The 72,089-nt window shown below is 29.0% G+C and overlaps 6 protein-coding genes across 7 annotated transcripts; 2 read left to right on the top strand and 4 right to left on the bottom strand.

Annotated features, from left to right (window-relative positions):
- Positions 1-31,427: 31,427 nt before the first annotated feature.
- On the bottom strand, positions 31,428-39,847 carry LOC136968252 (cuticle protein 16.8-like). The gene is made up of 4 exons (XM_067262243.1): positions 39,784-39,847; positions 38,342-38,524; positions 32,483-32,545; positions 31,428-31,949 (listed from the first exon to the last, which is right to left on the bottom strand). Exons 2-4 carry the CDS (start codon positions 38,351-38,353, stop codon positions 31,428-31,430), a joined length of 597 nt encoding a protein of 198 aa, XP_067118344.1. The 5' UTR covers positions 38,354-38,524; positions 39,784-39,847.
- Positions 39,848-43,402: 3,555 nt separating this feature from the next.
- Positions 43,403-49,104, top strand: LOC136968246 (uncharacterized). The gene is made up of 3 exons (XM_067262231.1): positions 43,403-43,457; positions 48,183-48,298; positions 48,483-49,104. The coding sequence occupies exons 1-3, from the start codon at positions 43,424-43,426 to the stop codon at positions 48,957-48,959; spliced, it is 627 nt and encodes a 208-aa protein (XP_067118332.1). The 5' UTR covers positions 43,403-43,423; the 3' UTR covers positions 48,960-49,104.
- Positions 49,105-50,759: 1,655 nt separating this feature from the next.
- LOC136968819 (uncharacterized) lies at positions 50,760-51,982 on the bottom strand. The gene is made up of 3 exons (XM_067262863.1): positions 51,904-51,982; positions 51,167-51,789; positions 50,760-51,095 (listed from the first exon to the last, which is right to left on the bottom strand). Exons 1-3 carry the CDS (start codon positions 51,980-51,982, stop codon positions 50,760-50,762), a joined length of 1,038 nt encoding a protein of 345 aa, XP_067118964.1.
- A 1,739-nt stretch (positions 51,983-53,721) lies between these two features.
- Positions 53,722-54,474, bottom strand: LOC136968812 (cuticle protein 16.8-like). Its single transcript, XM_067262852.1, has 3 exons — positions 54,454-54,474; positions 54,225-54,341; positions 53,722-54,156 (listed from the first exon to the last, which is right to left on the bottom strand). Exons 1-3 carry the CDS (start codon positions 54,472-54,474, stop codon positions 53,722-53,724), a joined length of 573 nt encoding a protein of 190 aa, XP_067118953.1.
- LOC136968231 (uncharacterized) lies at positions 54,226-65,087 on the bottom strand. Of its 2 annotated transcripts, XM_067262212.1 has the most exons (10): positions 65,010-65,072; positions 64,738-64,922; positions 64,605-64,668; positions 64,362-64,531; positions 64,045-64,291; positions 63,717-63,965; positions 63,521-63,643; positions 63,083-63,186; positions 54,454-54,553; positions 54,226-54,341 (listed from the first exon to the last, which is right to left on the bottom strand). In XM_067262212.1, exons 2-9 carry the CDS (start codon positions 64,744-64,746, stop codon positions 54,500-54,502), a joined length of 1,020 nt encoding a protein of 339 aa, XP_067118313.1. In that variant the 5' UTR covers positions 64,747-64,922; positions 65,010-65,072; the 3' UTR covers positions 54,226-54,341; positions 54,454-54,499. The 2 variants fall into 2 exon arrangements, with proteins under 2 accessions (XP_067118313.1, XP_067118318.1); XM_067262217.1 differs by lacking the exons at positions 54,226-54,341; positions 54,454-54,553 and adding an exon at positions 62,147-62,298 and having other exon boundaries at positions 65,010-65,087.
- On the top strand, positions 58,498-62,229 carry LOC136968352 (blastula protease 10-like; the record flags this gene model as incomplete). Its single annotated transcript, XM_067262361.1, has 9 exons — positions 58,498-58,542; positions 60,164-60,332; positions 60,420-60,546; positions 60,803-60,905; positions 60,979-61,173; positions 61,240-61,372; positions 61,448-61,591; positions 61,669-61,769; positions 62,173-62,229. Coding segments are annotated over exons 1-9 (1,074 nt in total), but the record flags the coding sequence as incomplete, so codon positions are not given.
- Positions 65,088-72,089: the final 7,002 nt, after the last annotated feature.

Genomic DNA, 72,089 nt, shown 5'->3' with positions numbered 1-72,089 from the left:
GAAACAACTTTTTGTTATGATTTTTTAAGATATTTAATAAGGAATCGGCTAAGAAAATTCAAACCTTCAATTAAAATATAGGTGAATTTTTTAAGAATTTTCTATAGGCAATAAAATTGTATAGTCCAGTCAACAATTATATAATGTAGGTTATCTCGTTGGGATAACCTTGTTACAGAATTTATTAAGGAAATAATCACAAATTTTTCTAAGAATTTAAATTTTCAAATTCTCAAAAAATCTGCGTTATTTTTGAATAAAGTATTAATTAAAATAACGTCTAAGCTAATGAAGCTTTCAAATCTACAGAAAAAAAAAATCTGTTTTGTAAATTAATACAGAAGACTCCGTAAAGAAGGGCACTACAGCAGTTACGAAATCATTTTTTATATCTTATTTCGATCAACAAATTCCATAAGAACAGCTATGAATGAACGTGTTGAAAAGAATGTCTCGAATGATATCACGGATTCGAATTTTTCAGAATCGAAATTGCCGTTTCAGAGAAGTTATGATAATATCTTTAATAACTCAAAGCAAGAATATGAAATGCCTTCTACTAGTAATGGATACATTATCACGAATATTCAGGATTTCAGCTACCATCGAGATTCTGAAACGTCTATTGAATCCAAATTAAAAAACGATATTATACGTTCTAATGGAAGATTCGAAGAAGAGAAATTATCCAAAAAGATCGAGAAAAAAGTAAGAAATTCATTATTTTATTGAGATATTTATTCGATAATAATAATATAAATTTATTAAATTTCCGTCTGTCTAACAGATTCCTCCTTTAATGTGGATGTTGATCGTCATTCTTTGTTCACTGATGGCAGTTTTTGAAATTGTGTTATGGAATCAGACAGGTTTCAATATGCTATCAAAAATACTTTTACAATATTTCGCTATAATAACACTTGTAGTTGCATTTGCCGTACTTTTAATTACAAAATCAAAATATACTTTTCGTGAAATTTAATGAAATCATACGTTGACTGCAAGAAGATTTCATCATTGGCGTAATCTTAAACAAAACTAATTCATTATATCTTATACCTTGCATGAATAGTTTGATTAACAGAAATTGGAAGAAGAATTTCAAAAATACGGTTTATTTTCAGTAAAATAAAGAAATTCTTTAAAATAATATGATGGAATATTTGATTAAAAGTATTTGTAAACATATATTTTTACATTAGAAATTTTATTGAATTAATTAAGGTTAATATAATAAGGGAAAAGCATAGAATAAACTTTATTTGGAAATGATTTAAATTAAAAAAATATATATTTTAATAATTAATTTTATTTAAGTCTAGACAAACATCACTGAAAATTTCAAATATAATAAATTGTCCTTGAATTTCATTCTATTTATTTTATTATTTCGTTTGAATTCTATTTAAAAAAAAAATAAATTATAATATTCTTCGAAAAACACTTACAACGCAGTTTCAATTTAATACACACTGTAAAATTTATGAAATCCTCACCTTTAAATATCTTGAATATCATCAATAATGCACGAATATCTTTCAAACAATTGAATGCATGTTTTATATATTAATAAAAGTTTATCGAGTGTCCCTACTGACTTAATAGTTTGCAAGTTATTTTTCATCAACAGTTGCTTCAAAACATCATAAATATTTAACATTAAGTCTATCAACTTGAGAGAGAATCATTTATTATCAAGATGAAAAATCTATACTTACAACAATAATTCTAAGTTAAATAAATTATTTTAAATTCAGCAATGTAAATAAAAAAATGTAAGTAAATATGTCAACAAGAAGATTTTTATTTATATTTAAGAAAAAAAACTTGAATAAATCGATGTTATATATAAAAGAAAAATTGTATCATTAATAAAAAAAATACATTTAATAAATTTTTATTATATAAAACTTTTTTAATTCTCAATATATTTTAAAATAAATTCGTTAATATTTGATAGATACGTGTTTTGTATTTTAAAAATCTTACTAATTACATTCGAAAGTTTTAAATTACTTCTTTTTAAATTAGTTTTAAATTACTAAGTTCTTTTTATCTTTTTATATTAAAAATTTAGAAAATAAATATTTTATCTTTATTTACATATTATTTTTGGAAATTCAATGCTTTTTTACTTTCAATCTTCTCTACTTTCTGAATTTTCCTTGGTGATTTGAATTTAATCTGTTTATAATTAATGGCAAAATTAAAGTTTAATGAAGATACATACACTTAGAATTTCATTATTTTTTTTTTATTTATTTGGAAAAATCTACTTCAAAATAAAAATTAACTAATTAAATAAAGAAAAAATTATTGTTAAAATGATCCAAGTTAAGAAATTATTCGTGTTACAAACTGTGTTATGAAGAAGTTGGAAAAGATTTTTAATTAAAATGAATAATAATTTATTACGCTGAAAAGATTATTTTTTTTATAATGTCTTTTATAATAAAATATTCAGCTTTTTCTTGTTAACTAAATTACAATTTAACTGCTTTATTCTCGAGGCATAAAACTATAAAATATCGTATGTCAACAACTTATGGATATTTAATGGTATGAAAAAATCTATATAAAATACTCTTCAAAACACTCGTGTTATATTATCATCAGGGCGAGAAGAGAATATATAAGAAAGAGGAGAACAAAATACTTATTTATAATATCTTGATCATAACACAGGCTCTTAAACAACATATAATAATGATCTACTTACTGAAATTTGGTGGAGATTTTTTGCTAATTCTGAAAGGTTACTACCTTCATATAACTACTTTTTTTAGATTCGTCTCCATAAAATTAACCGGAGAATATTTTTAATGAGATGTAAAACGAGATATAAAAATCCTATTATGTTGTAGCATATACAAAATAATATATACTAGAAAATAGTATATAAATTAATCACTATCATTTATATTCTAAAAATTAAAGAAAAAAAATAATAGTAAAGCATTAAACTAAATAAACCGTTATTGAAAAATTCTAATAACGAGTTGCGTAACTTTCCGGGCTTTTATGAGATTTTATTTTAAAAAATAACTTTTGTATTATTAATCACAATAAATAACTAAAATTGTGTGTGGCGCCATCTGTTATGTGGGCTTATAAAAACTTTTATATATTTTTAATTATTATATAATAGCAAAAGATTAAATTTTGTGGTTAGAGATGAGTTTTATAGAACACTGTACATGCTAACAACAGGTTAAACCTTCATTAAGTCTGACCCCTCGCGAGATATGACACGTGTCCACCCTCTATCTCTCCATCCCCTTGACCTTTCACAACCGAAATTTAACAGCATCAATGCCCCTTATATACAAGCTACTGTGCCAAATTTCGTTTCGTTATCTTCACCCTGTCCTGAAATATTAAGCGAAATAGATGCCAAAATACATACATATCCACGAAATTTTTTGTTCTTTTTCTGATTCACGGATCTCAAAAACGTGGAAATTTGCAAAAAACTTGGAGGATCAAATTTGATACGATTCCAATACTTTCCATTGTTATGTATACATAACAGCTGGGAAAGTAAAAGCGGCGTGAATCTTACTGAAATTTAATTAAGTAAAAAGTCAGAAAATCGCAAATATTTTAAAGAAAATCAGTAAATTAATTATCTTCATTGAAATATTCAGAATAAATGCAAAAAATATATACATGGAATATTGATTATCTAATACGATTTGTAAATTTCTAAGAATTCAACTGGACTCGAATCTGATGTCCCCCCGGCGCATCCAGCATACTCTTCGTTTCCGGACATTTCTAAAATTAATTAAATTATTCATTAGAATTCCCAATGAGTGATGAAACAATTAGCTGCAATACTAAATTTACTCAATCTTTAACAAACTTATTAACTTAATTTTTGTCTAAATTGTTATTTAAATTAGTAAATTTGTTAAGTGTGATAGCTTATTGTGTCCACGAGTAAATAGAACAAATTTAGAAAATTAAATCCGTTTTATCTAAAACAATATATCAATTTTATGTTTGATGTTCTAGCTTAATTTATTTGCGTATTATATTTAATTTTTACAAATTTTATTTGCATTGCTGTCAATTGTAAATTATTTAAATATATTGTAATAGACTCTTGATAATCCGGCCAGTCCTTGTCAGATAAACAATAGTGCCGGATTACTGAGTGTGCAGGGACCTAAAGTCAGCAATAGTGAATTCAGAAATCTTTAGAGGGAAATGCAAAAATGAAACGATATCCCTTACAAAATTTTCTACTACTATTTTTTTCCGCTCTGTGAGCACTAAGAGGGGCTCTTTTAGAAAGCCCATTATGAATTTGGCCAGACACACAACGAGGGACGGGGGCCCGACACATCCGGATGGACGACCACTACCTAAAAAATTCCTGGGGCTTTTTCGATCCCGGGTTTCCAGAGCGGTAGGCTACCATCTTGACTGCTCGGAAATCTGGCTGTCATTTTTTACTACTTGAGGCTTTATTCGGAAAAGCCTTCAGAAGGAAATGCGTATTCCCTTAAATCCTCTCCTGTCTATCACCCTTCGACACTGATTCTTTTTGACGGGAAGCGGGCAAATAATACGACGTGCTAACATTCAATAGTGTACACAGAAATGAAACCTGAGAAACAGGAAAACAAGATGTGTGACATGACTAACATTTTTATGCAAATGGAAGAACATAGGCGACCACACGGAGGGCGGTGTGCCGGATAATTGAGAGGCCAAATCATTAAGCGCCTGCGGTACTATATTATGTTTATTATATTTGTAGTTTGTACGTATTTCAAATACCCTGTACATTCCTTATCGACTGCATATTCTTCATTTTATTGGATTAGATAACATTTTTTTATTTTTAGTTTCTAAATGAGAGAAAGATTTTTTATTCTTTTAAATGTTTTTTTAACTCATGAAACTGTTTATTATTTACTTATAAAATAAAAATTTAAACAATAATTGTAAATTTACTTATAAATTGGCAAATAACTTACTGTATAAGTAGTAGGCCTACTTATATAAAATTTTGAATTTTGTATTTTATAGAACAATAAAAAATTTTATTTCTTTTTTATGTACCGGTATATAAAATTTTATGTTTATATAAATTTTATATTTATGAAATTCATTTATGACTATAGATGTAAAATCACAGACAATATAAAAATGGCATAAAGTAGACAGAGACAGAGACTTAACAATTTGAAAATAGTGAATAGAACTTTGCTGTTTTGTTTAATTATGTAAGCTTTGTTTAAGAGAAATTGTTGGAAACTTGACATTTAATACCAATGGAAAATTTCAGTAAATATTTATATTGAAGACATTTCTTTATTATTTCGATAAATTTAAAAATAAAACTAAGCATTCGATACGTGTGTTTTTTTAAATTTCATTTTAACATTTATTTATTTTAATTTAGATATACTTATCTAACAACCAACACTTGGGGCATCAGATTACAGTATTGACCTTGAAATTCAACGTTCTGCAATCAAATAGATTGTCTTACAGATGATAATTGTAAATAAAGTTTGCTAAATATATGCATAAATTAATATAGTGTATCTAATTTTCATAAAAAACGAATTATCCTAATGATTATACGAATATTCTGTAATGTCATCTAAAATGTGTTGAAATTCAAAAATTATAAACGATTTGCTTAAATCATGAAAAATATTCAAATTTGACGGCCGAGAGATTAAGGTGGAAGCCTATCTCTCCGGAGGACCACGATCGAACCCGAACGAATTGAAAAACCCAAGAATTTTCGGGCTGATCTATTCGCCCTCACCCACGGCCGCCCATTGTGGGTCTGGGTCCCACAATGGGCGAATCTTTTTTAGCAAGTCCCAGTCCATGATGGACATGCTAAAAAAAAAGTGACCAAAGAACAGAAAGAATTGAAAAATTGGTTAATGTTACCTATAGTTCCAAAATGGCGGTTCGTCTCTGATTCCAGCAGATAGAAGAAAGGAAACAGTGGGGACGCACGTTCTAACCTAACCTAACCTATTCTAATAACTTTTTTGGTAATAATTATGGTAATTTATTAGAATAGGTTAGGTTAGGTTAGAAGGTGCGTCCCCACTGTTCCTTTCTTCTATTTGCTGGAATCAGAGACGAGCCGCCATTTTGGAACCATAGGTAACATTAACCGAAAAATTATATTTAAATTACTCTAATAATAAATTTTGTCGCTTTTAAGATTGTGAAAAATAATAAAAATATCACATTCGTTATCATGTCTTTACAGACCAGCAATTTTAATATATCACAGACTGTACAATATATCAGTTAGTTAACCCTTTAGATGACCCGTTAATGCAAACATTTTAGAAATTTAATATCTTTTTAACATTGTTACATTCTTTCTATTCAAATATTCATTTAAGAAAGTTTTATGTCGATGGCTTAACACATAAATTAAATTAGAAAATGTAACTGAACTCTAATTTAATTATTATGGAGATGGGGTTTAGAAAGTTGGCAAAATTTCAAAATTGAAGTAAAAATGTAAAATCGAACATTTACTTAATTTAACTCTGGAATTTTCTAGGAAATTTATTGGTATTTTCTTCGAATAAAAATTTTTATCTGAAATTGTCAAATGTTAATTTTGTATAAAAAGATATTTGGCGCATTGCCTAGTAAAGTGGCTTTAAATACAGCTGGATAAACAAACTAATGAAATAGCCCGTTTCATTTAAAACGGACTATATCATTGGTTTTGCTTATCTATCCGTATTTAAGCCGCTTTACTCGACAACGTGCCTTAATGTACTGTACTTCTTTGATAGAGATAATTGTATTTAAATTTTATTTAGAATCAAATTTACTTTGTATATATATCTTTAACTGTTTATCTTTATTTTTATTTAACACTTCGAAAATTAATCTGTGTTGAAAAGAAATGTTAACAAAATAGGAACTAATTAAATCTTCAAAATTAATTATTCAAGAAGAAAAAAAAATTAGTGTTTACTGTTTATAAAAAAAAAATGAAATGCTACGAGAGATTCAATACAATTTTCTTTACTTCCTAAAGTAGTTATTTCCCTCGGAATTTGTATCCTACAGGAAATTAACAAAAACATCTAATCATAAAACAAATTGTATATTTTATTTGATAAAAGATTTGTTCGTGTTATTTTATTACGTGTTATTTTTTAAAAAATTCAATTTTCTTATCTTCAAATGTTCTATAAAAGTTGAGAATTGATTAAAAATAGATCTTATCTACCACTAAAACATAATGGAATCATTATTCTACTTGGATATTTTCGCTTATAAAATATTTTTATTGATTAAAAACACTTCATTTCGATCTATTTTCTATTTTCGGAGTTTTTCTTTAAGATTCTCTTGTAATTTTTTAGCTGGCATGACAAGTATCATACATAATATTAATTAATATGTTACTTTAATACAAATTTCTGTCTTTGAAACTGAATGTAATGTGATATAAATTACTTTATTAACTTATAAAATTATTTAATTAATTTATGAAAAAAACAACTTTTGTTTGAGGTTGTTTTGTAATAAATAAAAGCAGAAGAGATCTAAATGCAAGTATTAATAATATTTGTAAGGATGGGGGGGGAATAATCGATCGTTAAACGGTGATTAGTAATATATATATATATATATATATATAATATATAAAGCCTAGAAAATTTAATATTTAATATGGTCTCCCCGGAAGGACCGGCATGCCGGTTCTTCCGGGGAGACCATAAAATCAGATATTTCCATATGGTTAAAACCGGCATGCCTGTTACGTATCCCACTGTAGTTACGTCAGGTAAAACGAACGAGTTTTTCCTTCTAAAACTGTGAAACTGTCAGCATTACATCAAAAACTACGATTATATGTTAAATTTCTTCATTTTTTCTTCCTTCTTACGACATAAAATACTCTTGGAATTCCGAAAGTGCTTTTTGTATGTGCATCTTATTGTTATTTGTTATTCAAAAACGCAAAAATAAACATATTAAATTTAAGAAACTCACTGTATATTATCTAGGCTTACACCGATAACATCGGCTTCGTATGAAATTTGAGAGAAAAATGTTATTTTTAAGATCAAGATAGATGGTCTGTATAGGCATAGCCCACACTAACTACTAATACTACTACTATTGTCAATAAGTCATTAGTTGTTTTATTGTCTCGTAAACTAAAACTTTCTTCCTGATTTAAATCAGTCAAATTACAATGTTATTATTTTATTGTACTCGAAAGAATTTTATCTTTAACGTTTAATTAACAACTAGTTTTGCTAGATCTGATTAATTTTATATTTCAATCGCAGTTTAACCGGCATGTCGGTAATCTCGGGGGTTTCCGGTATGCTAGTCTCATCCGTTTATATGCAGTCTTTCCGCGAAAGTACGGTATAAAATACACGTGTTAATTTTGATGTTTAATAAATTATACTTAACGAATTAATTTTCAAGTTTCACAAAATGTGGTTTATTTAATATGAATATCGAAGCTTTTTTGACTTTCAGTTGTGGAATAACGTCTTTAAAATATCACGTACCAGGTGGCTATAAGTTAATTAAACTTTTCATATTCAAAACATTCCAGCGCGCAATCTAACAATAGGAATGCCATCAAATTTGATAGGTTGTTCAGAGCCCGGAGAAAGGAATTTCATGAAATAATTTTAGTTCCAAATTCCGTCGATATCGAACATTTTTGATCCCTAGGAGCAGAAACTGCATGAAACTATTTTCCCTCTTGCTAGTATCCTAAGACTGTAATGTTATGTTACATTCAACTGTGCCAAAAGCGCGCGCGTATTCTTACAGATAATCATTTTGCACATTTGTATTAAGAGGTTGCGTATAGGAATCTCATCGCCTGCAATTAGAATAATGATCAGCAGATAGATAGATCTTGAAGAGACCTACTTCATCTGAGGTTACAGAAGTTATTATCGACAAATTCCTATATAATATCGCTTGGTTCTAGCAATTCGGGAGATAGAGAAACAGTTGGACATGGCATATTCCACAGTATGAAAGATTTTCTGCAAGGTGATTCAATTTTATTCATCCATGGTCAGCCGCGGACAGCAGCTGCAAGTAGGAAATCCAGATATAAAATTATCATTTGGCCTGACTTTCTGACTATGGAGATATTTTATAAGAAGAAGAAATTTCTGTTTTTACTCTGCATGAGATTCGATAATTCTGGATGAACACTCAGGACTATCGAATTTGGACTTTAGATGTTCTACTACCTGTTTAGCATGTTTCACTGCATTAGCCTGAAGTTAACGTTTGATGTGGTTTTATCACAACCTTCTCAATAGAACCGTTTTTCAGAGAAAATCTTGCCGATATTCTAACTGATTTTCTCTAACCGAAAGCTAGGTATCATAATACGCTGCACAGTTTCATTTTTATGTAATTGCAGGAAAGAACATATCTGAAATGTATAACTTTTGTGAAAGACTGAGAATGCCTCACATTACATCATTAGTGAAGTAGTTTCAGAATTATTTTTTAACGCAGAAATCTTACTTTCTATATTAGATGTCTGTGTTTAAGCCCGTCAATATTATAAATTATTACCCTAAACAATGTTTTAAAAATTTATTTGTATATCTTATATATAAAATTCTCGTGTCACAATGTTAGTTACCTTACTCCTCCGAAACGGCTTTACCGATTTTTACCAAATTTCATATGCATATTCAGTAGGTCTGAGAATCGGCTACTATCTATTTTTCATACCCCTACACCATTTCCCCCTTTCAAAAATATATTTATATATGGATTAAGGCTTTTATGTCCAACAGATGGCGCTAACTTCCGACGACCTAAGTTTGCTTTTCTGTCAGGCATTCTGCTTTTCTGTGAGAATGGACTGAAGCAGATCATTTTCTATCTTCTATCTATATAAATAAAAAATATAACGTTCGTTTGTTCCTACCGATTCCTTTGAAATTTTGACACAACGTTGCATTCGAATACGCACGTGTTTTTATATAATATACATGTCGAAATTCCCCCAGTGGGGGGAGATGGACGGGATTAAGGCTTACCGTGAAGAACTCGGCTTCTATTATACTATTTTACATGCGGTTTTTTGCGTTTTTAATTGCGTTTTAATAGGTTACGTCAACAGAATATACACTAAAAAGGGATTTTTCGATATTCCCCAGCGGGAAAAGCGACGGGATTAAGGCTTACTGTGAAGAACTCGGCTTTTATTATACTATTTTAGATGCGTTTTTGATTGCGTTTTAATAGGGTACGTCAAGAGAATGTACACTAAGAAGGGATTTTTTGAAATTCCCCCCACGGGGGAAGTGTTATACATTTATAATACATACATTTTGAGCCACAGCAACGCGTGGCCGGGCGCGTAGTTATATTTAAAAATTCAGATTACTAAAGCTCATTTAAAAAACGAACGTAGACTATTCAAAAGGTGGTTAATGTGTACTTAGGTAACCAAGATGGCGGACCTTCCGGTAATCTCGATCCAGGTTACTTAGTGTCGTCAAGATGGAGGGAGCTGCGGACTATCGCGTTGTGATATGCAAATTAATAGTAACGACGCATTTCGTGTAGAGTTATCGGCAGGAAGTGGTAACAGGTGTGATAATTGTGTTGATTCGATAGATTTTTGACTTTAGACGTAATTTTTTTTTCCTTTTCGAAGTTTTTCGTTTAATATTAATTGGTTAGTTATGAGTTCTTTCGATATTTCTTCCCAAGAGTTTTGGGCAGCGTGTACCACCCATGATTTCTATCGAGTGCTCGAATCTGAATTTTCCGAATTAGGTATGGACCCCAGAATCGATAAAGGTTTTTAATTTGCGGTGAGTCTAGGATTACAGCATATTGAGGAAGTGTTTGTAAGAATTGTTCGAATTCGTGCCAAATTTTTGTATCGACACGACCGAGATTCGTGTGTGATGAGATGCAAAAATTGTCGAAGAAATAGTTCTGCATTCGAAGGAACCTTTAAAGGTAAATGTGGAAAAATATCGTAAAGTAGAATCTTTTCTTTTATATGGCATTACATTGCATTGGAATGCTCTTCGACCACGTCGGGTATTACTGTAGGCATTTCGAATAAGGCTGCTGTCGACTGGTCCAACCATATACGTTTTATTATGCTAGTTGCTCTGCACAATATGACGTCGTTTAAAATCGGAGGTCCGAAGAAAACCGTCGAAATCGACGAGACTGTCATATGTAAACGAAAATATGAAAAAGGCCGCAAACTAAAAAGTACGAAATGGGTTGTAGGGGGAATATGTCGAGAAGACGAGAGCTGTTTTATCTGTCAAGTAAACGATCGTTCCGAAATCACGCTAAAAAAAAACCCGAGACATCCCTGCAGCCCCAGTTTCTAATATTCAGAAAAAAGTAAAAAAGGTGGTCGAAGAAAAGGTGAAGAAAAGAAAGGAATGCAATATTACTGATGATGATAACGATAAAAGTAGGAACGAAAGAAAGAAGAACAGAAAGACAAGTAGTCAAACGGAGAGGAACAGCAGCATGCACAATGACGTAAGTAATAACATTATATAATTATCGTTTATTTTTATTTATTTTTTAATATTTCGAAATAGTAATTATTTTAACAAAATTCTTAAATTCCAAAATCGGGATTTAGTATTTAATAAATCGCGGAGCAAATCACGTGATCACATGTGCTCCATCTTAAATCGCAGTCAAGATGGCCGCCATCTTGACGTCACTAAGTAACCTGGATCGAGATTACCGGAAGGTCCGCCATCTTGGCTACCTAGGTACACATTAACCAAAAAGGTATTTTACTTATGTTTTTTCGCACCAGAACTAATCAAAAACATACTATTGTTCGGCCTTTCATTTCAGACTACGACCTCAGTAAATAATGTAAATGATAAAACGTGAAAAAGGACAAGTGGAGATACCGATTGGATAGTCTATGTTCATGTTTTTAATAAGCTTTAATGTAATATAAGAAGACTGGATTTCTGGAACGTAGTCTACTGCTGTGCCGTCAATATCTTTTGCATCACTACTAGAATAACGGACTATCATACAAAATGGCATTCCAAACTAGCCCTCCAGCAGTGGGGGCAATGTGTCGTTTAACAGTAAAAAAGGGATTAAAGTGCTTTCCAGTGATCTTCCACGCACTAATAGGACGGCCGTTTATTCTCGAATTTGTCACCAAAGATGATAGGCTGCCAGTCCATAGTAGTCTATGATTCAGTTACTCTGTCACGGCGCCGCTGCAAGCAAAGTCGACGTTGTTGGGATTTCAATATCGTCGGTTTCGATGTTGGAGTGCCAATGGTAGGACACAACATTCGCCATGAGTGCAAATTTTTCCGTTCTAGTTGCTTGCTATGGATATGGGAAGAGAGGGTTTTGTAGCAAGGCGTTCTTCTGCCTGTCTTTGGATGATGGATAAAAACGTGATTGCAGCTGTTTGCCCTTGTTTTGCGATCACAGGATCCTATCTTGATAGCTGTATATGTGTGCCCTAACACCTGCTTAGTCAAGATTTTTTTAACTGTTTCTTCCTCGCGGACAATAAAAGGCTCTTTATTCAGCTCATCGTGGTATCTACTACGCCCACAATGCAGCGACCTGATGGTGAGAGACGATACGCTACATATACTAGACCAGGGGTGGCCAACTTTTGTGTACATAAGATCTACTTTTTATCTTATAAATGTGTCGCGATCGACTTGTTGTCGTAGGCATAGTCTAAGTGGCGAGGGGGGTGTGAAATACATACTATGTTTATACACTGTGCTTCAGTACGAGGTGCACTCCCGCGAGCTATGGGTAGATAAGGAAAATATATGTTTAAAACTATTTTTTATTTTTTAAATCACTTATTAAGTTTTCAAGATATAAGCTCATAAAGAAAATAAATTTCCAGACCCAACTTTTGATATTTGCAGTTACGAGTTCATTCCGTACAGGCGGCACCTAAAAAAATCGATTTTTCCACACTTTTAAGATAGATTTTTATTAACTTAAAATATAATTTAATTTTTTTTATCAATTACAATGTATAAATTGTGGTACTATTTGTTCGTAAACTTGAAAAAATTGAAATAAAACTGCACAGTACGGCTGATAATTTGATTATAAGATTTTACTTCCGCGATTTGTTTTTGGGCGAGGAAAATTTATCATGGAAGAATGATATAAGATTTTTAGACTTATTTTTTGCTAATCTATCAATAGCTCGCGGGAGTGCTCTTTGTACTGAAACACCCTGTATATCTACCTACGTAAAAAACAACGTAATTATTTAACGGGCCAAAAAACTCACGTCCAGGGGAATTAAAACAACACGAGTAATTATAACAATATTTATTAATTCAAATTAGCTACTGATAAAGACAGATTTAGAATTTATTTTATTACGTTACATTAATGGGAGGACTGAGTTTGCACGTCTCTTACCAAGGAAACATAATTAGGTGTATATCCTGACAAAGATAATAATAATGATTCTTCAGTATGGGAATCAGTCAGGACAGAATGTTTAGTCTTCGTTAACTTTAAGTATGAAAATGCCAATTCACACAGGTATGTAGTTCCGAAACAGGAATAAATATATTTGCTACATTTGGTGATACTGGGATATTTTTCTCAATTGACGTATTTCCAAAAATCCAAAAATATAGAGGTCTGTTGCCGAAAACGCTCACTTATCAAGTAAATAGATAGGTAAGAAAAGCCATAATTTAATTTAAAACATAAAGAACAGGTACTTACATTTTAAACAAATGAAAAATTGAAACTCAACGTTGTCACCATGGATAAATAATATTGATTAATAATAATAATATTGTTAATACTAAAGAAAAGAAGCTGCCGCATGACAGTATCAAATATTCAAGCTAAATAGCTGTGTTTTCTACGAGTCCAGTGATAACTGCATGCATATTGTTGCTTTTGCGCGTTACGTTGACGAGTTGCGTTTAGTTACAAGTGTAACACATTAAGTCAAGACATCGCGAGCGATCGACCAAAATTGGCATCGTGATCGACCGGTCGATCGCGATCGACTTGTTGGCCACCCCTGTACTAGACGAACCATCCAAAACTCCCGAAAAATTCCTGAGATTTTGTCGATTTGATAAAATTCATTTCCGGATTCCCTAGAGCGGTAGGCTGGCACTTTAATAGGAACATAAAAAATATCGAACGTATTGTGAATACCGAATTAAAAAAACAAAAAATATATTACATTAAATAAATTTACATTGAGGCGTTTTAATCTTCATTAAAAAATTTTTAAAAAATTGAAATAAAGTATTTTTGTCTTAACAATGTTAAGGAATAGATGAATGAATGTTTTACACAAAGTACCATCTTTCAATGGGTATATACCCAGTCACTAATTTATTTTTTACGAGCAAACTCATCAAGTTGGCCAGCTAGCGGCGTGAGATGACATGAAATTGTAGTTGGAAATATGGAATTTAAGTTGTATCCATATAATTTATTATGGATAATAGGTCTGATAATGTCATTCATTATCCATCTCTCTCGTCTATCTACCGCATTGAGGGTTGGATCCGCAATATAACATTAACATATTGGTGACTTTCGTTGGGAAACTAATCAATCAACCTGACCTACAATGAAATTAGTATTTATGAGATATGGAGAACAATGAATCGATGAAGCTGCTGTTCCCGTTTCCATTTGCATTTGTCTCTCTTTTTATTTTATATTAAGATTACAGTAGCTGCAAAATAATACAGTAAAACCAGAGCGCAATTGACATATGAATTGAAGTCTACTGATAGAAACATGATGTACGCTGCCAACTGAAAAAAATTAAATTAACTATAAAATCATTACAAATGCTCTAAATCTAATTCGTATTGAATTCCTGGGAACGTAGTCTTAATAGTTTTAGATAATATAGAAATTTCGATATTTAATGGCAGTTGGAGGATTACGATGCACATTTACACATCAAACTGTATGCAAATACATAAGAGAATAGCAATCTAATGCGTTACTCGTGGTGTAATTTTAAATGTGCCACATGAGTCTTTTATTGCCCTTAAAACCGAGGTTTCAGCGTTAATCAAAAGTAATTAAACCTAAATTCCTTCAAGACGATAGTAGACTTGGTTTTCCTACGTCAATTCAGTCAAAAATAAATCAACCCAAAACTAGAAAGCAAACAAGTTCTACAATAATGCAACATTTCGGTCTTTAACTCTTATGACGTTGGGTAATTTTATTACTACGGTCGTAGAAACTTCCATAAAAAAGAGACGAGTTTACGATACGATTTGCCTTTAAATTAAGTTTTGGTTAGTCAAAGCCGTGTGACAAGGAATCAACCTTCCTCCATGAGTAACCTGCGCCAAAATTCCATTCAAGTCCTCATGATTTTGTTCATACTACGGACTGAAGCCTCACTCCTCATTTTTCATTTATGATATAGTCAGATCTAAATTTTAACTTAACTAAAATTAAATATGACTATGATTGAAGTCTATTCAATAATCCATAATGTGTTGATGTCGCTTTAATCAATCAGTCAATCGATTCGATTCTTTCTCCCTTTCGGAGTCTTTCATAATAAATAGGCGGGAAGAAAAAATATAACAGAAAACAGTATCATCATCATCACATAACATGATTTATTTGCACCAATATGTATTCAAATAGACAATAAAAAAAACAACACAAATATAAAATTGGATATCCTTACAAATTTTACCATTTATTTGATCGGCCAATTGATTCGTCAACTAGCCATCAACGTTATAAGGCTGCTCACAATTTCGCTTGTTACTAGAGGATCGATCTCGCTGCAGACGATGAAAATAACCCTCTTGTAAAGGGTCTGGTAACAAGAACACTCATCTGTACCATCCGGGATTAATTATAAGGGTCTAGGTCGTCTTCTAATCTGCCCAAAGCAATAAGCGACGCTTTATATCATAGATATAAGTCCATGATATAAAGCGTCATATTATTATTGATTTACTTTAAGAAATTTCTTTGATGATATTTTACATTTAAGATATGAAGTAATCTTAATATCATGGCCAACTAGTGACTGTGTGAATAAAACCACAGTCACTAGTTTTTAAACTCTTTCCGTCCTGTGGGCACCAAGAGGACCTCTATTAGCAAGCCCATTATGGGTTCGGTCAGGCCCACAATGGGGCGGCGGGTAGTGAAGGACGTGACCCGACATATACAGACGGACTACCCCCGAAAAATTCCTGGGGATTTTTCGACCCGTCCGGATCCCACAGAGCGGTGGGCTGCCACCTTCACCGCTCGACCATCCGGCTGTCGAATGCTGGTAGTTAGTGGTGGGTTCACGCGTGTTACTGTACACTGTATTGTAATAAAAACTTTTGAGCTCATTTTCTGTAATAAATTCAGCAATATAAATTCAGCTCAGTAAAAATTTCTGAATAGAGCTGATCTTAACAATTTTCCACGTTGTCAGAGAAAACACCCCACTAAATCAAAATGAATATTTTCAAAAAGTACTATAAAAATATTTTTACATATTATTGAGATATTATTTCTCAAATATAATTAAGTAGCTTTAAAATAAAGCTCTCATTTTTTGTCGTACTTGACATTGTTTTAATATTCTTCCTTCAGATGGCGGTTTTTAAGTGAAGCCGAAATATTAATCTCTAACCTCTAATAAAATTTCTAGCTTTAAAAATTTTCTTCTATATAACGTTTAATATTGTTTAGTTTAACACGAAAATAGAAAAAATAACGCAAATTCTGATTTCTTCAAATTAATAAAATTCCATACTGATCAATAGATGGCATTACTAGTGTTTATTCCCTATTTTTACGTCATTTCCGTATTATAATATTCCTCAAAGAGGTAAATAATTTTGTTTTCATTAAGATAAAACAAACACTGAACGACAAGGAGACAAGTAAACACTATAATAAAAATCGGTTAAACAAAAACTACTTAAGACACGCCACAAAAATTGCCCATTGTTTCGGCACTATTAAACATTCTGTGTTGTTATTTCTTTATTTGCATATAATGATATTGAAAAGTTGGTATTATACACGTACTTATACTGTATATATTTATATAAATTTAATAGTATTTGTTAATAATATTTCGATATTGATTTTTAATTTATTATTTTATAATTGATATTTGATCCTTTCTAAATATTTTTTAAATAGAAGATACTACGTATCCCAATGAAAAAGTCTGTATGTCTTTACCGCCATCTGGTGGCGACAATACTTAATATTACAATAATATTTAATCAATTAAGATTATGACAAGCTTGAATCTTAATTAATATGATTTTTTTTATTTATTAATTTACGAGTTTCACATATAGAAACATAAGACGTCATTTAAATGTTTGTTGCTAGCTTTTCTTTTGAGTTTGCAGTTTAGATTGTGATAAACATGGGTTTAAATTACAAAATAGAGCTTTTAAATTTCTTTCCTGGGGCAATCCAAAACAAATTGAATAGGAATCTATCTATAAAATACGTTATTCAATAGTATTATATGAACCTATTATTTCTGTATAGTAAAATACCGATTTCAATTAATTACATGCAAGTGTATTCAGGATTTCAATAATTTTATATATGTTTTTTAAAGTACTCTATTATCAATTTATAAATAAATTAATAAAATAGAATAGTTTGAACAATTGTAGTTAAAATTAAATGTTTAACTGGAGCTAGAACTTCAGCCGGAGCCATGATACTTTTGAAACAGTACCCTGCTCCAAAGCCTTTCTTAGGACAGACTATTGTTACGTGCACCAAAATAACAGTAGAGATTATTTATTTATATTTTTTCACAGTTTTGACAAATTAAACGATTAAAAAGAAATAAAAATAATTTCATCGATGTTATATCTGAAAATAAATCTTCGCTCTCTTTCCTCAAATTCAAGAAAATTTATTTCAAGAATATCTGTAAATATGGATTTAAGACGATATTATATTATTAATTTAGGTCAACACTTTCTTGCTTGAGGCAGATTTATATAAATACAAGTTTAGGAAAAATAATAATACAATGAAAGTGATAAACATTGATGAGATAGAGCATTTTTATTTTTCCGGCTGTTATGTTTATAACATGAGAAAAAATGGGTTCTGTCAAATTTGACCCTCGGGTTTTTTTTTCAAATCTCGAAGTTTTGATAATCCCCTGAACTAAAAAGAGAATTTTATACTGAACAAAAACATGTATTTGTGCAATGTAAAATTAATAATTCTTCTAAGTGTGATTTACGCATATTTTGAAGTAATTGAATACAAGAAATCTGTAAGTTTTAATATTTTATTGCCGGGCCTTTTAAATTATCGTAATTTTATTAAATATTTGTAAATATACATTTTTAGAGACATACATTAAAGAGGGATCAATTTGCCCGAAACACGTATGTTATGTGTACAGGAAAACTACTACTGGTGAAAAAAATAAAGATTGTCTGATTAAGAACTCCTCTTTGTATTAATAGCCAATTCACCAGTGTAATAGTTCTATTAATCTGATAAGTCCATGCTGACGATTTTAGAATAAAATAGTCTATAGTGGTCTTTCGTTTATATTTCAAGATGGAGTAAAAATATTAAGAAACAAAATTTGGCAGTATAACTTGCTTTTTATTATGATTAATAATATAAAAGTTATTCTTTAAATAAAATCTCATAATGGCGGAAAAATTATTCAACCCGTTGCTGGATTTTTTAAAATTTTATTTTTATTTTTCTCGGCTTTGTGGGCACTAAAAGAGTTTTTTACGTGCCCATCCGGCAGCAGCAGTTTCCATCGTGGATTCGACAATTAGAGAGAATCATTCGAAATGAATCTCGTATCAGATATGACTAAATTCGATTTTACAAGATCCATAAATTACATAATGCTAGTTATATTTTTCAACTATTATCTCAATCCTTGTAACGTTATCGCGCATACCCATCCCAAAAATTATGCATATTCTCTTCCTTTAACTGTACTAAGGAACCCAATACACAGCAGGGGTACCAATCGTTACATTATTTTATTAATTACATTTTAATTAATTACAAAGCAGTGACGTAAACAATACAGTTCGCTATGAACGCTTCAGGAACGAAAATGAATCATTCTGTTACCCAAAGATTGAAACCGTAAGATTAAAAAATCAGCCATTGTTTCGGGAATTCGGATTCCAGTCTAAGACTATGGCTATGCAGACGGGGGGAGGCGAATTTTCGTACACTAAATGTTAATGAGCGAGCATATGCGATGACGTTAGATTATGGAGTTTCTCGCTATCTTATTTCTCGCTCTCGCTAACATTGTCGTGGAGTAGAGTGAATTTTTCCCTTTCGTTCAAGCGTAAAAAAAATATACGTCGAATACAATGTTTATCATCCCTATTCCATGTTTACGCGTTTATTCCATATTTCAGGATGAGTCGTAACTAAATTAATTAATTTCTAAGGAAACTTTGATCATTTTTCTTCTCTATTTTTAGTGAAGGAGCCATTTTGAATTTTACAAACACCTGAAAACAAGGCAACGATTTAATACGCAAGAGCAAGTTCTTCAAACCGCGATAAAAATCAAACTGTCAGATGTCTGCGAGAGCGAGATTTTTTGTCCCACGTTCTATTCTCGCTGGTGCATGGTTTAGCGATAGCACTACAAACTTCTCGCTCGCTATTATTCTCGAGTCTGCATGGCCATAGTCTGAGAAATTATCGTGAGCGAGTTGACCCGGTTTCTCACTATCTCCTATTTTAGGCGTGGCCGAACTCGTTATGAGTATGAAAAAAGATCTTTAGTACCCTCAGATCGAAGAAAATTACAAAGAAAAAAGAATCTATCGAACAATGTTTTATCGCGGCGATCGCGATTTTTTCTTTTATATATAATAATAGAAAGTAATATATATTTGTTCTTTAATAAAGTATTACTACTGTAAAAATTGCTAATGGAAAATCTTGGTTATTTCTTAAGTAATTTCACTGTTGTCTTAAGATACATGTCTGTGTAATTGTCTACTTACGCTTTAATTCGTTAAAAATTTTGTAGATAATTGTTTAATTGATTAACATCTTAAATGATTCGCCTCGAATTAATGATCAGAAATATATAATCTCAATAGAACTCTTTTATTGATAGCATATCTTGACATTTATTAAGCATTAATGTTGGTAATTTATTCTGTCCTTACCATTGTTTTTTTAAAAAGTTTAGTCTACGTGAATTCACATTCTTCATTTTTTGTAACGTTTGATCCTTTTCTTTTCTGTTTAATATCTTTTCTACATATGTACTAAAGAGGGTAATCCTGGAGAGAAAAGGACAGAGTCCGCATTGTGCATGAGGGGCCGCCTTGGGTGCTTCATCTCGGATTATACGAATACACGAACGTATCGGAGTGTCACGAAGTATGAAATCGTTCAGTGAATACGAACAATTGTCTCGTTGATCGAGTTCGTACCACATGACACTCTCAACACATTCGTTTGCTACTCACGTATCTCTTCACTATATATCCTGGTGATAGTATATTGCAAATCCACGCCATTGGATAGGAGGCCGAGCACTTATTTATTTTTTGTATTCTTTGGAATCGCTTTTATTTTAATATGCACTTATTCAAACGCAACATTGTTCCTATTTTGTATTACAATGCTAATATTTTCTATTAAGATAATGTTATTCAAATTGTGTTCCATGTATCCTTGAAGCTTCGCAAGCATTTTCAAAGGTTCTTCAAGCATATTTCATTTATAATAAACTATTATTTTTAAATTAATTTTTAAAGTAATTGATATTGAGATAGAGTTTTATGTTACAAATAAAAAGAATATAATTTGGATTTATAAACTTTAAAATCAATTCATTATTTATGATAAAAGAAGGTGAAAAGATAAAAGTCGGCGTTAATTATAGGCTAAATGCGGGAAAATTGGGAGGTTTAACATTATTGTATAATGGGGTATGATGAACTGTCCTGTTCATATTACACCAACGACAATACAATTGATTTGAAATTTTTGACAACAAAGACTCTGTATTTACACCGAAATTGAGGCACCTCTCCAGGAGAGACTCATGATCATGATTTTTTTTTTTTTTTTTTTGACACTGCGGGTATCATCATTAGGGGATTATAAATATCAATTAAATATTAATTAATCACCGGTAAGAATTTTACTAAAGCTTGTAGAATGAAAAACAATAAAATCATGAATTAGTTGTGAATGAGTTGAAAATGTGCCTAACAGCATCAAGGAGGAAGCGAATAATTTGAATTGCTTAAATCTTATCTGAATAACCTTATAATTTGACGGCCGGATGGTCGATGTGGCTAAGATGTCAACCTACTGCTTTAGGGAAATTAGGCCTCTTAGAGAGGTAAGCTGTTCTAGAGGGCTCGTTCTGATAGTTCCAGGCGGTCAAAAAAGCCTTAGGAATGTTATGTCGGGCTCTCCCCTCACAATCCAGCCGATCATATTATGGCCCTGACTGAACCATAATGGGTATGAAAACAAATCTTCTCGGGACAGTAAGTTCAAGAGAAACTTTAATAATTTAATCAAAAATTATCTGAATTATACGTAATAAGATTATCCATTTGTATATGATTATAGAAATCATATACAAATCTAAATAATTGAAGTTTCCAGTGAAAAAAAGATATAAATAATGCTAATCGTTTCCGTATTATTATATCTTTACGACCCACAATAGCAAGAAAGAAAAATATTGATAAATCCTATTTATTACGAGCCTTTTAAATTCCTGAAAGAAAACTCAAATGCTTCAAATAGCATGAAAAATTTAGGCTATTATAGCTAATATTTCTTCGTTATCAGTTGGACTTAAAGATTAGAGATGTTATATTGAACGAATTATTTGAAAAGACCACTTCACAGTTGTGTCAAATGGAGGTCAACAGTTAGTTAATATGTCCAAAAAACTTCTTAACGCGAAAGAACATTATCTAAATGACCAAAAATAGGACGAATCGATTTAGGTCTATTTAACTTACTTAATCCAGATAAGTATTTTTGCAGCGTTTAACTTCAAATTAGAACTTATTCGATTCTGAAACTTCGAACATTGTCTTATTTTATATAGTTTTATAAATCCTAAATCTTAACGTGAAAATTGTTAATCTGTATCTTAATTAATTGTTAAATTGTTATATGCAATGGAAATAAATAATTTAATATCAATCAATTATTTCATTTCTTTGTTGTTTATAAATAAACAATACTTTACGATACGCTTAATTGTTCTTCATTCTGATTATACTCTATACATCATTCACCCGTAGAGCAAAATCTTAGTTTCGCCACTGATTGTCTATCGTAAGACATCTTTTATCAATAAATTCCATTTATTGTCTCGTTTTATCAGATTTTATACAATGCTGTACATTGTTTAAAAACTTTATATCATTACTACGTAATCTCAATAATCGAAATTCTTCTCGCGTAGTTTTGTAAAGCTTTATTAACTTTATTTTTATAAAACATTTTCTTCAATTACTGCATATCTTTCTGACATAATTATCTAAATGCACCAACACACACACACACACACACGTACTTTTTAAACACAGAACTGATTCGATTTTAGCATTTTTGTAAACGTTATTATCAATCATTAATGACAATAGCGTGATTGCGTTTTACTTCCTGTGTTTACACGTCTGTCCCAACTCAAGCCCAGACGAAATCTACAAATGTATTTCTTTTTATTTATTTATTTTTTTTTAAAGGAAAATATTGCATGTTTTATTCACTTTAAAAATAGCTTTACTTCTCTTCCTATTTTCTATATTACATGTTGTTTTTTTTTTTTTTTTATATATTACTTATACGTGAAGAAACCATTGTTAGTCACCATCACTAATTAAGATTTAACATAATATGATTATTAATTTATTTATGTGTTCTCTCTCCTAAAAATTAAGGGGTATATTAAAAAGTCTATAGGAATTCCATTTATATATCCCTAAAAACAATTTATTTCTCCTTTTTTTTTTTAGAGAAAGGAAACTCTAAGAAAGTCCATCTCTACGTCTTTTAACAGGATGAATATTCTCAGTTAAGTATGTCTAAGTGATCGTGATTTAATCACTCACTCAAGTCTTTTCACCTAAATGTTTAACCTCTGTCATCAGAGAATGATGTGAAGAGTGATCTACTAAGGAGATTATAAGCTTCATTTTACATTTTGTATTAGATACGGGGGAAATAAATTATGGGAAAATGTTTATCTCGATAAATGGGATGGAAGATAAGTCAAATGATTGATAAGAAAGATGATTTTCTAGAGAATAGAAAATAAATTTAAACCAGTTTTTTTTAAATATGCTATTTTGTTTTATAAAAACCGATTAATTTCTTATTAAATAATGCAAATTTATTTGTTTTCTCTAATTTAATTTATAATATAAAAAATATATTAAAATTGTAAATAAGCTTATCAGATATTTTAAAATTCTGCATAATTATTCATGTTTACTTCTCGGCTCTGTTATATGTAACAGAGGCAAAGTAAAAATAATAAATCCCCTCAAGGTATTTACATTTTTGGACTCAGGGGACCTTGAAACGTCGAGAAGTGCAAAAAAAATTTCGGGGTTTTCGCTTTATGTATGAATGTTAGTGTGTGTGGGGGTGGGCACAATTTTGTTCACCTTGTTTGAAGCTTAATAATTCCTGTGCTTTTTGTCAAAAATTTCTGAAATTTTGCAGGAAGGTTTGTGTATTAGGGGAATTAGTGATATTAAATTTTAGTGGTTAAAGGTCCAAGGGGTGGGGAGATAAAGGGAGTCGTGTGTCGTATCTCTAGTGGGGTCGGACTTAATGACGATTTTACTCGTTAAAAGTATTTACAATTTTTTATAAAACTCATTCTTACTTTCAAAATTAAGCGTTTTATAATAGTTAAAAATATAAAAAAGTTTTTAAATAAAATATGATAACAGATGGCGCCACACACTCAGTTTTTACTTTTGCCGGGAAAGTTAAGCAACTGGTTGATTAATTTTTCCAATTTAAACTCTTTAAATAAATAACTTGCATAAATCTGACCACGAAATAAGTTGAATAACCCTAAATATTTAAATAAAAGCTTTCATATTTGTTATATTTTGCATGTTGTTAACTGAAATAAATTTAAATATGCAAGTAAAGGAAATTTTTTAAATTATAAACCACAATAAAGTTCATTATGATTTATAAAGAAGTACAGTTGCGCCAAAACTTTTCTATTATTTGGTCTGTAAAACGGACAAATTTCCTCTTGGACAATTTAAATATTTTTCATATTCCATCAAATTGCAATGAAGCTATCCTAACAGCAAAACTGTTAGAATTAACGCTCATCTAATAACTGTTTTAAAATAAACCTGCAACAAGTTGCTTAACTTTTCCGGCAACAATTAAAATTTTGCTGGAGCCATTTGTTATCATACTTTATTTAAAAACTTTTTTATATTTTTAACTATTATAACGCTTAATTTTGAGGGTAAAGATGAGTTTTACTTTAAAAAAAAAAAAAAAATTGCTAATACGAATAAAATCGTCATTAAGTCCGACCCTACTGGAGATACACACGACCCCCTTTATCTCCCCATCCCGTGGACCTTCATCCACCAAAATTTAATAGCATCAATCTCCCTAATAAACAAACTTTCGTGCAAAATTTCAGAAATTTTTGACAAAAAGCACAGGAGTTATTAAGCTTCAAACAGGGTGAACAAAATCATGCCGCCACACACACACTAACATCCATACATACATAAAGAAACACCTAATTTCTTTGCATTTCTCGACGTTTCAAGGTGTCCTGAGCCCAAAAATGTAAAAATCTTGAAGGGGGTGTTATTTTTGACCCATCGCCATACTTTCTTTCTGTTATATATAACTGCCGGGAATGTAAAAATGACAATACACAAAAGAATTCAGAAGAGTTTATTATTGTAAACGAAATTGCTGTCTTGAAACAATTTTCTTTCGGTAAATTTCATATCAGAATAATTAAATTTTAATAATTTACTCGAAGCTTCCTGTCTTTTGAACGTTGTGTTTCTAAATCATATAGTACATTGATAATTCAAGGACTTATCATACAGGAATAATAAGTCCCGGTTTATCCGGGACAGTCTCGGATTTCTCCTGTTTTAACTCTCAAAAATAGAAAAAAATTTGAAACAAAACCATTTTATAAATCGTTTGATGTAGTCTATAATCAATTTCTGGGTTAATATATAAATAATTTTAGCCATTTTTAGACCCATTTTTCACTCAATCTTACCCTGTTTGGACGATAAACAATATATACCCATGAATTGGGTTAAAAGAATAGAAATCGTTTAAGATGGTTTAGAAATAAGTGAAAATTTTCAACGCTCATGACATTAAAGTTACGAGCGACATCATTATGTAATATAGGTCTCATCTGTTGTGACATTTCTTCACTTCCACTTCATTCGTTCCTTTAAAACGTTGAAAATTACGAAAATTGCAGTTTAATTTTTTGCAACCACCTGCCTGGAAATACTTCTTTCGTTATAATATGCAATTTTTCATTCTTATATTTGCATGATACGTTATAAACTTCACGTATCATGTCCAGATAATTCGGAGAAATGATAATCTATCGTCTTTAAGCCGCTGCCTTTCATAAATCATACTTCCTCAGTTAACACGCAGGACTTTGGAATGAAGTTAGAACATGCTCCATCGATTTGTTAATATTTTAAGAAACATAATGAGGAAGTGTACTCGAACAGAGAACACATCGTCATTCGCGTGACTACAACTGTTCTAATGAGACGACGTTATGCATACAAACAAACAAAAAAAGATGATAGAGTAAGCAAAACATGGTTTATGTTACAAAATGAATGCATTTTAAGTCGTAAAGCAATATGGAATAACAATCCGCATTATAAAAAAAAGGCAAGTAAACATAAGAGGGGAAAGCCAGATCACGCGATGTCACCAATGATTGATCATGCACTACGACTGGTTCGTGGCAGAATTAAATTCGAGTAAATTTACGAGAGTGTTATTTAGATCAAAGGTTGCATTTCTAAAAGGAAATTTTATAAAATTGAGGAAGTCCTTTTTTTTATTATTAAATTAAATTTGGAAAATTCAGTAATTGATAAAATACATATATATGTTTTCATTTTCATTCTGACCAGGCAGGGGCCAAGTGATAAAAGACATGTTTGAGACAGAAATCTCTGTGATTTTTCCGCATTCCATTCTGTGTTTTCCAGAGTTTTCAAATATTTCAAATACATTTTAAATGTATTTATGTATTTTAATTTATGTAGAAGAGAAGACGATGATGTATTTCAGTAGAATTTATTTTTAAAAATTATCCTGCTTCTGTACAAGAATCCGAGTTCGATTTCCATCTTAAGGCTTTTATGTTTTTCCTTCTCCAGATAATATTCCTACTTTTTAAATTTGTATATAAAAGGATTCGTCATTACTCTTATGTTTAAACCATTCAAATATCAACTACAATCACTTCATAAAAGTACAATGAAGATGTGTAAATAAATGAAAGTAATGAGTAACTGTACTTAAACTTTCATCAAACGTTCTCGAATAATTGAATAAAATAAATTGTATTTTCTCACACAAAACCTCTATTTCACATAATAGGAATAAGAACTACTAAATAATTCAATTTACAATTCGCTTGAATTATTTAAATAAAATATTCATATAAAGATAACTTTCACTTCACATGGAAAATGTCAATTTATCAAAATTATCAGCATGAAAAGAAACAATTTTCTAAATTTAAATATACTTTAAAAAGACAATTTGAAGACGATTATATTTCATGAGCTTTAAATGATTTCGAGTTAAGTGTTTATATCTTTAGAACATTATAAATGCAAATTGTCTTCTTTACAAAGGTTAATTATCCTGTTAACTACAGGTTTAAACTTTCTTTGTTGAAATAACATTTAATTTTTTATATTTTAAAACTAAATTATAAATTTAACCGTAATATAAATGAAAAATTTTTCATGTTTCTTTAAAGATTTTCTCTTTGCTAACGTTTCAAATCTCCCCCTCATTAAGAGAAATTCTTTAAGATTTTAGTAGATAAATCCATATAAAATGGAATGATTTATTTTTAATTTTGAAAGCCAATTAAATTACACCTTAAACGGAAAAGTTTTTAACCGACATATTGATTTATCCTATTTATAGATGTGAAGCTAAAGGAGTTAATAATCTTTCTCTCCGTTAACTTAACACATATCTTTCGGAACTGTTGACCTCCATTTTGAGTTATATAACTAGATGAAGTCTTCAAGTGGATCCTTTAGACTAATTCCTTAAATTTCATATCATTATTTTTCATTTTAATGATAAAATATCTATTAATGAGTTAATAAATCCAAGAAATTATTAAATTACTTATAAAGACGTGTTGTTTTATTGCAGATAATCTATTTTAAAAAAATGCTTTCATATACTGTAGATTTTTATGTTGAAATTTTTAAAATATTTTTATCTCTTCCTTTTATATTTTGCCTTTAACTAATGGGAAAATGAGATTAATAAAGTTTTCTTAAAAAATGGGTCAAGTAGTATAAATTCCGAAATATCTCGGATTATATCTCGAGTTTAATAATAGGATTATTGTATTTCCTCAAACAATATATCCTTGAAAGAAAGTAACTGCAATATCATTTCGTTGCTATATAATTAGTTTTCTTTTTTATTATTATATAAACACGAACAAATACTTTTATTGCTTTTTAAGCATTTATAATATTATATAAATTAATATGCATAAGGAAAATTAATATTAAAATAAAAATAAGTCAGTTCAATATTGTTTCGTGTAGAATTACATTGATAGATTCTATGATAACTATTTTCAAAAATGAACTAATTAATTATTAATTAAAGTGTAGGGATATTCCCCTAATACAGGTGTAATAACACATACGGTAGACTTTAGTAACATTTATATACCGTACTTAACATTTAATACGTATCAGGTAGGAACTTTTTAAACATAAAGACACACCCTGACAGCATATAAACGTAATAAAACAGTTGCTTTTTTCCCTACAGTTTAATACAGCATAACACTTGGCATCGGTATTAATAACACAATATGATTGATATCGATGCCAACATTATTCTTATCTTAATTTAATTTTCTAACTACAAAAGCTTTTATTTTATCGTTTTAAATCTACAATTTTCTTTTATTATACTTATTTTATTGTTGACGTAATGTTACTTTATGTAAGAGTCTCTTCATATGTTTTTTCTTTTTTACCATTTTAGGAATTTTTACAATAGTCACGTTTTAATCATCTGTTACAACACTTTTACTTGTCTGACGGGCATTCTCGTATCATTTATTAAACCCAACCCGACAATCCAATCCACCTAATTTTTAAAATTCATGTATACTCTGAAGGGATGATTAGGCCTATACTTTCTTGCGTATTGTATAATGTGATGAAAACACACTAAAAATATATATATAAATTGAAACAAATCTATTTAAAATCGTAAAGAACTTGAAATATTTTTTATATCTTTTAAATATATATATATTGAATTATTTTCTTTTTTTCTTTACATTTAAGACTTGTGTACAGGGCTTGACAGAATAAAGATGAGATTAGGGTCAGTCATAAATGAGGAGCTTTTATTCTTCTCGGCTTCCACAAAAATATAGAAAAACAAAAGCAATAAAAATAATAACAATTTAGCAAAGTAGATTATATCATTTTCGTATTATGTTTTCTGCATTAAAGGAACAATACTGGATCCCAAGCCAAATGACTATGGCACTCCCTCATATCAGATATGAATTTGATTGTATAAATAATATTAATGTAATTTTATTTAAAGATTGTAATATATATAATATATATATATATATATACCTGAAGCTTGTTTTTAAAACTTTTTAATGTATTTAAATGATTAATTTCGTTGAGTTCAAGTCGACTTCTAATGTTTTTGAATAGAATTGTTGACAATAACTTTCAAATAAACCTAATAATTTATTCAAAATGATTTAGTATTATAACTTTTTAGGGATTTGGCAAGAGAATATATAGTTATCCCTATATAATTTCGTGGCAAAGCCTATTGAGATCGTTTTCGTTTGACACAAGAGCCTATTAGGTAAGACTCCTCGGGTATAATCTATCAAGCTTCAATAAAATTTGACTTTACCGAATTTTTATTTTTATACTTTATTCACGTAAAGTTTTTTTCCAGAATTTATTAAAAATTTAATTAACTCGAGAGTCAATAACATCTTAGATAAGGAAATGATATTTTTCGTATATCAGTATATTCAATAAGTAAGCGATTGATAAAAAATATAAATGGGTTAATGTCGCAGCAATCGAGTGACAATCATAAAATTCATTATGCAGTATAATATATCACGAATTTGAGACGAAAATATCTTGGCATATGAAAAAATATTTATGTTTTCGATGATAAATGATGATTTTTGTAAAATTTTGCACAGTAAAAAAAAAAACATCTGTCTAAAAAAGAAGAGGGAAAAGTCTGCATAAAAGATAGTCTAATATCCTTAGAAACCGCCGAAAAATTCCACTTTACACAGGTTTTGCTGTATAAGTTATTAGCGGAATGTAAAAATAACTAGAAAAGCCACTTTCCCATCAATCTTATTATTTTCTCAATATTTTAATCCCATTGATAAATTGCCAAATTAATTAAATTTAAGCGATTATAGTAAATATTATATTATATTTACAGTATTTATCATTGGTTTTTCTTCTGTATGTTATATTTACAAATGTGCTATTGAAGATTAATTGTAATTGGAGTTTTTGGAATTTTTAAATTAAAAGAAAAACAAATCTAGTAGCTAGTTTTTTTTTAAAAAAAATCTATTCTTATTAAAGTATTATTTATTTATAATTATTATAATCCATTTATAAAAATTTAATAATGAATATTTTTAAAATACAGTAATAAAAGATAAATAGTTCTAGAAAATATCACAAGATGGCATTACCATCATTTATATCGACAAAATGGCGCAACTACACGTGTAATAAATCAATAATAAAATTTATTTAAAAATATATTATTATTATTATTTTATTAATACATATTTTAATGTTTTATATAATAAATATCCATTTAATTTGACGAATATTACTTCAAAAAATAAGTTATGCCGTAGCCTATATATTATTACTATAGATCAAATATACGAAGTAAAGAATATATGTATTTTTCGAATAGGTTTTTCCTTACTTTTGCAACGTTGCTGCTAAATTTTTTGATCTAGAAAAAATTAATTTATTTTATTTTTGTGTTTCCAGAAAGGCCAGATTTTGATTTATGGCTCTAAGTTACAACGTATAAGAAGCCTCTCCCGCCAATAATAAATTTCAAATCAAAGGCCCTAAACTATAGCTTAAGGCCTGACATCGAAGCTTCTGTATAAATCCGACCTTAACATTTAAACTGCTGTTTAGTAATTTGAAACCACATTTATACTACCGTGAAGTAAGCATAATACATTCTAATTTTAAGGATTAAAATAAAACCATAATACATATCTTTTATAGCATGTTTTATGCTTAATTTTATAGGAAAAGAAGTATTTTTTACCCCAATTACAACCCAAAAAAACTTAAATTATCAATAATTAAATATGGGATCTTTTACATAGATGAGATCCAAATATGTCTAACATATTCAAAACAATTACATTATTGTAGAAGTTTAAAGCTGTCACTTATCTGTCTACGAGTGCAGCGAAGGATTTACACTTATGCCCTAAGGTATAACATAAGATTCTCTACCAATAATAAAAAATTTAGAAGCCCTAAGGTATGTGTAGATCCGGCTTTGCATGAATAAATATGAGTAAAATTATTATTATTATTATTATCTTTTTTGTATATAAAATAAAGTAATAAAAGAAATAAAGTAAAATTTACGAATCATTGCTTTATTATATTCATGAAATAATTAAAAATACATCAATTTGTACATTTTAAAAACAATTTTTTCCATCACACAATGTATAAAATCTACAATAAACCGTATGTACTGTATACAAAATATATAAAATCTCGACTTTTATACATATAAATACTCATACGAAAGTTAACATTGGCACAGAATAAGCCAAAAAAAATAAAAAAGTATGTACAAAAATAAAACTTCGCAATAAAATTTTTATAGACTTTATCATTTTTTCCTCCTCTTATCAATTTAAAATTAATAAATATTTAAATCTTTATTTTTAAAAAATAATCTGATTTTTTTTACTGCAATTGTTCGTAAATTTTTAAGTTCTAGGAAAAAAGTATTAATAATTTATAATATTTCAAAATATTATATATATATATATATATTTTTTAAGCTCACTTATCCCTATACAAGGGAAGATCAGTAGTACGAGTTGATTGTAATGCCTGATCCTGGGCAATAATATAAGAATACTGATCGCGTATCCTCTTGAATGGAGAAGATACGTAACGTGGATGATATTTAGGCACGTAAACCGGTACATATTTATGAGGTTTCTTAACATATTCTTGCATGGGACTACGAGAATACACTTTAGTAGGGACGACGGCGTGAGTTATAGGAACACTTTTAGAACTCTTCACCGTTTTAATGGCTTGGCTTCCGCTATTTTCGGAGTACATGTGTACATCAGCGGGATCTTCTTTTGCTGTTCCGTGTTCATTAGTGCGAACTATAGCTCTGAATCCGTTCTCGTCAGCGATGTAATCAACGTGTCTATAAATTCCGTAGCTGTCTGTATATCCGTATGATCCGATTTTAGTACCTCTCTCGTCGCTCTTCTCTTCTCGATGTTGGCGATTGCCGTATTTATCATAAATTGAATAGCCGAAATCATAGGGCTGGCTTGGATATTTCTGAAAAAAAAATATATATATATATATATATTTTATGTCTAAAAATAATAAACTTTATCATAACCAACGTAAAAATAACATAAACACGTTTTAAATTAAATCAACGCCCATTTTTTTAAAATTGACCAATAGAAACCTGTTCACAGTTTTTTAAAACAACCAATAATCGGGCAGATATAAAGAGATTAACATTTTTAAATAATTCTTTATTGTATTATTATTATTTATATTTATAAATAAATATTTTAAAAAACGTACCGAAATAAAATTTTAAAATAACATAATGAGGAGAGATGAGAAAAAATTGTTTAAAATGCCTCCCCGATGCAAGGACAATACAAACGAGAACATTTTTTTTATTTTTTTCACGTACTTCTCCTTGCTTCTTATATAAAAACGATTTTGATGTTTATCAGACGTATGCAATTTTAAATTTAAAACAAAAAACGAATTAATATAACACATTTTTTAATTTAAAAATAGGTCAAATCGATAGATTCATTATATAAAAAACGATAGAGAAATTTGTTTACCTGAAAATCAAGGCTGTGACCGTTACATATTCCTAGGACAAAACACAAGAATAATAGTAATACCTGAAAATAAATAAATAAAATTTAAATTTGTAATTGATGACAATTTAAAATACGTTATTATTATTATTTAAATATATTTTAGTTGATGAAATCATAAGGAATTTTAGAATCTGGAATATCTTATCTTAATTTCAAATGAACCTGTTTAATAAACATGAGGATTTTTTTTATTTAATCATGTTAAATCTAAACATTTATGTAAGTTTTCCTTAAATAATAGCATAAAATGCGTTTTTTTAAAACCTTATAATACTTAAATAAACATGCCAATACTAAACTAATTCTTAGTAATAGTTATATATTGTATATACACCTGTGTTATTTTATATACTTTTCCTTACTTTATATAGCTTGTGTATTGTTCTCTTTATTATATTTATGAATAACCTCTGAATATTAATGTAATTAATCTATAAAATACACATATTAAAGAATACAATAGCAGAAAAATAAATTAGATATTTGTATACATTTCTAGTTTAATTCTACATTCAGACTGCCATTATATACATTTAATGCTTGAGTATTACGAAAATACGTTATGCTTTATATACAAAAGAGAACGTTATGCTTTAATATAAGAGAAATTTGAAACTTTTCAAAGATAGATATAATAATACATCAACGTTGCACAAAAGTAATGACTCTAATTACATATTAATCGGATTAAAAAGCACTTGTATGAGTTCTTCTTTATAGCAGAAGTGTTGTTATTAATTATAACTTAATTTATAAAGCATACTTTCTATTTTATATTCAAATAACTGTGAAACAGTTCAACCTTCCTGTGTATGTACAGATAATACTTTTAATATTTTAGCTATGGTATAAAGTAAGATAATATATATATTTAAATATTTCTTCACACAAATCTGTGTTGATTCGAAAGGTTATTTCAGGTCAAGCTATGAATTTTTCTTAATGTTTTAAAGATAAGAAATATAAAAAAATAAAGTAAATTAACTTCAACTTCTTAAGGTATTTAGCCCAGAAGGACGTGTCTAATTTTTTTAAACTAGATTTTTATAGAGATATGCCTACGTATAATCTCGAGATGAGGTTACATCAAATAATAAATCGTAGCTAAAAACAATTATGATCATCGTTACGAGCAATTTAAACAGAGCCGATACCATAATATATATATATATAACAACAATGTAATGTTGGAGCTTTGTTATTTAGATATATTCTATTATTTATTTTTCTTGACAGCTTTATGAGATATTTTATACCCTCATAAAATAAGTTCCGAGATATTGTGAATGCCTCGTTTCATTTCTGACAATTTATGGTATTATTAAAACATCGCACTATTTTAACCATTGTTCATAAACATTAAAAGATAGAAATAGTTTATTACCGCTTAAAATAAATATATAAAAATAGTTAGATAACAATTATAATAGGAGTAATTATAATTAATTCTTAAAAATAGAATATTGGCATTGTTTTTCTTCATTTCTGTTAATAGAAATGAATTTTTTACACATGGGCGTCGATCCTTAAGGGACAGAAGGGACATATCCTTCCCAATTTTTACTTTTATTTTATATCATAATATAAAACTTGAAGTTGAAACGAGGACTGTACACAACATATACATCTTAATTCGTATATCTACTCAAAACACGACAATTTTCTTTACACAACGTGGTTGCCCCTCCCTAATATGTATACAGGTAGACCTCGCGATGATTTTTACATACATTATTTTCAAGCCTAAACGCTGAGGTCAGTGGGGTCATTTGTCCCGCTAGCTCTCCCTCTAGCCGAACCTGAAAATGAAACCCTTATATCAGAGCTCCCTTCATCTTTAAATCCATTGTGTCCAGGGCTAGACATACTTATTACGGCCTTGTGTTATAACACATAAAAGGCCTTCTCCACCATCAAATAATAATAAAAGTTTAGTTTCTTTAGCTTGTGTGCAAATCCGGCCCCGATTGTGTTTAGGCTACAGGGAGGCCCCTCCTCTCTCTCTCTCTCTATTTCATCCGCACATTTGTGAATGGTTCAAGCCTCTCCTCATTTCTCTTATGCCTTATTTATTTTAATATTTACAATAAATTCAAATTTATTATATTGATCAACAAACATTTCTAACTGTATATCGATTATTATAAATTATTAAAACTTTTAAAATAATTTTTAAGTATAAATAATTAATCTCGAAACAGTAAACTTTACTCCATATACAATTACGAATTTAATAATAAAAATTATTATTAAATAAAATAATAACTTTATAAAGAATATCAAAAATACAAATTAAATATGTAGACCTAATTCATTTCTGGTTTTGTTGGAAAGTAGTTTGGTCCATATCCATATTTTACATTAAAAATTAATAGATCTAAAACATTTGCAACTGAGAGAAAACTTTTTTCCCCATTGGCATTAAGATAATAGAAAATAAAAATAATATTCCAGCACGACTCTATTCACAATACAAAAATACTATTGTTATTGTCATGGCGGCAATAGTAACAAACTCGGTTAGCACAATGTGGACCACCCAGTCTGGAAGAAATCTTCGTTTTGATAAAATTAGAACAATAGTATCGCTAATTGAGAAAGACGATTCAACCAGTTCAAAAATTTATTCTAATAATACTAAAAATGGCTTATGTAAGATGTTATTAGACCCAAGAGAGCCCTTAATATGTTTTTCCTTTTTCCTTTTTTTTTATTATGCATTACCAATATAATTATCATTCTTACGTCCTATCATACATTACTCAATGTTACAGAAAGGAAATGAACTCTGTAATACATTATTTTACATCATGGCAGATAAGCTGCGAACATAATTTAATGCTTGGTAGATTTCAAACCGAATAATAAGTGAAAACTACTCGCTATAAAAGATGTTTTTGGAGGTAACACCATGGCAATATCTCCATAAAAAAATAAACTACTTACGTCAGTAATGGAAGTATAGTATTGTTCGCGGCGAATACATTTGAATGTTATGAATTAGGAACGAGTTAATATTCATAAGATGCAGCTAGAGAACAATAAAAAATTGACAATATCATACTCTAATACACAATAGAAGATATTTGAACGTCAACAATGTAATCAATGAAGCGACAACTCGTATATAAATCATTAGCTTAGACATATTTACGACTTTCGAAGAATGTTATCGGATGGAAAACAATAAAATTTGCCTCGTATCGTTCTTATAAAACTGTATAATATTAAATTGTTAAACATTAACGAATTAAGCTTACAAATATTATTTTTAAATATATTTTATCTTACCTCCGACATCTTAAAAGGATTTATCCACATCAATCTATCTTAAACATTATAAATATATTTTAAAAAATATTCAGTAGATCATACTCCATTAGAAGAGATAAACACTTGCTAAAAGTGTCAGAATATCTTCTCGTTTCGTATTAACATGGTATTTAAATGCTCTCAATGTGAGAAATGTTAAGTTTCCTTCTTTACAAGTGAAGGAGTTATACATAGACTAACTCGCTAGTGTTGTTTGACACATGTGTGATACAGCAAATGAGGCTACTGACCCCATCAATGATTTATTATATATATTTATATATATATATTTTTTAATGCATTTATTTGAATTTCAATTAATATAAACACTTTTGTAACTTTAATAATTATTATTTTACTTGACTATTATAAAAGTTATATATATTATAGTGTTTTTTTTCTATGTGTTAGTTTACACGGCCGTGACATAAAATCAATATTATATTTACTCTCATTAAAAATATGTAAAATATATTGAAATTATTATCAGATCAAGGTTAAAGTTTATCCATCGATAACGTAACGGTCGCATGACCAAAAATTGGGTCATTTTTACCTCACTGTCAATTATAGTGCATAGGTAAGGAAAATGGGGCCAAAAGATTATTCATTTCTGACGCCTTTTATTTATTGAGGTTTATTTTTTTAATTCGTAGGCATTTAATACATACATATATATATAAATACCAGAAAAATAATCAAAAATTTCGATAAATTTCCTCATTTGATAAATAATTATAGACCCATCTTTTCTTTAATTATATTGATTTTTTTATTAAGATATTTAAATTATTTGCATTTAAAATCATTACCAGAATTTATCTCGTAATATTTTACATTTATCTATATATTATATCTATTAAAAAGTCATTTTATAATCGTTATAAAGGAAAAATTAAATAATTTATATTAAGGTTCTGCCCCGAAATTGGAACAAATGTTTGAAAGATATCTTCTTATATAACATATATTTAAGAAGAAAAAAAAATTATTATTATTATAATCTGTAAAATCTTATCGACTTCATAGAAAACATTTGATAAAAATTAAATTAAAACAATTAAGGAAAAGAAAGATTTTATTGTTTTAATTTTTTAATAACCAGCCGTTTGGAAGATTTAAAATGAAGACTAAAAGAAAAATTATTTTAAAATTGAATGAATTTTAGTTTTTTATTTTATTTTTTTTACGTTTATAGAAATTGCATTTTAATGTTAAAAATGCTCAATTGAGTTTGTATTCACACGGTTCAGTTATTTTCTATTGTTGGGCGATGTAAATTGTATAAGAAGTTGTCGATTTATATAAATTTTTAAGCTGGTTTTTTTAAAGTAAATATATAGAAATTGTCTGTAAAAATACCTAATTTATTACTGAACTAAATCAATCTATTATTTATTAAATTAGATTAATTTAGAACTAATAAAATCAAGAGAAAAATCTGTAGAGACACATTCCATGTCCATCAAAATGTGTAGAAAATAGAATTGATTTACCTTTAGTAAAAAATAACTCGAGTTATTTTAAGGAATAGGAAAATTTCTCTACAGATTAATCCCTTTGCTTTAATAATTCAAGTGAAAGGAAAATGGCTGTATTCAGGACATAAATTACACTTTTTAATTGTAAAATATAAACTTTTACAATTATATTATAGGTTACAATTAAACCACTAATGTTATTAAAATTGATGTAAGACATATATTATAACAAATAATACATTACATTACATGCATTAATGATCTAATTATTATAGGCCTATGTTATATATTCATGTAACATAACATGAATTATGTTATCTATATTAAATTTTATATAGTATACATGTAAAATAGATGTATCAATTTATCTTAAAATTACTACAAGAGAACATAAAGAAGAATTAAGATAAAGTTAAATAAAAATATGAATAAATTTAAGATAAATATAAATTAAAACTTTCTTTATAATAAAATTAATAACTGTGCAAGACAAGAATTTAAATTATAAAATTTATATTCTACAAGTTAAAGGAAGTTATTCATATAAATTCAAACTAACTCTTTCTCTTTCCTAGTTAAAAATTAATGAATGTACATTTATTTAATTGCAATTTATTTAATTTATAACTAGTAAATTAATAAATACACTATTTAAAACAAAGTTAAATTACCAAATAATTATTGGAATGATGTTACAAATTTGTACTTGTTCATCTTTTTCTTAATTAATTTCTCATATTATGTTGAAATATATATTAAAAAATAAACAAAAACATAATCAACTTGTTAATCAACTAATCTCATAAATCATTTTATTCTTCTTTAATTAATGAAATAAGTATAAAAACTACAGAATGCTAATAAGTTTCTAATGTGTTGTAGGAATTAATTGTATTTGTTATACATTCTACATATTAATTAATTAAAAAGGGAAAATTAAGGTTAAGTTTTCTACAGATCTGAAAGTGTATTTAGTCGTGATGAGAATCTCGAGAAAGTGAGAACAGAGAAAAAAGATACTTACCCGTGTATCCATAATGTATAACTGTATGTAGTGATACTATTCTCTTCTGTTCACCGCCCTTCTACGGGGGAGGTTTGTTGAAGATGACAACGAGGCCAGATAAAACGTCAATAATACCCGAATCCAGTCATGCAAGACGGTCAAATGACGAGCGAAAAACTCGAGAAATTGCTAGTAAACGCCCTACGGGAGAGAGTAGTGAAGCAGCGAGATCAGGTCATGCAAAAATTTGTAATAATCAATGACGTTCTCCGCGGCTATCTAGGTCGTCCTTGCTTAGAACATGATGGACTTTCGCTTTTGTGTATTGGCAGAACGTTGGATAAATCCCAGAAGTACATAAATGTTTAATTGGGCTACTTGTTAGAAGAATATCTAGGCTCGGTTATTGTAAAATAACGGGTTAAACTCTCTCTTTAAGAAGAAAAAAATGCTCGCATTTAGAATCACGCTTTATTTTTTTTTTTTTTTTTCGGGAACGTCGTGAGGTCGTGTAGTAGTTAAGATCGATTTAAACTGTATAAAAACTCAGCAAATGATATGCATTTTGGGAGTTTGAATGGATGTTTCGTACAAAAGATCTAGAACAGTATTGCTCTTATCGGGCACGGTATCTGTGCTCCGGATGTAAGGAGGACTCGGTAAATAAACACCTTGTTTATTTTGAATAAGTTATATAGAAGAAACAAGAAAAAACAATTTCAATCGGTCAAGACAATTTCACAGATTGTGACATCGCAATTTTTCTTTTAAAATCTCTTCATGACTGCTCCAGTTCTTATAAAAATTCTCACCCTTAGGCATTGCAAAAAAATCTTACAATTTGCAACAAATTGTTTTAGAGTATATATGTGATAAAGATTTTTTGTTATACGTTTTGGCGATTGTTCACTGTAATTACTCTGTCAGCGGGGATTTTTAAATAGAACAGAAGAGTGAATAGAAAAATGGCGAAGCATACTCTCCTTTGGTTATACTTGTCTATCTCCTGCGTAGAAAATGAAATTATGAAACAATTATAAATAACAATCGGTTTCTATATAGAACACCTTGTTAGTGGGTGTTATTTAGAAGACGGTTAAACTTCATTTTTAACTAAGAATGAAGTATTAATTGAGTGAAAATTGTGCAATTTTCTCAGTTATAGTCACGATATCCAGTAAACAAGATCTATATAAGAACTAATTATGAATATTTTTGCGAATTTACATAAATTCTTCAGGTATTCTTCATTTTTACTGTCTTTAGATGTAGACAATTCAATAGAATTAGTAAAACTACATTTCACTTTTTCTCTCTTGTGAAGACTTAAAAATATGTCTTTTCTGAGGATGGTGCCATCAAGTACAGGGGACAGTACCCTTGAAATAGACGTAATAAATGTATTAATAAAACGTCCTTTCATTTAGGTGAATGAATTTAGCATAAGTTATTAAACTTACGTTCTATCCTCTTCGACCTTGGATGTGATCAGTAGAGCGAAAATGATGCAAATGATAAATCTTCTGATGGTATCCAGCAAAGCACAAATATCACTCTATAAATAACTGAAATGGAATCAAGAAAAATAAAGATTTTGAAAGTAAAAATTCCTGATATGACATAAAAATAACTAAGAAATTTAATATATATATTGAGTTAAAGTGCTTTACCTACTATTAATATTTATCTTTATGCAAATATAAAACGAGTTCTAATCCCATGCCCAGTGAATTGATAAAAATGTGAGTTTATTATTTAATCAATTAATTCGTCATTAATTATGTATAAATTATTCTATTGTTATATATATAGAAGGGCAGCGACCTTTAGGAATGTTAATCGTGTTCATCACAATCTGTAAGTAGTGTTTTTCCTAATAGGAAACTATTGTGGATAGAGTTATAAGCTTATGCTTTTCTCACGTTTGATTAATAACAATGGAATTTATAACGAGTTAAATTATAAAAATAGAGATTATTGTTGCACTAATGTCTTGTTAGGAGGCTCTAGATTAATGTCTAGATGTGGATAACAAAGATTATATTTAGTTACTACATCTTGAACCTGAAGTATACGATAAGAATATACGCCTTTAATCTTTTCTTATTAAAGAATATGGATTTTGTATAGATCTAAATATATATATAAAGTCTTAGATTCTTCTCTATAAATTCATGAATTCTGTATAAACAGTTCTCACGAAGAAACTTGTGAATTTTGACTTCACGAAACATTATCTGCATCATTGCACCATAAAGAAACAATCTGAGGAAGAGAGAAATATAATTTGTTTCAAAATAGAACTTAATTATATAGCGGATGGAAGCAAAGTGAATCATTTATTTATCATTTACTTTTAAAGGAAGAACAACGAAGAATAAAGTCATATAGGCTATATTTTTTAATAAATTTACGTCATTATTTATTATTACTCGACCAATCGGAATAAAAGGAATTTTTTCGATAAAATTACTAATCGATATTCGACGAATTCTATTAAAAGAACAACGACCCGGAAAAATTCTTGAATTATTCCATTAATTAATTGTTAATTCAAATATCGTCCCCTATATTTAGTTCATAAAAACCGTTGAATAATAACCTTTAAAACCTATCTGAAAATCGATAATTATGTCTCACTCTTACTGAAACTCGGTGTGAAGTGATGCGAAACTAATTAATATGGATCGTTGACCTTTAAACTTTACAGGTAGATTTTACTATGTTATAAAACAAAAAAGAAAGATCCATCTGTCAATATATAACCTATATCTTATGTATATGATCTTATCTTAACATAAGGATCGCTTCCTACATAGACAAAACTCTTCCTCCTATCGTAAATTAAAGCTTCCGTAACATTGTGGCTACCTGTTAGAGGCCCACTAATAACAAACAGGTAGAAAGCAGGTGTACGCATCTGTTTCGAAGGTAACAAATAATTTATTCGATACATTCTCTACATAAGTTATAAATAAATTAAGTTTTTTTCCATTTTTTAAAGGCACTTAAGAATTATACTTCAACTAGCCTTATAAATTGCTAAGTAATTTTTTTACATATCTTTTATAATATAATAATAATAAAAAAGGAACATTTTTGCATGCTTGCTATACTAAAATTAAATGTTCCTTTCTAGTTTTCGGATTAAAATTGTGTTTATTGAAGCGTTTCGGATATATAAAGAGTTTCTTTTGTATGTCTGTAAGCCTATATATATATAAATTTATACAGTGTTTATTTTTATCTAAATTCAGTACTACGAAGTGACAAGTTCGTGTTTTAAAGGAATTTAATAATCTTATCGTTATTTTAATTAAGAAAAAACACTCGTATCGTGAGAGATGATGATTTATTCAAGAGCTCGATATCACTTGGAGTGTTAGATATTCTAAAAAGGTAAAACCGATCCATCAAACCGTACAGATAACGGACAATGTGTTAATGCATTTATAAAAAATGCATAATTCAATGATATAAATCCTCCTGGAATATTTTCTCATAAAAATTTACCGAAAACACGCGATCCATCAAAAAGACCTATTTAATTTTAAGAATATCTCGTCTTAAAAACGTTTATGAATTGTTAAAATCCCGTCAAGTTTACGGAGCCGAAAAATCGTACCGAATATCGAACCGACGACGAAATCATTCGGCTTATTAGATATTAATAATATCAGGATAATGCTGTAATTTCGAATAAAATTACAGAATTACCCTTGACAAGAAAACACTTTGATGCACCGAAAAAAAAAATAAAAAAAATAATAATTTATAATTTCGATTCTAAACCAGACACAATAAGGAAGTAAATATTTCGGTCAGTTCTATTACAGTCGGAAATTTTGGCGACTATTAGCTCGTCTCGCCCATTCCCAAATAATGCTCGGATGCAATAAAGCGTAGAGTCTGTGACAGCTTCAATTATCTTCATTACGCGATCACAATACCATCAGACGTCAACCATATCCACTTCTAAACGAAAAATTCGTTGCTTATTTTTCTAATATACTTTATTTTTATTTTTATTTTTAAAATATTTTATTTTCTAACAGCTGCAGGTTGGCGACCTTTTCTTGTACTTTCTTATCTCCCTCTCTCATCGTATTATCATAACGAGTAGTTTGGATGAGAGATAAATATGCAAATTCACTACTTTTTCAGATTAGAGTTGTTTTCTTTTCAACAGTGTTACATTGTTGAGAACACTAAAATAACTCGAAAAGAAGACGTTATTGTGAAAGTTAAAGGAGGTAGAAACACTAAAACTGATATTAAACACGAGCCTTTTATTGTCGAAATCTGAAAAAATAAAATAAAATGCCAGTCGATAAAAATCGATGCGTGTAAAAACAATCATCATTTAATACTTATAATGTGATAATTAGTATAAAGTAGTATTGTTCCAATTCGTTAGACTAGGACATTGTTTAGGTCAATACATGTTTTGGCATCTATTGAACTCGTTTAGTGACTAGCAATTTACAATACTAAAAATGAGAATGAGTTCAACTACTACTATCAAATTAAACTATAAAATATTATTCGAGATGATTCGGTAATTCTAATTTTGATTTTCTAATAATTTATTCCGCTTTTTATCAGATTATTATTTTTTATCTTATCTTATTATTCACGCTTTAGTGTTATTCGTATTTTGAATTTTTATATATAAATAGGTACAGCAATGTACATGCCAGATACGATCTTTTCTGCTTGTTCAAGCGAGAAAAGCTCGGATATATACACACAGTATTTTTTATTTAATTCTTTCATTATTGATAGTCACAACATGTCAATGCGAAGATAACATTATATCGTGACGTGAATGCGTTTTCTTTATTTCGTTTTTTTTTTTTTTATTTTTATTTTCATCTTACCGTTTATAGAAAATAGAGTTTGTGACACGAATAATATTTTTAAATATAGCAAATAGGGCAGTTTAACTATATAAATTCTCTCTTATCCTGAGAACTTAAAAGAGTTGTATAAATTCGATTTTTAAGTGGAAAAGACGAAAAGAAACGTATGATATGTATCGAGTTTACAAAAAAAAAGTAATGAGAGAAGTGATAAATGCCAGATTTGATCCGACAATAGATGAAGAATCGGTGCAGGAAAACATGCAAAGTAGGTTATAAAAGACGTGATGTTAAGACATCACGATGACAATATTCCATTGGCGAATATATCTGCAGCCACACGGTCGCATTAACCTATATTCATTTGCTTTGTATCTCCGATGCATTTTGAATACGAATGATTTACTTTCCGACATATTGTACGCCATATTTCTTTTTTTTTTTTTAAGTCATTATAAAATATAATAATAATAATAATAATATCAACTTCTACCTTCAGGCTTCTTTATGAAAAGTAAACTATTCATTAAAAAGTTAAATTTTATAGCCTATATTTTTTGAAAAACAAATTATTCTAGTTATAAGGATTTAATTCTTTTAAATAAAAAATAATTATAATTTATGTTTCAATAATTAAAAAAAACAAAGGATTTTTTCTATAATTTTTCTGGAATTTGTAAAAGAACAGAGTTTATAAAAATTGTGTATAATTCTAGAATAATTCTAACCTTTAACAATTTATAATTACAAGATCTAGAATATAGAAATGAAATTTCTCTAGAATGCTAAAAAAATTGTAGAAAAAGATTATTTTATTTACATATTCCAGAAAAGATTTCCTTAATTAATAAATTTCAACAATGGAAAAAGAATAATAATAATAATAAATTAAAATAAAATTCTAGAAGATTTTTCTAGAATTTTTTTTTACATTTTTTAATTAATTAATTTATAAAAAAAATATTTTGTATTTCACGTCTAAATTGGGAAGATCATACATGCCAGGATGATTTAAACAATTAAATGACGTAACGAACGAACACTTTCGCATAAGTAATGACGAACGGCAGATAAAATACTTTTCATATCAAAGGTATTATTTTAATTATCCATATCAACAGAGACGAAAACGTGATTATACAGTAGGTCAAACAATTGAAAAGAGCAGTAATTTAAAATCACGTTTGGTTAAACCAAATGAAAGCATTTGAGGAATAACTGTCTATTGTAAATATGCAAACAATAGATACGCTTACAATAATAATTGGGTTTTGGGTGTGAATATACACTGTCGGCGTTAAGCAAGGTTGGACCATCGTGACCCACGATATGGGGTGGCTTTCATTCATTATCTTGTCACTCTCACAATACAAGAGATCTTATCGAAAAAAAAAGAAAAAAAGCGGATTTCGTCTTTCGAATTTTATAAAAATAATACTTTAATTCCTGTTGTTTTCACCTGTAATAATAACTTTATTTAGGTGAAAGCCATCTCTCTAAAATATTATCAATTTTTTTTTAAAATTACAATCCGATAGATGGCGTTAAGGTATTTTATTCAATTTTTATTTAAAAATAAAGCTAATATGTAATGATAATATTGAAAAATTTTAATTAAATATTATTAAAAAATTTATTTATTTTTTCTTATTTAATAAAAATATAATTATAAATATATTCAATTAAATTGAGCGTATTAGTAATAGCTTATGTAGTGCTTCCATCTGGTGAGTGAGATTGAAAATAATGATGAAAAACTAAATAAAACCTGCCTAAGGTGACTGTCTTCAGATTCAGAGAATTTTAGTCTCTTTTTTTACAGGGTTAGAGAAACCATATTTTAGGATTAACAAGAAAAGCCGCCTACTTATCTGCATCTTAAATACAGTACGTCTGTTATTTACAATAGGATCACAAAAGCCACGATTTAGGAATAGATAAGTATAATTGTTAATAGGGACTCTTTAAACTGAGAAGTCAAAGCGGCAAGTTTCTCGTGTTTCTTTTTCTTTCTTTGTTATTGACTCTTTCCGCCGTATGGGCAGAAAGAGGGCATTTTATTACACCAGGCCCGCAATGGTGGGTCAGATGGGCCTAGCCGAACCCGAAATGATGTATTTTCCTGTATATGTCTGGTGAGAGGGACGGGCCTCCCCATCACTAGGCATATCTGTGAAAAATTCCTGGGGTTTTCTACTGCACGGACTGTAGGCTCATGCCTTGACTATCCGGGTGTCAGATTACAGATAATTGAAATTCGGTAGTGAATAGGCTTATTGTTATACATATTATTCACAAAAGTATAGGTTCTTACTTTCCAAAATTTGATATTTTATTAAGCATAATTTGCATAATAATTAGGTCTATACATAATACTACATTTATATGACTATACAATTGTATTTAGAACAATATCGTTAATGGTGAGTTTACTAATATACAAAAGATCTTCATAATTTGAGCAGTAAATAATAACTACTGATAGAATTTAGTTCTTTTTAAATTAATCCCATCCGGATTTCTTCGATTTTTTCTTATTATTATTATTATGTTTATTACTCGTTCCGGTTCTCCAACTACTCCTCCAAGAAGAACGGCGCCCTTTTATTTGATTTGTTTTCGATTTTTTCTTAGGAGCTTGAGTGGGAGCTTGCCAATCTTCTTCGTCTTCATCATCGTCTTCCCAATCTTCTTCGTCGTCCAGAACATATTCGGAAACGATATCGGCATCGGCTGGATTAGCATTTACTGTACCCGGTTCGTTGGTTTTAACCCACGCCCGAAAACCGTCAGGACCGGCTGTATATTCCACCTGACGATATATCCCATCCGCATCTGTATATCCGTAAACTCCTCTAACATTTCCCTCTCCATCCGATTCTTCTCTTCTAGTTTGTCTGTTGCTGTCTTCATCTTTTATCTTATATCCGTATCTATAGCGATGGGCCTAGTCAAATGAACATTTTAACCGATTAATCATTAATTTAAATTGCTAATTATACAGAAAACCTGAAGCATTTACCTGATCGCTATCCCCCTTCTTCTTTGATTTCGGCCTAGCCGATACTGCTATAACGAATACGAGTAGCAAGATAAAGACCTGAAAGTATAGTTTTAAAACGTTTTTTTAAAGTGCTGTCTATGTTCTTAATTTCAATTTCTTAATCCATTTGCTTACCTTCATGTTCCTTACTGTAGATCTAGTTGTCGTTTGATACACTAGTAGTGTCACCTCGTATATATATACAGTTAGTGGCTACCTAGACCTTTTGTTTTAATAATTTCTCGCCCCAATTTCTTTTAATTTACTGAACAATTGATTAGTTTAGTTCGAATTCTTCATCTTTCAACTTGACACAATAGACATTTTTTTACGGGGGCAACTCGATAATAATAATTTCTAAAAACCTTCGTTCTTATTCCTTTTTATTCATTTGCAGTTTCCGTTATAATTCGGACAATGGAAGGAAATTTTAATTGTTTAGTAGCCCCTATTGATTTTTATTAACTATAAAGTCTATCTTCCCATCAAGGAGAACGGCATTGTTTACCTTCCATCATTTCCGATAAGAAATCACTTTCGATAATGATAGATAACCTTGGAATTCGCTTTTTTAAAATTATAAAAGGACTTAAATCGATGCAAATTACCCGGTTTTGAATGACATTTAACGCCGAAAAATAGGTTCAAAACTAAGCAGAAACTTTAAAATAAAAATACAGTATGTAAAGAGTAATTTTACTCGAAGGTTGAATAAAATTCCGCTCAGTCATTAAGTGTGTCGCATGGTTTAGTGACTTTCAAAGACAATTTTCCATTTCCCTTTCATTAAGTTTGACATTCTGACAGTTGTTACAATTGTTCGGCGGCTTTGGTAATTGCCATGACAGTGATGATTAGTTCCGAAGCGATTGTAGACATGGGACCGGTTGATTTACTTGTTAACGAGTGACATCCGTTAATCCCTAACTTACTTATTATTATTTTTTTTTTTTTTGTTTTATCAATCGAAGATTACGCTCTAATTTTTTAAGAAAAAAAATCACAAATCGAAAATACTTTTGAAATGAATTTTCACGATAAAAATAACAGCGGGTGGATCTACTAACGGTACTTTGAACCGGGAAATTATAACGGCGAAAGTTGTAAAAAGAACTGCAGGTTGCTTGTCTTACTTTATTTTTTGATGTCTGGGTCATCAATAAAATCCGCCATTTTTGCTCTAAAATATCGCTGGTTTTCAATTATATAGCCTATTTTACCATACAAAAATTCCCTTATACAGAAAGGACGTTATAACATATTTATTGGTACATAAATATGTTATAACGTTTTTAATATTTAAAGAAAAAAAAAAGAATCAATTTAAATGAAGAATTAAGTATATCTCGTGTGAGAATTTTTCGATAATTAACTAAAATTGGGGTCGTATTAATTAGTTATTTTACCAAGATTTTACATAATTAGAAATATATTATGAAGGAAAGTGTTTAAAATTTGACAGCAGGGCATTTCATTAACGAAATACCAGGTCAAAATTAACGGTATATATAACAGTTCTACACTGTTTCGTATCCATAAACAAAGATGAAGTCTCAGGTAAGATCGATTTATTTCAATAATAATACAGTGTTCTTTCTGTTCTATAGCTTAGTGAAGAGGTTAATCTGATCTAAAGCTACTCGTATAACAAATTTGATAGTTATATTTATTACAGGAAATAATAGAACTGATGGGAAAATTAATGGAGGTTGTAAGGTTTACGATATTGATGGTGTAATTAAAAAAGATGACGTATAATAGGATTAATTGATTTTAAGAATTAAATTAAATAATCAATCTTCTAGATACGATAACGGATGAAATGATTGTGATGATTGATTAATTTAATTAGTTTTGACAACTTAAATAGGATATTTAAAACGTGAATTATTAATTTCTTTCTCTTTTTTTTCTGTAACGTTACGTAACTTTAAAATTATTTTTTTACAGGTAGCCATTTGCCTCTTGGCTAGTCTTGTAGTCGCATACACGTATCCGCCTCCCAAATATGACTATCCTCCACCTCCTAAGTATGATTATCCGGCGCCTCAGAAATATCCACCTCCAAAAGTAAGATTTACAATAAGACCTGTAGGTCTGTCTGGCTGACATTTATTTTATATTATGTAAGAAGTCGAGCATTTATGTACCGCCTACAGTAACAAATAACTTTCCCGCTGTTGTTTATTTGTAGCCCCAAGCTCTCTTTCGGAGAGTTACGTACTAGTTTTGTAATATTAAATTATTATTTTAGGTAGAAAAGGCAAATCCGTACGAATTGAACTACGATTTCCTAACAGACGATGGAGCATCCGTATGGCAACAAGAGCATGGCAACGAAAAGGGTGAAAAATCTGGTTCCTACGGATATAAAGACGCTTACGGTGTTTACAGATACGTCGATTACTGGGCGGATGCCAACGGTTTTCGAGCAAAGATTAAAACTAACGAACCGGGTACCGATGATGCCGATCCAGCTGACGTAGATATAACCGCTTATCCTCCACCTAAATATACCGCTCAAGCTAAACCACCCAAAGCGAGTTACAAGCCACCGGAACCACCGTCTTATCCGTCACCTCCTCCTAAAGAAACGTACAAACCTAAGCAGAAACCACCTCAGTATAAAACAAATAAAGCAACGCCTCCACCTTCGAGTTACGAACCTCCATTGCAGAGTTACGAAATAGTTTACCCACCATCGAGTTACCCAAGTTATGGTTTATACTGAAATGTGTCCTTTCTACCTAAATCATTTACTAATTTAATCGTTTTTTTTAAACAAAAAATAAATGCACAACTAGACGGGTTGCAGGTTAGCCTTTGTAAATAATTCTTATTCTTTATTTTTATGCAATAAAATTTGTTGATAATTATCCCCCTTTTTTTTGTTAATTATTCGTTGATACAACTCCACACTCATTCGTATAATTATCACTTAAAAATGGACCAATTTCTACTTAAAATGGACCGATTTCTACTTTAAAATGGACCGATTTCTACTTTAAAATGGACCGATTTCTACTTTAAAATGGACCGATTTCTACTTTAAAATGGACCGATTTCTACTTTAAAATGGACCGATTTCTACTTTAAAATGGACCGATTTCTACTTAAAAATGGACCGATTTCTACTTAAAAATGGACCGATTTCTGCTTTAAAATGGACCGATTTCTACTTAAAAATGGACCGATTTCTAATTAATTTTGAATAAAATCCGTGGGTACTTTATGTTAAAGAATTACATAATTTTATAATCAAATATTTAGCCTTATATGACTTAACGTTGAGTAAACATTGACGGATGTATTCATCATTACGTAATGTTTTAATAACAAAAACAAAAAAAAAAGCGAAAGTTAATCATGAGAACTGCATTTTAACCTCCTTTCACCCGATCAAAAAATTATGTAAGACGTTCTAAAGAATGAATTGTTTCTCTACTATCTTGTTAAGCATAAAGCCCGAGGCTGATACCTTATCTTCCACACGTCCTACTTCTTCCCTTTTCCTCCCTACAGCAAGAACAACACCCCGGGTCTTAATAATTATACGCATATTACGTGGAAAAACCTGAGAAAACTATAACTCAGATTTATAAATAATAAACTAAAACGGAAATCTAATAAACTAAGGTAATTGTATTTATTTTTTTTAACGTTTTTTATTATTATACCGGAACGTCATTTGTTCCAGCAATTTTCTTTTTTTTTTTTAGGTCATAAACGAAGGTAAATCGATTCAGATCGTGTTTCGTTCCTTCCCTTTTAGACCGGCTTATTATTAAAATGACATTTTGTGTGGTTGGATGGACACGTGGCCCTTCTAGCTCCGGGTTAATATTACTCTGTAGACTCATAAAGAAATGGCTCAAATTTGATAGGCGTATTCTTAATGGATATACCAAAGAGCATTTTCGTAAATTCGTTTCTTTAATAGTTGTATAAGGCCGCCACACGTATTTTTAACACAGAAGTTTAATGTATTATCAACGTGTTCAGAGATGCTGAAAATTTATACTTTTTTTTTTTTTTGATATTTCCTGTGTTATTTTAATAGGTGAAATCTATAATTAAACGAAAGGTTTAAGTATTGATTACCGCTTTAATTATCTAATTTTAATAAAAATTTGCTTAAGGAACAATATGCCGACAAGGAAGAAATAAGACTTCAATTATATACGAACTAATTAAAAATTTCCTTAATATCCAAGTTTTCGTTACTTAAAATATAATAAATATAGAAGTGATTACTGTGGATGATACAAATTTCATCTTCCAGGCAATATTAATGAATCTAATTCTAGAAAATCCGGTTCAGGTGGTCGAATTAAGTTCAAAGGTCATTCTGCAGCAGTGTTATTAAGAATATCATTAAATTACTTATTCGAACATAATTAAAATTTTATGAAATTCTTTATTTTTAATGTTAATTTTAAATAAATATCAAAAGGAAATTATTATATGTATATGTTCACAATTTTCCTGTTCCGTGATTTATGGTATACATTTCTTACTTGAGTCATTAATTTCATCCCGTGTAAGGCACTTTTAATAAAGGTAATTTCAACGTTTGACTCGGATAATAAGGCTTGCTACCGTAATTAGTTATTAATGGAGGAGACTTATGAGTAATCAAAACGCTAGCAGGGTTTGAATTAGCCGTGCCCGGTTCGTTGGTTTTTATCCAAGCTCTAAATCCTTTATGATCGGCCACGTAATGAACTTCCCTGCTGACTCCATGAGCATCCACGTAACCATATGATCCTCTTTTTGCTCCCGATTTATCACCTACTTCGTTTCTCCATTGGCTGTTACCGTAGTAATCATTTACTTTATAGCCGAAATTATAAGGATACGGAGGCTTCTGTAAATTTAAATAATAAATATAATTGTTATATAAATCAATATATAAATTAAATATTTGAATATACTTACGTGTACTTTATAGATTTTGTAATTATTTAAATTACCTCCTTTAAGATATTTGAAAAGACTGAAAAATTTTCTATTATCTCCGCTTTCTGATGGTTTATAATTGACTATTTTAATATTTTTCGGTACTTTCGTGGTTACAGTTTTAAAATTCTCTACTATTTTACTAGGAATTTTTGTCGTTTTATATGAATTATGATCGATGGTTGTTGCCTTTGGATTTTCCTTAGGATAATAAAAGTCCTGATAATTCGTAAGAGCATACTGCTTATCGAAAGTATTGATACTTTCGGACGGTTTATATGCCGTTGCTAAATAATTAAGATAATTATTATAATAATGGTCGCCCATTACTCCTTTATAAGTGGAAACGGGTAAAACGTTTTGCTGTTGAAACTCCTGTTTAAGTGCTTCTTCGCTGTAAACATCACTCGATTGTGACGATATGTCTTCTTGTATATTACTATCCTCTTCGTCTAAATCTTCTAGATTTTCTTTATAAGGTAACACGCCATAATTTTTATCCGAATTTAAGAAATTTAAATCGTCTAGAGAATCCTTAAAGTACACGGGAATTCCCTTATAAAAAATCGAAGAAGATTCTACAGAAGTTATAAAAAATATTTCTGAAGATATCGATAAAATAATAAGGAATAACTGTAAAAAAAAAATATAGGAAAATTAGTCTGTAAAAAGACAGTAAAATTTAACAACAATGTAATTGAATTAAGTTAACTTACCAGCAACATTATTCTGTGGAATGCAGAATGACAACTGAAAAGATGTTTTTGTATGAATTTCAAATATTTTGTTAGTCATACCGGAGACACAGTGACCTAGAACTTGAACAAAAGGAAAATCTGCTCCTCCCTTTGTTTTCTTTTAACGCGCTTTGCTCCTTTTTTTCTCCACAATCCGGTTGTTTTGCATGCTCCAATACATAATTATTCTTAAAACGTGGAAATTATTTCTACGATTCTTTTATTTTAATACAAAGAAATTTCGAATATTTTGGCTTTTTTTGTGATTTTTAATTAAACATTTTGCTCTTTAAAAATATTAGAAATGTGTTAAAATTGTATTACAATACACAATTATATCTTTTAATTACTTAGTAAGATGCTTATTATTCGATAGGTATGAATTCTTTCTGATTTTTTCTCATTTTAAAAATAATTAAAATGTCCATCTATATATTTATTTACCCCCTTTTTGATAGAATTTTTGTCACAATTAAATAATTTCAAATTGAAAAGAGTGAGGGAGAGAGAGAAAAAAAAAGAAAAACAAAACATATTCGTGATTAACCCGGCAATATTCAAAATTGATTGCATGACCCACTTTATTTTTTCTTTTTTTACTTATTGTTCGTGTTCAACAAAGGGAAAATTTAATATTCGCTAAAGTATTATTATACAAAGTAATATGTATTATTATCGTCTCAGTAATTTTATGCTTCTTTTAATTAATTTCCCTACGTGTATTTCCGTCATTCTAATTTAAAAATTTAGAAGGCGATGACAATAAAATTAATTATATAATGTAAATAAATCAATTAATATTGAAAATCGTTGCTTATTTTTGTATATAGGTAGACACTGTTAAAGGGGCTCAGACTAAACTTCCCCTTATAATCACGTGTCTTTTTATATAAAACCGTGGTGAAAGATCCGTTTTTTTTATTTGTTTTATTAATTTTATTCATGTATTTTTATGGCTTTCGGCGAGAGTGGTGAGGCCCCACATTTGTAATTCTCCTGGACCCCCCCAATCTCATCACTCTCAGCCATTGTTAGTTACTTCTTTTTTTAATAAATTCTCATTAATTAAAATATTTTTCATCTTTTAATTTACGTTTTTCGGAAGGATAATGATTAAATTTTAATATATATTTTTGTTTCTTTTATACAGAAACAATTAGACTTCATTTACTAACGTAAATTTAGTTAAGAGGAAAGTCTATTTGCTAGAGTTATTTGCTTGATCATATCTCTTTTTTTTAAAACATTTTGTGCAGGAAAAAATGGTGTAAATGGATAAAAGTCAAGATAAACTTTTAATTTACTTAATAATAATGATTAATGTAGAAAAAGAGGAAAATTATAAAGCCACAATTGAATTATTCCTGTTATTAAGTTAGAAGTAAAAATAAAAATCTATTCATTTTTCATTATTAACACGTGAAGTTTTAAACATTCGTAAATAAATTCTATACCTTTTTAAATGCATTAATGTATTTTTATTTACTACAAAATCTATACATTTAGGCCAAGCCTCGCTACAGAAAATGTACAAGCACCTATTTACAAGAGAATAAAAAGCAGTAACATGTCTGTACATGTAAAAATAAAAAAGATCATTTTCTTACTGAACTAGATAGAAATTTATAACAACATATTTTATACAAGTTAGTAATACAGCTAAGTATCGAAAAATCTTATTTACACTACAAACGATAGCGATAATACACACATTTATATATATATACACACAACGTGGTGTGTTAGTATTAAAAAAATTTATAGCGATAAAAGTAAAGATTTTTCAAAGAATAATAATCAGTAATAACTTTTTAAAACAGGTACAGCAGCAGGATAAATTGGTTTGACGGCTAAAGGTGATGTTTTATAAATAACTTTAGGAGGCACGTAAGGTGGTGCAGCATATGCATAACTTACTGGCTTATAAGGTACTTTAAGGACAGGTTTGTACACCTTAGGTACGACAGCTATCTGCTTGATGGGTGCTGGTTCCGAAATTATCTGCACATCGGCTGGGTTAGAAGTCTGTGTTCCTGGTTCGTTTGTTTTGATCCATGCCTTAAATCCGTCAGGACCTGCTAAATATTCGACGTGTCGTTGGATACCATAAGCATCGACGTAACCGTACGAACCCTTCTTAGTACCATATTCGTCTCCGGCTTCGTTTCTCCACTGCTTGTTACCGTGTTCATCTTTAATGTCATATGCAAAATTATAGGGTTGAGGTTTTTCCTGTAAAAGAAAAACAGTCATGAAATGGCTTAAATTTTGGAGTTTTTTAAATTAAATCTATAACTCACGACGTAAGCTGCTGGATAAGCTACTTTCACTGCTGGTGTCACCTTGACAGTAGGCACATAACCGTAAGGAGTTGGAACTCCTCTCGAATAAGCGGTTAGAGCGAACAGAACTAATATCTGTAATAAAAACAAATCATTAAATAATAAAATTCCTGAAGTAAAACAAAATTCTATACGTTATATTATTATATTTTTTAATGGAAAAAAAAATGAAGAGGTATGATCTTACCAGCAACAACATTGTTGGCATGAATAGGAGTTTGTCGACGATAAATCTATCGACGGTGCTTCTTTATATAGTCCTCTTCGTCCCAAATTTCGCCCCATTCCTGAAATATGGGCCACTTTTACATAGAGACATAACAAATAGATCGCCAAGAAAGCCGCGGGTGAGGGTTGGGTCACTGCCATCTTCAAACAAAATTTTATACAACGGTGACCTATAGGACTGCTGTCATTTGTGTCCGACACGTTTTACAAATAAATACATAAATTATAATAAATAAATAAAATATTCCTTTTAACCATTTTTAATTAAGGAAGTGACAAACGATTGGTGACCAATTTCAATTTTTTTTTTCTTTTTTTTTTAAGAAGAAAACGGGAAAATGAGCTTTAAATTTTTTTTTTAATTATTTAATAAATTCGACTTTAAGACATAATAAGGAAAAAATAAAAGTTTTATAAATAATTACATTGAATTCTATATTTAGGAAAGGAAATAAAGAGGGAAACATCTTGTATAAGTGGTGATAAGAGGGAGAGAAGGGATTTAGTATTTAATAATTGTCGCGATTACCGATGAAAAATCGTTTTTTTCGAGTGATAAATTTGACACCGGAATATTTTATCGCCGTTTATTCGTAAATTAAGCTTGTTTAATTGCACCAAACGTCTACTTTGTTTTTTATTGGAAAAGTTTTAAACAGAAATTAACGGTTGAAGTGTATTGGGTGTCGACATAAATCTAAACATAATACACTTTTTTTTTTTAAAATGTAATTTCCCTTTAACAATTATTAAAAAATTATTATTTAAATGTTTCTAATACATTCTAATACAGTTTATCTTTAATAATTACAATTATAGTAATTAATTTAGACAATAAATTAAATCATTTTTGTTAAAGAAGAGAATAAATCGATACAGCAAGCGCAAATATTCACACTTTACATTTTAAAAAGTAAAAATGTAAATATTAATTTACGTATAAATAACAAGGAAATCGTTTTTAGATACCGATATACATTAAGATTAGGCACGCTCTTATAGAATTTACACCTAAATATAGAGTTGTTTTCTTTATTTTTTAAATCAGGAAGGAACTTATGATTTATCGATTTGTTGAAAAACATAAAAATTCTATTCGCAGTCACGCTTCTGCTGATAGAAACATTAAAAAGAAATGTTAGATTGATCCTTGGTGCAGAAATTTCGGCTACTGTGTGTCAGATGATGTGACACGAGGTGTGACCCCTGTCAAAACGAAAAATAAGAAACTATTCAAAACGTACAACAGCCTGAAGCTATTGATAACGTCCTTATGTATTGTCATCAGCTTTCTGCTAAAACCAATAATTTCGTCAAAAACCGAATAGACTAAAAGTGTGTAAAGGAGGTTATCTAAACTAAATACTTGTCACCTTTCAATTTTGAACCGTTCCCTGAACATTCTCCTGTCATTCTTTTGGTAAAAAAACTTAAAAGAATGTTTATACTTTTTACATCGAAAATTTTATTCTGTTAATATAAAACCTCCTAACAACGACAACAGCCCACTCCCAACAACGGCCACTGCCCTTTACAATGACTAGCAGAAAATAATAATAATGAACTGTACAAAATTAGTAATAAGATGGCTTTTTGAGTGGTTAATAAATTTGTTCGTAAACGTAAAACATAAATTTTTTCGTAAAAAATACATCGAGGACTGGTTATATTTAACATCGTAGACGTTTAAAAAGTCCTTCTCTAACGTGTAGAGGAGGACTAGAAACACTACTAAATTGATCTTTTATTGTGGAGGAACTGGTAAAGAAGGAAGAGTAATTAAAATATTTCAACACTAATTACGTTTTAGGTCTTTTTCTAAGAAGAATTTTTGAATAGATTTTTAATTATTACCTCCGGCATAGGATACTGTTCCTTTTTCTTTATTTATATTTTAACGATAGTCGACAATAAAGGATCGATTTACATGTTTTTTAGGGATTCTCTGCACGTTAGAGAAGGACCTTTTGACGTTATACAATTTTTTTGTGATTCTTAACAAAGTGTTTGCCTTCAATTTATAAAAGACCTGTGCAATTTTTAGCTCGTCTCCCAGCGGCTGCCATTATTTATTCCCCCTGTCAGTGGCCGTTGTTCAGAGGTTTGTCTGTCTGTATTAAGTTAAGGAAAAACAATAATAATTAAAAAGAATAATCCTATATTCTAATAATCCTTTAAAATCTTTTTTAAATATTAAATCAAATAATTATTTCAAGTCGCTATTATTAATTAATGTGTCATTTAATTTGATTATAACATAGTTTGTTTTCGTGTTATTATGAATAGAAAAATTAATTAAATAATTACAATTTATTTCTTTGAAATTTTGAACAGTTTACAGTTAAAACAAAATTATTTTACCTTTTTCTCTATTTTAAAATTTAAATTTATAAGATAAATTTAAGAAATTAACTATACAGTACATTAAAAACAATAGCCATTCTATGTAAAATTATTCCTATTGGATTATTTTTCTGTAGAAGAGGGACAATCAAGGAGTAAAATAGTTTGCGAGGAAATGCCATCAAGATCATTAGACAAACAATATTTGGGTGTGGCTTGAATTCAGTTTCCTCCTCAAATATAGACATCAGCTCCTCCTTTCTTCTATCACCCATCTTCATAAAATTAAGTTGTGATATCAACCCTTCAACCGCAAGCGAAACCAATAAGGCAGGGAGGGGGGGAGAAAAATCTGCCACAAGTGAATTTTAATTTCGATTTCTAATAAGCCCAACGTATAAAAAATAATATATTTTTAATATCCTATTTCCTTGTTTGTTAACAACGTTTCTACATAATAGAATATTATGATCGATGATGATTATTAAAAATTTCTTCCTTTGTTTTTACAGGTAGATATAGAAGATTCAAAAGGGAGTGTTTTAATCTTTAAGGAATCAATTAACTCTCCAGAGATTTCCCTCCTCATATATTATTAAAATTAATTAAAAATTCATGAGTATTTAATTAATTTTTTGCACCATAAATTGAATAAAAAACGAAGTAAATTATTATCATTATTATTATTTCTTTTAAATTCTAGTCACAAATTTCTTAAAATTTTAATCACTTTTAACGTATATTTGAATAATGTTATTTCTAGCTGTTTTTAAATTATCGTCAAGTTTATTCGTAAGAAAAATATAAAAATACCGAACAATTTCTTTATACGACAAAAATCATTAAGAATGTATAATTAAAGATAATTTCAATCCTTAATTATATGTTCCATTCCAACGTTCAATTATAAATCTATTTATAATAATGTTCTAAATATTTACAACTGTTAGCAAAAAGAATGGAAAGAAGTGACTTTCTTGACTTCCTTCTTTCCATTTTATGACCTGAATAATTGTCAAACTTATATGACAACCAAGATGCCACTACATTTGTTTCCTACACAAGACGGATCTGCAAATATACATTATAGTTTTTAATAGCAAATTTTATTATCTAATATATAAAATTTAATACACACGTTTGCTAAGAACTTGTATAAAAAAGTATTGAATTGAACTAAGAACTAACTTATATAAAAAAGAACTGAGGACTGTATAAAAAAAGAACTGAGGACTGTATTAAAAAAGAACTGAGGACTGTATTAAAAAAGAACTGAGGACTGTATTAAAAAAGAACTGAGGACTGTATTAAAAAAGAACTGAGGACTGTATTAAAAAAGAACTGAGGACTGTATAAAAAAAAACTGAGGACTGTATAAAAAAATGACTGAGGACTGTATTAAAAAAAATGACTGAGGACTGTATTAAAAAATGACTGAGGACAGTATAAAAATATTAATTTGAAGTAAGAAGAACTTGTATAAAAAATTAATATTTTTTTATACAAGTTCTTCTTAGTTTTTGATCCATAGAAAAAATATTTAAGCATTTAAAAGGATTGTAAGTAAATTTAATAATTTATAAACACTTTCTTGTTATTATTCAACTGAGATTTATAGTAAATCCATTTATTATCAGACTAAGTTGATAACCTTAGCAGGATGACTATGATGAATCAGTATATATTTACAAGAGGCCATTTACAGGTTGGGCTTATCACTCATATATGAATGATCTACGAGTGTAGATATTGTTATTATAAAACACTTATTTACGGAGAAAGTTTGAGAGAGAATGAAGTAATTTCGTATCAATTTACTAGTGATAAAACGTAAAGTTTTTCAATGACAAAGCGTGTTGAATCGCACGTCGTAGCTTATGATAATCCGAATTATATCTATTATAGAGTTTAGTTTGTTGTGATTGATAGCTGAAAGGCGTAAACCGGAACGAATGATAACTGCGTGTATCGTTTTATAATTATTTTATAGATATGGAGGGTGACAATTACATAACAGCATCATAAATTAAATTATTATAGCTTAGAATCGCTTTCCATTTTACATTTTAGGGCTATTAATCATGCTCTGTAATCGAATAATTTGAACTTTTTGCTTAAAATAACATTCAAATAAATAATTTTGCTTTAGTTACACATATTTAATAATTATCTATTAATTTTTTTAAAGTAAAACGTTGCATGATTGTACTTCGGGATATGGCGTTCGAATATTAACAAATGAATTATTTATATAATTATAATCTTTCTTATAATTATTTCATTAAAAGTGAAGTGATAGCATAGTCCAGGAAATGTATAAGATAAGAAATAGAATATTAACTGGTTAATAAAAACATTAAATGAATGCAGAGCACGGTCGTTTACTCTTTTCCTACCTGTTTTCGAAGGATAGCAAAAAGATAATGTCTTATTAATACAAATAAAAAGATACTGATAGAAAGTGACATTTGCCAAAAAATTAGTTTATTTTTTTAACAAAAACTTGTCACCTTTCACCACACATCCTGGTTAATTTATTGATACCTGTTTCAAAATAAACATAATGAGAGATTTTAAAACTGATTACCAGCATAACTTTAGATAAAACACCCCCTTATATTGAACATCTGGGTAGAAAGCACGCATTAAAACCAATCGGTTGGTCTATACAACGTAAAAATGCTTCTCTTTCTATGGCAAATCGCGTTGATTTTCATGTTTAGAACGGTATATTTTGTATTATTAAATTAGATAAATAGTTTAATACGTATACCATTTGATAAATAATTTTTTTTAATATAGGTAATTACTTTTGATGAATTTAATAATAAGGAAGAGGTAAAGTTATTTTCTGATATTCTTAATTTAATTTAAAAATTAAATTTTCCATTAATCCTTGGCTATTTTTATACTATAAGAATGAAACCACTGATTATCCAATTATAGAAGAATCCACTCGAGACAAGGTTAAGTTACTGTTTTCCTTCTTCTCCAAGCTTAAAAATATTATTATTATTATTATTATTATTATTATTATTAAATAATAGGTTAATGTTACCTATGGTTTCAAGATGGCGGCTCGTCTCTGATTCCAGCAAATAGAAGAAGGGAAACAGTGGGGACGCACGTTCTAACCTAACCTAACGTATTCTAATAAATTACCATAATTATCACCAACAAAATTATTAGAATAGGTTAGGTTAGGTTAGAACGTGCGTCCCCACTGTTTCCCTTCTTCTATTTGCTGAAATCAAAGACGAGCCGCCATCTTGGAACCATAGGTAACATTAACCAAATAATCATATTAAATTGATATCATTTTATAGATAAAACTATTTTTAAACGATCTTGAAGAAACGGAAGATGGAGATAAAATTATACAGGGAGATATCGTTGTACCAAACAGTACCGATTTACATGATTTATTCAAAAAATCGACATCTAATGTGATAAGTTTATGGCCTTTTGGACAAATTTCGTATCGTTTCCATCACTGTAAAAATATTTAATAAACATTTTCTAGTTTGTAATTAAGTTAAACCTTTAAAAACATTAATTTCTTATTAATTTTTTTTTTTACAGCCGTAAACAATGAAGTTAAGAATATAATTAGAGATGCTTTAAAAGAATGGGAAGAATATACGTGCTTGAAATTTCATGAAAAAATCATAGATTGGTGGTATTTAAGATTCAGAACGGACAAAGCTGGGTAAGAAATAAAGAATTTTAAAGAAATTTATATCTTTTTTTTCTAAAGAGGATCAAATAAGGAGTAAAATAGTCTTCGAGGAAAGTCAATAAGATCATTAGTAGTTCATTATTTCAGTTGAGAGAGACTTCTTCATTCATTAAGCAATTATAGTCTCGTTTACTAGATTTATAACTTGTATTTACTAAGAATAAATAATTGCAATCATTTACAAATATTATATCTCATTTTGTTAAAGAAAAATGTATATATTAAGCTTCTCATTACAAGCAAAACTTTCTAGATGCTGGTCCTTCATAGGTCATCCATTAATGCCGTTTGAAGGGCAAGATGTTTCTATAGGACAAGGTTGTGCAACTGTAAGTTATTCTTCTCAGCTATATAAAAAAAGGGGTATATTTCATACTTAAATATTATAATTTTATTATACAGAAAGGTATAGTAATTCACGAAGTTGGTCATGCAATTGGACTACATCACGAACAATCAAGATTAGATAGAGGAAATCACATTAAGATTTTATGGGAAAATATACCATTAAGTAAGCACTCGCAGTTTCATCTGACTTTAGATTTTAATCACCAAGTAAAATACGATTTATCGTCCATTATGCATTATTCTACTATGGTAAGTAATTTAGCAATTTTTAATATTTTTACACGAGATATTCTATACGTTTGGTTAATAATTTAGGCATTTAGTAAGAAAGCATTCGAAAAAAATACTATTGTCAGCAGAAACCCCCATCTTCAGAGATTAATGGGTAGAAGTAACAGCTTAAGTTTCCGAGATGTAAAACTTACAAATAAAGTATACATGTGTGACTGTAAGTTTAAAAAATATATTATATAAAAGATAATTAATTTATCCATTAAAATATAAATGCCGATATCTATTTCAGTTTTATGCCCGAATAAAAATGAATTAAACTGTAAAAATGACGGTTATATAAGTCCTTATAGACACGATAATAAACCTTGTCATTGCGTGTGTCCTCCTCACACCGTAGGAGAATATTGTGAGAGTGTCGTAGATTATTATTACGGTAAAACAATTCCTTATTTTTAAAGTAATTTACGAGAAATAATAATAAATTACACGAAAATTAATTTATATTTCCAGATTCTCTTCCGTGTGGAGGTAACATAACACAAGAAACAATTATCCAAACTCCTCAATATCCATCGAGAAAACCTTACGATAGTTGTAGTTGGTGGATACAGGTACTCAGTAGAATTTATTATTTTATTGTAAGATCATCAATTACTTTAATTTTAAAAAAGAGTAAATAAACTATTGACTCGTAATCCCCGAGGTAATAAAACTCTCGAAGGCGGGAACTTAAAATTATTGATAAGATAATGGTTGAAGGAAATAGCCATTGTTTATGTCTGATATCTTTGCACCTCCCTCTAAAGTTAGGATATGTTCTCAATTCTCTTCGATAGGCACTTACATATATCAAGAAAAATGAGTACAAAATAATAATTTATTCGCATTCCACATTTAATGGCTATCTGGTATAAATTACTTCAAATGATTAAAGATTTAAGGAAAATGCAATTATTAAATGTACTCACTTCCTTCATGATGATTTCTCTCTCTCTCTCTTTTTTTATTTTTTAGGCACCTAATGGTAAAAGAGTTAAAGTTGAATTCATAGATTTTAGCTTCATTCCTCGTTTTAACAGAAGAAATCATAAATATAATGGATTCTGCGTTTCAGAAAGAGTGGAGATTCGAACAGACAACCTTTATAAAGGAAAAATGTAATTATAATAATGTTTTTTAATAAAATATACAGTATGTATTTTATATATGTATACAAAGAGCCGCCAAGCAAACTGGATTCGAAGGGATCCAGAGGGCTAAATAATAAAAAATATATCTCCACGCATATATATTTTAATAATTTTATATAATCAAAATGATATATTTAACGTTTTTTCGTAAACATTTAAAAAATTTGAGCTTTTTGTTTATTAAACAGGACAGAATTTTATTAAACATCTTGGTTAATGTTACCTATGGTTCCAAAATGGCGGCTCGTCTCTGATTCCAGCAAATAGAAGAAAAGAAACAGTAGGTTAGGTTAGGTTAGAACGTGCGTCCCCACTGTTTCCTTTCTTCTATTTGCTGGAATCAGAGACGAGCCGCCATTTTGGAACCATAGGTAACATTAACCAAAATTTTAATGTGTATACATGTGTTTAAAATAAATGAATTTTGTAGTGTTCTAAATCTTGAAACACTCCTGCCATCTGTTAACATTTCTATTAACTATACACGTGTATTCATTTATATGTGTAATTAATTAAAATTAAAATAAATAATTACTTTATATGAATATATTTTAAAAGGAAGTAGTGTTTAAAAGAATTTATATAATTTTTATGGATAAAAATGAAGTTATTAACGTATTTTCTTATCAAATTTTGAATTAAAAATAAAGAAAAACATAAACTTTTGACAATAACAGTCGAATATGGTAAGGTTAAAGTTTTCTTTGCATGATAGATTAATAAAGGAAGCTTACTACATCAGTCAATGTCAACTTTTTTAGGTATTGTGGCACAGGCTTGACACCAGGAACCAAATTAACTTCAAGATTGAAAGATTTCATCATCATCATCGAAGCAACTGGATGGACAGAGGGAAGAGGTTTGAAAGCAAAAGTTACCTTTGTGTAATTTAATTTTCAATATCGAAAAAGATAAAAATGACTTACCTGATTATTACAGAATAATAATAATAAAAATATAAATAAATATATATATATATATATATATATATATATATATTAATTTAAGTGCAGTTCATACATTCATTCACACACTCGCAGGTTAGAGAAGGATAAGAGGGAATTTCATAAATAATTTATAAATATAAATAGTATAATTTGCTATTGTTAAAATTAATTTCTAGTAAATTAGTTAATCTACGATTAATATTTTTAACTTATCAGATCACTTACGGTGGCCAAAACACGAAAATTTCTTTGGGTTTTCGCCATTTTTAGCTAGAATATACGTGGCAGGATGATATATACCGTATGTTGTTAACTCTTCGCAACTTCTAGCAATGTCCGGATATAAAGCTGAAGGGAGATTTCTTATTTGGAGTTATCAATTAAATTAAATAATAAATTTTATAAAAGCCTAAACACTTACAAATGTTATATACAGCTAAAGCTTCGTCACGACCGCAATGTTGTTCTTCACATAAACTATCACACTTTTCCAAATCGATAATAGTACTCTTTTCTGCATCTTTCTTAGTTTGACAAAAACAACGATCCGGTTTTACAGCTGCCGATTGATACCCCCTTCCTCTACAATGTTCTATACATAATGTAACACTCATATCTAATGCTTTCCAAACGTACGAAGTATGAGGTTTATCATAGCAATTGACGGCACCTGATTAAATAGACATTTGTATATCAGTCATTCTGTTTTAATAATTTAAGCCTAGATATTAAGAAGTATAGTTAATAACCTTTTTCCCTTCGACAGATATACAAAGCAGGCTGATTACATATATCGTCTCTCCATTTAAATCCCGCACTACCGTCTAATTGAACACATCTCTCGTAGGGATTATTTGGCTGGGATCTCATCCAATATCTAAATGAAGCCAAGCTACCATCCATCCATCTGTAGTTATTCGCGGCATTATCATCGAACTGGTATAAACCAGTAAACCACCTGACTCTTTGATAAGCCGAACCTAATTTCTGAATAGTCTATAATTAAAAAAGACAAATCGTTTATTTGTTATCTTGCTAAATAAGGTTGATAAATTGTAATACTTACTTTAACTATAAAATGTAATTCTGTAGCATTTCTAATGCTCGCTAGTATGCCTCCACTGCTGTAGCAATCGTCACGGGCTTGGAAGAAGTTTTTACTCTTTAATGCAAACAAAAAGCAAGCACCACCATGATCCTTCCAAGGATCTTCACAGGTTTCACCACCTGCATTAACTTAAATAAACTCTACTTAGTAAATACGAATGATAATAATAATAATAAAGGCATAAGAAATGAATATAGTTACCAATAATCAACAGAACGAAAGCTAAACAGCATGCATTTAGTTCCAGGCTCGATCGCCAATTCTGCTATAATAACAAAACAATAATTAATATAAATTTTCATACAGGATTAAACGTAGCAAGATACATACGCACAGTTAGCATTTCTAGACTGCTTCCAGATAAAAATTTCTACGTGAAGTAACTCTAAACAACCACATAAGAATGACGTGACAATGTAAACTTTATCTCACGAAGCTAAAAATCACAAGCGAAATTATTTTCATTCCCGATGGATTAGGCGTGTATCGAGTCAATACGTACACGAATCGCACTAACACCTTTGCACGAAAGGTCATCATAACGTACAAGAGGAAATACAATATTAAGTTAAATCCAAAAGTAAAAAAATAAAAATTATTACAAACCGGATCGAATTTTTAATTTCGTCTGAGAAGAAAAGCCATAGAGAATGGGCGGAATTTCATAAAAGAAAGCTATAAGGGTGTGGTTAATAACTCATAATAATAATTTAGATGTTAAAATATAATTTCCCCGCAGATTAAACCGAAATTTTTTAAAGAATATTTTTGAAATTCTCTTATTCTAAGAGACACAATACCAAAAAACAAAACACCCCGTCTCCATATGTTAAAAAAGAATGGCTAATTTTTAAATGCATTAACCTCTTACCATTAGCAAACATCAAGATAAAAGTAACAATGCTGCAAATTTGACATCGCATTTACGTGTCTACATGCAAAGTGTGGTGTGATATTTACATAAATTGTTATCCTTTTGAAAGATCCTGACTCACGTTTTTGTATTATGAACATGCGCGAATATATGTATTCATATTGGTAGAGGCCAAGAGAATTTTTTAAAAATAAGAGCGTTAATTAATCTTTATATCCTTATAATAACTTCTAGATGAATTACATTAAACTAGATTATTAATGAGAATTCAGTAAATGTAAATTTAATAACCGGTTAAGAAGATAATTATATATAATGAACGGATTTAATGTTCCTCGTTCATAATATATAAACTATAATTCGGCAATTTTCTACGGTTTATTTTATATTGTTCTTAACATTTCCAATAAGCTGTTACTATTAATCGAATTGTAATTCAGTTAGTGACTCGAAAGTCAAATAAGACATTAATAATTCATATATTTTTACGAGAATTATAACTTTTAATTGCCGTAAATCATGTAAAAATGAATAATTTCGGCATCCATAAAAATTTCAAATTGATTACGAAAGTTTCTATTCGGCGCTTTAACAATTCTCAAAATTAGTTTTTTCCCAATATCGATTAATAATAATTGCTTGGATATTAACTCTTCTTCAACCGTGCATTAAATTACGTAATGAAATTAAAGCTAAACTATTGGTTAGAAGACAATTTGTAAAAATGTCCGAATCAATTATTTACGATTGTTCGTATGGGAAATTAGCCAAAAGGAAACTCTTCTACTATTATTGGATTATTAAACAAGCTATTATACAGCTGCACTCTTTCCATATATGTTTTTTTTTCTTTTTTCTATAGAAAACTATAGTAATTGCTCAGCCGAGGTGTGTAATTGCATTGATTATCATTCATCCGGCGGAGATGGAAAATATCAAATTTTAATGAAGTCGCTACTTCAATAGTTTTGAGAATTTTCGAAATTCTTTATTTATAATCACTTTTTAATGGCATCTTATCAATTTTAAAATACAATTATATTTTACGGTGCAGTTTTAACTCAAAAACAACAAATACAGATAATGTTTCAATTATAGTTTATTTATCTGTCGTCAGATGGCAGTAAAGTAATTACAAAAAAATAAAAATTGTATAATGTAATAATTATAAAATTATTTGTTTAAAAATATAGATAAGATTTTAATTAATAAATAAATTTTAAATTGAGATTCTAGTTGATTAATTCGGCTTAATAATAATAATAATAAATAGAGATGATTATTTCATTTTTAAGCTATTCGAGAAATAAAAGTTCGAATTTTCATCACTAGATGGCAGCAGATGATAATCGTTAAGAAAACTAAAATTATCAATACGTTAATCTTATAGAAAGTGTTGTATAACAAAACGCTGTTCAAACTTAAATTAAATTAAGGATTTAATTATTTATTAAAATATTAACGTTATATTTACTAATGGAATCATCATCCTCGAATAACAAGCACGAACAATTTTATGTATTAATGGTTAATCAAAGAGTATAAATTTGTTGCATTACGCTTCAATTAATATAATATTTAATAGACAAGCTTGAAAACTCATTATAATTTTGGAAAATTATCTCCTACATAATGCAATATATAAATACATATTTAAAAAAAAATCTTTTCTTCTCTCGAAAAATATCGATTTTTCTTTTAAAAATACAAATTATATACAGTTGAATAAACTATAGATTTATTCGACTATAAATACACTAGAATAAACTATAGATATCATTTTTAAATACCCCATTTCTATTCTTTAATTCATTATAAAAATTATAATATATATTATATTATACAGTATTAATATCAATAGTCTTAATCCACATTAATATGTTATCTTTATGCAAATAAATTATATATATATATACATACAGAGAAAGAAAATATCTGCATACTGAGATTGGCATTTTGCATTGAATTTTATATTCATTAGAAATACATTGTAATTATTTACATATTTACAAAAAATTACATATGCATACGTTAAACACCCATTAAACAGGCATAAAAATATCAAGAAATATTTAATTTATACCAATGGTTCTGGGCACATAAATCTGTGCCTTACTTTAGTAAAGCGTAAACTATTGTGTTATAATAATTTTATTTAAAATCTGCTCGTAAAGATGTGTAAAATTATAATATTCAGATACAGTAATATAGAACTTGAGTAAAATTTTATTCGTGATGTAGATTTATAAAAGTTTACATTACATATGTTAAAAGACTTAAATTGTATTCATAGCGATTACTTCAGACGTGATACAACACACACAAGCATTGGTAAGAAAAAGTAAAAGTCAAGGACAGAATGGACCTTATTGATCACAGGGAAATGCAATTTAGTAAATATGGCTTTTTGCAGCTAAATGGATCAAAATATCCATTATAACCAGAACATCTAAGAAAAGGCTATAGGTAATATAAATTCCTCACAGTCGGCACGTACCGAATTGAAAATATCGATATTATCAAAAAAATTTTCGGCAGTCAAGATACTATCTAAAATGAATTAAGTAAATATTGATAGTTTAATCTCTAAAAGGTTATATAGACTTTGAAATACCTGTAACGATATATATATATATATAGATACTTTCCAAATTTTTCAATTATTTTTATTCTTAAAAATTAATAAACAAAATTATTCAAACTTTGTTTTTCTTGCTTAAAAATCATTCTTTTACTTCTATTTGATTTTTATTTTTAAAATAGGAAAAGAAAAATTGTAGTAAATTAAATATTTTGAACGTAATTCCAGCAATGAGTTGCTCAACTTATCCGGCAACATTTAAAACTGCTTGTGTGGCGCCATCTGTTGTGACATTTTATTTAAAAAAAAAACTTTTTATATTTTAATTATTATAGAATGGCAAAAGGCTTAATTTTGAAAATAGGGATGGGTTTTATAAAAAATTGTAAATGATAATAACGAGTAAAATCGTCATTAAGTCGGCCCTTACTCGAGATATGACATACCACTCTGTTTATCTCCCCACCTTCTCGACCTTTAACCACGAAAATTTAATAGCATCAATGCCCTTAATACACAAACCTCTCTACAAAACTTCAGAAATTTTCGACGAAAAACACAGGAGTTATTAAGCTTGAAACTGGGTAAACAAAATCGCGCTTCACACACACTAACATTCATACATACAGAAAAAAAACTCGAATTTTTTTTAATTTCTCGATGTTTCAATGCCCCCCGAGTCCAAAGAATGTAAAACCCTTGGAGGGGGGGTCATTTTTAACCGATCGCCATACTTTCCCTCTTTTATAAAGACATAACAAAGCGGAAAAGATAACAATGGAGGAAACAATTTCAGAAAAAAACGACGTTAATATTTCAAGAATAATAAATAAATAAATAAAACGTAAAAATTCTTTAAAATATTTTGTATTTTTCTGGAAAATGTATACGTATAAAATATTTATTGTTTAGAAAAATGCAAAGCATTTGTATATTATACGAAATATTCTTCTGCCCTATTCTCATATACTAAAAAATACATCAAATGCTTCCTGTAAACATTCATTTAAACATCTCATTCTTTTTTGAAATGAACGTTTGATGTCTTCTCCCTTTTGAAAATCATAAAAGGGAAATATCCCTTTACATTTTTCTAAAAAATATTCAATAAGTACAATACTCTCCTATAAAGTACTTGTAATTTAATATGGAATTTTGAATATTTTTTTTTATTTTAAAAAGTGCATTTAAAATTTAGAAATGGATTAATATAAAAAGTTTAAAAGCATTTTAAAAAATACTTTTTATACTAAAAGTAAAAAAAGGAATATTTTTAATATCTAATGACGTCTTTCGTGAAAATTGAGGTATAAATGACGTAATGACTTTACGTCAAAAGTGTTAATTCTACGTCATTTTAACGTAGTAAAACGCATTCTTTACGACAAATCTAATTGTTTTGTAGCATGTAAACAAAGACTCGAGTGTTAATTCAGTTTTAATTACCGGTAATTATGCTATATTTAATTAATCCCTACTGGTTAAAAATTGAACTAAGTAAATATAGAAAAAAATTTCAAAAAATTGAATTATATAAACTTTTAGTCATTTTCACAAATAATTTCATTATTAATTATTATCATAATTTGATTAAAATAAAATATATTTTGCAAATTTTTTAAATTTAATTTTAATCATGATATGTTTATTAACTGGCAACAGATGGCAGCACGATACGAATGTCGGCATCTGAATAATAAAATTTTAAAATATTGTTATTTAAAGAATAATAAGTGCATTCGAAAAATTAAAATTCATTATAACTTTATAAATTCGCTTGTAATTAATACACGTAAAAATATATTAGTAAAATTGCATTAAAAATTTTCTTGGTTAGCCCGTTTAAACTTTTATTACGATGGCCTACATAATGGAAATAGGAGTTTGTAGTGTTGCACATGCATACAGAAGATTTTAATACCAACTTGGCCTATTTTAATTACTTATTAGGGCACTAAAACTAAAAAACTCTCCACCATTAAAGTAAGTTTTAAGGCTGATTGTAACCTCTGTGATTATGCACGCAATCTCCTGCAGATGGCGTTAAAAATGTAATGCTTTTTCTATGGGAAAAATATTTTTTTCAAAAATTCTCGAGAATGAAAGCAGATAGAACCAAACAGATTTTTGCATTAGAATCATATTTAATTTCTCTATTAACGTACGGTTCAGAATTTTGAAGATTAAATTGGTTAATTTATTACGAATTTTTAAAATCGTAAAAAATTCATAATAAATTAACCAATTTGATTTTCAAAATTCTGAACCGTACGTTAATAGAGGAATTAAATATGATTCTAATGCAAAAATCTGTTTGGTTCTATCTGCTTTCGTTCTCGAGAATTTTTTAAAAAATATTTTTTCCATAGAAAAAGCATTACACTTTTAACTCCATCTGCTGCAGATCGTGTGCATAAGAAAGAGGTTACCTACAATCAGTCTTAAGAGATGTTATTTTTATATTTTAAGAAATGTCACAACGATATTTTATGTAAGAAAAATGCAATAAAACTGCAAATGCATCTATAAATCGACACAATGAAAATGATTTGCATTCAGACTATTCCCAATGAAAAAGGTTATATTGACATTTCAAAAATAAATATAACAAAGTTTATTGAAATGTATTGTTAAGACACTTCTATCTTTAATATACAGCGTAGCATCTTATCCGAAATATTTCGCTTATCCAAGAAAATATATATATCCTAATTTAAAGAATGCGAGACGTCTTTAATTTGCATTGAAATTGAAAAAGTTATCTATATCCAGCAACGAGTTGCTTAACTTTCCCGGCTTCTTTTAAAACTGCTCGTGTGGCGCCATCTGTTATATTTTATTTTAAAATTTTTTATATATTTTTTTAACTATTATAAATGGTAAAAAAATTCATTTTGAGGGTAGGGATGAGTTTTATAAAAAAATTGTAAATGCTAATAACGAGTAAGGTCGAACTTAATGACAATTTTATATGACCCTTACCTTCCCACTCCGTAGACCTTCAACCATCAAAATTTAGTAGCATCAATGCCCCTAAAACATAAACTTTCCTGCAAAATTTCAGAAATTTTCGACAAAAAACACAGGGGTTATTAAGCTTCAAATAGGGTCCCTCCACACACTAACATTCATACATATAGAGAAAGCCCCCGAATTTTTTTGCATTTCTCGACGTTTCAAGGTCCCTCTGTTATAACAGAACCGTATTTAACACATACAGTATTATGAAGGACACAAAAAGAACGATTTATCTGCTTTCGTATAATAATAATAATAATAACCTGCATAAAACAGAGACTTGTAAAACGAAACCAACGTCATTTTATAATAAGAATTGTAACTTAATTTGTATGGGTTTATCGTCAGAAAAACTTGGCAAAACAATCGATTTTACAAAGCTTCAATTCCTATTCTAAAACTGCTAATTACGAAGCATCAGTACTTTTATTCTCGCAAGGTAAAGACAACTCAATCTTGTAAGTTCAACTTAAGACTTAAGTTCGAAATGAGGGTGTAGACTATCGAGATTAGAAGGATCACTTTTGGCTAAAGGCTACATTTACTGTAGAGGATTATCGCACAAACTAACAGATGCACTTAATACTGTGCACTAATAAAAGCGCAAGACTGTTCATCCTTGAGGAGGAATTTTCCTTATGATATAATGGAAAAAATAAAAAAAAAAAAGAGTCGGAAACTTTATTAGTTTATTCGGAACTTAAGATTAAAATGTATCGATAGTGTTTAGACTCGGTCATAATTTTATTTAATACGAATTAATTTTTTTTTTACGTTTTATTTATTTATATTAATTTTTGAATGAAATATTTCTAACTTAGGAAAAAGGAAAAAAAAATGCAGGAAACGGTTTTTCCAACTTCCTTATAAGTGCTAAAATAATCATCAAATATGGAAATTCCGTGATGATAGATTTCCTGATTGTTAAGAATAAGTAATGCATTGCCATAAATAAATTTTTATCTTAAAGTTAAAATCGAAAATAGATACGATCTTAAGGGGGAAAAAATGCAATTACCGCTTCGGATACGTGTTAAATAATATATCCTTTGGGTAAAGATATTACAGAGCAACCTCTATTAACGGACACTCCCGAATAGACAATACCAATCACCGAATCCTTCTATTGTAAATGGAGGACGGACTTCTCGGTGTCCGCTATTCGCAGGTTGTGTATGCTGTATGATGTATTTCGAATAAGATAGAATTAAGA

The sequence above is a fragment of the Centruroides vittatus genome, unplaced genomic scaffold, assembly GCF_030686945.1.
Source record: "Centruroides vittatus isolate TY-2023 unplaced genomic scaffold, ASM3068694v2 contig_1033, whole genome shotgun sequence".
In the NCBI taxonomy this organism is placed as follows: Eukaryota; Metazoa; Arthropoda; class Arachnida; order Scorpiones; family Buthidae; genus Centruroides; species Centruroides vittatus.
Note: the sequence above shows the minus strand (reverse complement) of the source record. Positions and strands in the feature narration are given on the sequence as shown.

Bases quoted from the DNA above. Each gene is read 5' to 3' on its own strand.
- LOC136968252 (XM_067262243.1), bottom strand. The intron at 31,950-32,482 runs GTAAACAAATTT...TTTTTTTTTCAG, and splicing joins GTCACAGCCTTGATTTTCAG to AAATATCCAAGCCAGCCCTA.
- LOC136968246 (XM_067262231.1), top strand. From the start codon at position 43,424: ATGAAGAATCGGTGCAGGAAAACATGCAAAGTAG. The intron at 43,458-48,182 runs GTTATAAAAGAC...TTTTACAGGTAG, and splicing joins CAGGAAAACATGCAAAGTAG to CCATTTGCCTCTTGGCTAGT. The intron at 48,299-48,482 runs GTAAGATTTACA...TTATTATTTTAG, and splicing joins AGAAATATCCACCTCCAAAA to GTAGAAAAGGCAAATCCGTA.
- LOC136968819 (XM_067262863.1), bottom strand. From the start codon at position 51,982: ATGACTAACAAAATATTTGAAATTCATACAAAAACATCTTTTCAGTTG. The intron at 51,790-51,903 runs GTAAGTTAACTT...CGATATCTTCAG, and splicing joins TCCACAGAATAATGTTGCTG to AAATATTTTTTATAACTTCT. The intron at 51,096-51,166 runs GTAAGTATATTC...TTAAATTTACAG, and splicing joins ACAAAATCTATAAAGTACAC to AAGCCTCCGTATCCTTATAA.
- LOC136968812 (XM_067262852.1), bottom strand. From the start codon at position 54,474: ATGCCAACAATGTTGTTGCTG. The intron at 54,342-54,453 runs GTAAGATCATAC...TTTTTATTACAG, and splicing joins TGCCAACAATGTTGTTGCTG to ATATTAGTTCTGTTCGCTCT. The intron at 54,157-54,224 runs GTGAGTTATAGA...TTTCTTTTACAG, and splicing joins CTTATCCAGCAGCTTACGTC to GAAAAACCTCAACCCTATAA.
- LOC136968231 (XM_067262212.1), bottom strand. The intron at 63,187-63,520 runs GTAAGTGATCTG...CTGTCCATCCAG, and splicing joins ATTTTCGTGTTTTGGCCACC to TTGCTTCGATGATGATGATG. The intron at 54,554-63,082 runs GTAAGCTTCCTT...CCCATATTTCAG, and splicing joins AGTTGACATTGACTGATGTA to GAATGGGGCGAAATTTGGGA.